Genomic DNA, 68,782 nt, shown 5'->3' with positions numbered 1-68,782 from the left:
TTTTCATCAAATAACTGGGAGTGAGACATCTTTAAACAAGATCCATGACCAAGGGTGATGATACAGGCAGTGGGAAGGAAAACAGAAGTAGGGAAGACCTAAGGACTTGGCAAAGAGACTAGTCAGCACCGTTAGTGCCACGTGGGGAGGGGGAATAGTCAAGAGAAGTGAGCAGCACCCCTGGGAGGACTGTTTTAAGCTCCAGAAGGAGCAGTGGGCACTGGACACTCAAAGAGCAAGACAATTTCAGCACTGAGGGAAGAGTAGCCAAAAGGAAACAATCTTCTTGTTCTTTATAAAAGAAAGAATTTGTTGGGTTTCTTCTTTTCTAAATATACCACCTCCTGAAGTTAGCTCCTGCTACTTTCTCTTAGGGAAGAAAATAAAAAAACCCTCAAAGTCAATTCCAAGTCTTTCAAGCACACTCTGAGAATAGAATTATTGAGCTGTTTAAAACCAGAGGCAAGTTTTACCAAAATCTATTTCACTCTTATTTGCCTTGTTAGTGGCTCTGTTAGGACAGTTGATTTTGGCTATTTATAATTCTTCAGTTCAACTGGAACAGGGGTTTCAGCACCAGGCTCCTCTCCCTGGGCATTCCCTGGCCATGCTGCTGCCCAAACACCCCATACAGCAAATTAAACCCAACAAAGCACAAAGTGTCAGCAAGGGGACGCTGGCCATGACCACCTAGCACAGGAATGGAACATCCTTCCCGAGCCTGTAAGCATTTCTGGTCTGCACATTTGCATTTCCTCCCTGACAGACAAAAAGACTTTAACTGGTCAGACTGAAGCTGGTGCTTAGAGCATCCCTGCTGAGATACTGCAGAAGTTGGTTGCTTGAACTGAATGAAAACTTCATTCTCTGTCCTGGACGTAGGAAAGGTCCCTGCCCTCATACACATCTACCTAAAGCAGTTGCCAGGCTTTTTTGGGCTGAACCTGAGGAAGGGACAGCTGCATCCCCCCTGAGCATCCACTGAGGGCTGGCACACACCTGGCTGTGCCTCCAGCTTCCCACGGGTTTGTTTCCATAACCATCCTTCAGGGTCAAGCAGAGACGTTATTTCAGCAAAGCTTCCCTTTCTTCTGGGGATTTATTAGTGATGTTTCTATGGTTCCCATCTTCATCTCAGGCCTCAAAAGTAAGCAACACTGCAGCGTGCAAATTGAGGGAATTTTCCAATTACAAACCCATAGCACAAAGGGACTCTGGCTCTATATACAAAAACATTTCTTGTTTTTATTTATTACATGTGTACGGAGGGACAAGTTCTCATTGTGCTACACAGTCCTCAAATCACCAGCACTTAAAACACACCAGTCAATAAACCTTTCTTAATTTAAAAGCTGAATGAATTTCCGCTGAACAGATGACTTGTACAGCTTTTTGCCCCTATTGCAACATTAGTTTTAAAAAATCAACTCCCACGTTTGATTTTCTGTGAAGATAGAAACAGATTTTAGCCTATTCTGGTGTACAGTAACAGATCCAGGACGGAGCAAATCGATACTTTTTGAATGGATTTGCCTGCAGCTGTGCTCACACCTTTATTTACTTCCTCCAAAATTCTGGGTTTATTTATTTTGCTTGGATAAGCTGAAGCCTGGGCTTATTCTTCTGGGTGTGTACGTAAGAACTGTCCCTGCTGTTCATGCATGGTTGGGTCAACATAAGAGAAGGATTAAACATTATGTTTTATTATAAGCACAACTGTGCACACACAGGCCCATCACACGCTGGCACGGAGTATTTAACAAACCTGAAATGCATGTGAAACTGCTCTAAATGCAGTGATTATTCAGATAGTCACAGAGAGGGCATCCACACAGCGGAGGCAGATCTGAATAGCTACAGCACAATTATAACCCTTCCATTACTCAGGATAATTTCCTAGCAGACACGCCAGATTCCCCCAGCACACAACACAGCCTTAGAGCCAGAGATCCATAAGCTAATTTACATGGAAAATTAGGAGGTGTCAGAAGAGGCAGAACTAGACAGGTCTCAAGGATATTAATTCCTTCTGCCTTAGCCTTGAGCTTTCAACATACCATTAATTTGAGATTGTTGATGTTGCACTGTCGTCGATGCTGTGAGAAGAGGGAATACTTCACACACGCTGTGCTTGTGCTGGGTGAAGATAAACCAGCTCCAGAACCAGCCTGCATGTGCAGCTCAAAGCACTTCCAGCCCAGGCACAGCAAGACCCTCGCTCCCACAGGGAATAAGGATCACTCCCAGATTCACCCTGACCCACGACACCTCAGCACCACAGACCCCAGTGCAGCAGAAGGAGATGACAAACAACACTAAGATACTTCCACAAAGAGCTGTTCACTTCAAAGCTTAGCCAGCACCATCCTTTTCCTATTTTTACCTCCTCTCAGGCTCCCTGAGCAAGGCTGTAGGCACCCAGGGCTGAAATAACTTTGCTCTGGAGCACACCTCCCTCCCTCCCTCCCTCCCAGCACCGTCAATCAGTTTGATGCAGAGTGGTGTAGAGCACACCCAGCACCACCCCAGTCTAGTTCACTGTCTTCGAATTTATGATACATCTGCAAGCAATTTTCTCTGGGACAATGAAGTCCCAATTAATTTGCAGCTGGGTGCAGTTACATCAATAACAAAGTGGGTAAGGGATGCAAACTAGTAGTGCCTGCACAGAGCATATTAACCATCCTTTTAGGCAGAGCAGCACGCAGCACCCAGCCCATGGCTGCTCCAGTGAGTCATTACAGGAGAGAATAGAGCCCCCTTTGGATGCTGTTACCCATTTTTAGCTCTTCCCAGAAGCTGGGGCTTCACACAAAGCCAGGGCAGCAAAGGGCCATTTCTGTTGGATTTAACAAACACAGCTGTGAGGTGCTGGGGTTCGGTCACGCTGCTTCCCACACACCTCCAGCCCACAGCTGAAGTGTTCCCCAGCCTGGCTGTGGATCCCCCGGCTCTGGATCCCCCTCTGTGCAACCACACAGCAAGCCAGGGCTCTTTTTCCCCAACTGAGAGGCAGCTCAGCTCCTCAAGAAGGGCTGTGCAAGCTCACCTCAGTGCCAAGTGCCCCCATCCTACCCAAGACAGCAGCCTCTGTACATTTGCTGGTTTTAATACAGATGCCTGGGGTTTGTTTTTTCCCTCCTCTCCTTTCCCAAAGTAGCAAAGGCTGGGAGCCCAGAGGATCATTGTGTTTTATTGGTGTGTCAGACACATAGTTCCCATCCTGGATCCCCCTCTTCTGGCCTTTTGGGCATGATTGCAGTATCAATACATGACTTGTTCCAGTTAATGCCTGCAGTGCTGCAGACCCCAAGCACCCAGGAACATCAGCCTTGACACCAGCTATAACCCAATAACACAGGCAGCATCCCTCCTCCCTCACAGCTCTCCCCCACAGTGCAGGACATCAGCCTTTCAGGGGCTACAAGGATAGATGTCAGCAGGGTCCCAGCTCTCCAAATCCCTGGAGGGTGCCTGTGGGGTCCCTCCCACCCACTCACCACCCTATAACCACCGATCATTTTGGGCTCTTTTCCTTGACTCTTGGTGCTTGGTGTGATGGGATTTTAACCCTCTGGCAATTCGACTCTGCCATAACAGGTTCAGCCTTGGTGGGGTATGTGCTGGGCATGACAAATCTCTCCCCAGGATCTCATATAATTCCTCCACCTCGAGAGGGAAGCTGCCTCTGAAGAACAAGGCAGCAGCAGCTAAAAATCAAACCAGACAGCCAGACCAGGACTAGGACCACATGGCCACACACGCTGCTGCTAGGAAGCAGTGCTGCCCGAGTGCCTTCACACTGAATTCACACCCACCTTGTTAATAAGACTTTTTGAGACAGGCCATGAAATTGCATTAAATTAAATACCAAGACAGACTACCACAGCAGAGGCTCTTCCTCCCAGGAGCCTGAATGCATTTTAACTCAAAATTAAGAGGACAGGTGAGGGGAAATGTTGTATTTTCCCATTAGCATTTCTCCACTTCTCAGAAGAAACAGCAAGCAACAGCTCCAGAAATTAATTTCTCTTGTTAGTTAGAGTGGGGGAGGAGAAGCAGCCTAGCAATGCTGCTGCAGACCAGTGGAAGAGGGAGATGGCCCCAGCAGCTATTTCAGCCTTCCAGCTGAAGTAAAGACCCTGCCCAGCTGTAGCTCCTCATCCAATTTTAACCTTGCAAGAAGGCAACAAGCTCTGATCTCTCTGTAGACACCCCAAGCCCCAGCCTGCTAAACCAGCTGTCCCTGCAGCAAGGCACTTCATCCTCCCAAATCTCTATTTCAACCTGCAGCTTTTTCAAGAGACTTAAATTCACTTAAAGGCACAATTAAAGCTCAACCTTTCATGTTCTTTATCCTTAAAGAGCTGCAAAACTGGAAAGTCCTTCACAGCTGAGCAGGACCAGGTCATCCTGCATTAAAGATTGGGCAACAGAGCTGCATTTGTGTAGTGGTTAAAGCTAAATACTAATTAGCAGATGCTGAACCCAACCCAGGCCAGTCCCTATTTTGCTGAGCAGCCACACAAGGAGGATGTTGGACATCTTTCAGCAGCACCTGCTGATAACTCTCTGGAAGGACACCCAAATGATTTAAAATTTAAAGTTCAATTCAGTCCTCTCCCCATGCTCCACATGGGGGGAAACACTTCCCTGCAGCCAGAAGCCTCATGACTCAGGTGTGAGTCACCAGCCATCCACCGCACCAAGCCTTGCACATGAACCATTATTGATGCACTCCGGCAGCCTGCTGGGCCCCCAGCTCCTCCACTCACCGTCTGGGTGCAGGGACAGAGGTATTTTTAGTGCAGCCAGTGTTTTCTAAACAAGAAATGGCACTTTCCTCCTGATTTACTGGCTGTGCCTTAAGCAGAGGTGAGGAGCAGGAGCAAGACGCAGAGTCCAAAGGGATGAAGCAGGCAGAGCAGCGAGGCTTGGAGGAGCTTTAGCCTCCAGCTGGCAGAGCAATGCGCAACCTCAGGGATGCCTTTTGCTGCTGAGGTCAGCCCTCCAGAAGGGACCCTGCCCTGGGTGCTCACAACAGCTCACTTTACCCATTCAGATCAAGCTGGAGATTCTCACTCCTTCCTACAGAGAACTCAAGGGGCAAAAGGCAAACCCAAGAAGTTTTGGATAAGGAAAAAGCCAGCAGTGCTCTTCCCAGCAGCTGTGCAGGCCACTGCTCATGATGCCTTTGGGGATCACAGTGGCTCTGTCACCTCAGAGTGGTTACTCTCCAGCATGTCACCGACAGCAACGTGGGACAGGGTTCTGGAGGGTCTTCCCTCTCTGGCACTGTGGTAGACAAACTGTTCCCAGTTTTGCAGGCAAAATTATCCAGTTTTCCAAATACACTGGAGGATGAAGGCAGCCAGAGAGGCAGTGAGGGACTGCCAGCAGTGGGTAACAGGATCCCTTATCCTATTAGGCAAGCTACATCCTAGGGAAGTAACAGCACTATTTCACTTGGACAGAATGAGGTAAAAAGGGCTCATCCAAAGCAAAGACTCTTGAGCTCACTTTGCAAGATTTAATTCACTATATTGCCCTCCAGAAACTGATACTAACTAAACCCTGTCAGTCACACAGTAAACAATTCCAGCTTTGTGGGTCAATCAAGAGCAGTTTTGTGAGCAGATGACATGTGAGATGGAGTGGTTTAGTTCTTTTTGCTAAGTGCAAGATATCATTTGGCTTCCAGGCCAAAAGCATTTTTATTTCAAAAGGCAGATAAGCAGTTTCCAGAGTTCATTACTCTCACAAGCTTTTCTTACAGGAAACATAGCTGGTGACTATTCAAGATAGAAAAGAAATTCCTTGTATGAGATGGGGAGAAGCCATTCAAGGATCTGCTCAGCTTTAAACTGAGGCACTTCAGAAGGCAGCAACCACTTCCAGAGCACCTCAACATCTCCATGAATTGGGAAACTTACATTTTAAGGGTCACTTAATGATCTGCAGGGGCTAAATAGCTTGTTCACATCTAACCTGGGAGGACTTATTCCATTCCACTTCTGCAACAGAATCATTCCAGTTTCTGTGAGGAAAAAGGATCAGCCTCCACTCACACACAGGCAACAAAGCAAGTTCCCCAAACCTTGTCCCACCAGCCACACCAGGAGCCTGACTCAGAGTCCCTTGCCCCCAGGGAGCCATGTCCCCACCACAGAGCAGGAGCTTTGGGCTCACAGTCACCCTTGCATGGGTCACAGCAGCTCACCTGGCTCAGGAAAACCCTGTTTAGCCATGGACACACACTGGGACCCAGCCCAGCTGTGGTGGGAAGCTGGGCAGGCTGAGCTCCAGTGTCTCTTCTGTTTGGAATTAAATCTGCTCTTCCAGCAAAGTTACAGGCAAAGCTTATGTTTTCCATAAGGACAAGCCTAAGAGAAGGGATGAGATGGGATGAGGCAGCAGACTGAGAGATGCCACTGCCATCTTCTTCTCCCAGGAATCCAAGAAGCCTCTCCCATGCCTCTAGGAGGGGAGCAGGTTCTTGGGTTTGGATCCTGGCCCCTCCTGAGTTGCCAGGGCTCCCACACAGTCAGGAAAAGGGTCATTGTCCTATCAGGCAAATTTTTAATCACATGGACCCGCAGCCCAGCACCTCCCCTGAGCACAGGCTGGAACAAACATCACGGCAGGAGCCACACAATACCTTCACAGCCTTCAGAAAAACCCAAACTAATCAGCAAATCTCTTTGCTTTAATCATGTGCACTGGAGGCCAGGGCAGCACAGAGGCATCTCATTAAAACTGACCTATCTGCCCTGGAAAATACATCTCATCCCCTTCAGCGCGGGAGGCACAGGGAGGGACTGATACAAAAGGAAGAGAGATGGGTTCCCTGCTTTGTCCCTGCCTGGCACCAAGGCTTCGACTCCATTACAGGAGACCTCAGCCTCATCTGCACACAGGCAAACCTCAAAGAGAACAAAGTATTTAAATGGACCAGCTTTTATTTCCAAAGAGAAGATGAATTCCTATTTGTTTTCAGGATTGCAATTTTCTCCCCACGCTGCAGAGGATGCGAACAAACGAGCAGGGAATGAAAGGGATTAATGAATGAATGGGTGGGAGCTGGGCTCCCAGCTGCAGGGAGAAGGAGGGGACACCAACCACAGTGGGACTTGCCAGGGGGAGAGAACCAGTACAACCAGTGTTCAGCACCACAGACACTCCTGGGAGCCCCTGCTCAAATGTGGATGGATTAACACTCATCTCTGAAAGGATTCACTTAAGGGAAAATCAAGCAAAAGGAAAGGTAGGAAGGGTTTAAAGTTCAGATCAACCACAGATGGCACAGGAAGGGCTGTTTTTACAGAAACACTGAACCTCCAGCTGCTGACAGCACTCAGTTCCCAACAGCTTTTGTCCTCTTTGAGTGATGGACCCACCCACATGACAGTAGTTTCCTCCCCATGTCTTGAAAGATGCAGAAAACCAAAAAGGCATTTGGTATTTACTGAGGAATTTATACCAAGCACTGCTCATTTGAGACCTATTGACTCTCCCAGCTGGATCAGGAAGATGCAGCCCTGTGGAAGCTGCAAAACAAGCAAAAATGAAATCTTCTTTTTCCTTTATTCTCAAGATATTTTAAGTCAAGTCCAACATCAGGGGATTAGAGGCGAAGTTTGGGATTAGGATTAGTTTTCAGCCTGGTGAGTGAGCTGCTCTGCTTCACATGCAAGCTGGTTTCTGGTGCTGATGGCTCCCAATAAATTGAATCAACTCAACCTTTGCTCTCAGTGCTCCAAGATCAATCCTTGCTTTGGGTTCCCAATGCTTGGGGATGATGTGACACATGAAAGCCACCATGGTTTGTTTTGGTGGGAGAAGTGACACTGCCTTCTAAATCCAAAGAGCTGGCATTTACCCAATCGTGCTACTATAATGTATGGCTTAATTTAAAGGCACACTCAATTTGCAGATTAATTATTATAGCCTGTGACTGGTTGAGCTTGTAATAAATCACCTGGGCAAGAAATTGCACAGCAATTAACTGATTGTAGATTGAGCATGCAAATGTTAGTAAAGAGGTGTCACCTAATGGAGACTGATGTCAGGGAACTGCAGGCTGCAACCAGCAGAAGAAAGTCACAGTGAAAAGCAGGTGAGGGGAGTGGGTGGCAAACAAAACCAGAGGCCAAAATGCTTAAAAACATTCAAATCAACCTTCAGGAACTACATGCAAAACCGATGCAGGATTTTCAGGGACCGGCAAATTATGGTGGAAGCTGCCAGAATTTCTTGCAGGTAGTGCTGGGACAGCAGATCTGGGAGATGAGCCACTGGCCAGGACAGCCCCAGTGGCACTAGTGAGAATCAGCATGGACAGATCTCAGGGTGATTGACCCTCAAACCTCAGAGAGGCTGCAGCAGATGGTGCTCTCTGGCTGCCACGAGCCTGGATTTCAGAGGAATCACTTCTCACCCAGTCCTGCCAAGCTATTCCCTCATGACAGCTCTTTCCCTGCAGCATCCTTTGGATGCAGCAGATCTCATTGACCTGCTGAACCTTGGGGCACACAAGGAAGAGATTCCCCAGCTGAGTCCCACCCCTGGCCAGGGAACAGCTGGGTTCTCTCATGAGCACTGACACACTGTGCCCCTCTCACCCTCACCAGGGAAGGTCTGAACCAGCCTCTTTCCACCACAGTGGCTGCCCCAGGTGGCTCCTTTCTGGAAGAGGCAGAGCAGTAACAGACAACTTTGTGTCCTCAGTGTAATTCTCACAAACCTGTGGAGAAAATTCCCTTTGCTTTTGACTGGCTGCAGCTTCCCTGCCCAGGAGTGCCAGGCTTTGGTTCTGTTTGGGAACCTCCCTTCAGAGGAACCAGATTTTCAGCTTCATTGTTAAAGTCCAAAGCTGTGGGGCACCCAAGGCTAGAAATGGCTCTAGAATAGCAAGCCCAAGTGTGTTATCTTTCCTAAGACAGGACAAACGGGGAACAAGGCAAGTTTAGAAGTTATTTTCTCACTGTAGAAGGGCTCATGCCTTGGAGAGCAGTTTGTCACCCTCAGGACCCACCTGTGGGATGTCCAGGTGACCTCTCCCCCTCCACAGCACCAGCACTCCCACCCCAGGACACTCTTGGCAGCCCAAGGACTCCCTGTCAGCACAGCACCAGCACTGCTGGGACAGGCAATCCAAGGCGCAGAGGGAGGGAAAACATCTCACCTCCTTGGACATGATCCCAAAATAGGCTGAGGAAAGGTGTCACCATCCTGCAGAGTGGAAGGAAGCTGGGAGATAGCAGAGCAACCCATCAGTGTTAACAGCTCTCACAGACTCCCAGGTGAGATTCCATTTGCCAGAGGATCTGGGATTTATTACCATGATCAAAGCATTAGGAACAAATGCAAACTCTGATGGATGGAATCTGTGAACACTGCAGCACTATGAACACTCATCCAGGGCTCGAGTTCAGACAAGTAGCCAAACCAGGCTGCAGTCTGCAATCAGGGCCAGGACCTTGAGTAGAGCCAGCAGATGTGGATCCTTCCCTAATTCACAGCCCCCTCCTTCCCTGCCAGCTGCCCACAGAGTTGCTCAGCAACACAAGGGCTGATACTGGCAATTTATCCAGAGTGAGCCTTTGGGCTCCCAGGAGGAGATGCTCTTACCTGACACTGTGTTCCCTGTGCACACAGCCATGGAGAGCTGCCAGGGAAAACCAGGAGCTCCCAACACCCCGAGGTAAGGAAGGGATCCCTCACAGGGCTATAACCCTGCCTGCAGGGGATGCACCAAGAAAAAGCAGCACATTTGCCTCGCACAGGTGCCTGCAGCCCCCATTTACATATCCCATCCCAGCAAACAGGACCCTGGCAGTGAGCCTCAGCTGCCCAAAGTTGCAGTAGGGTTAGATCCATCACTCTCCACTGTTTCCTAGGAAATTCTTGTCCTGAGACAGACCTTGCAGGCAAGCAGAGGAAGCACAGAGCTGCAGCTGCCTTTGACAACATATTCAGAGGCACACCAGGATTATCAGGATTCTTCTCCAGGATGAAAACAGGCCAGCATTAAAGTCCTGCTGCCATTGCAGCCCACAACTGCAGGATATCCATCACACCCTTTCCCTTTAACTCCCAAATGCAGTTTTTGGCAGCAGCAGGCCCCTGATGCACTGGACACTCCTGCAAGAGGGTTTACTGTGTACGTGGTCTCTCCTCCAGAGAATCAGGATACACCAGAGCATCAGGATTTGTCCAGAACCCTATAGCAGGCCCCAACAGCATCCAGTGGTCTCAATTTCTCCTTAACCCAAAGGGCCCTATCCCAGCAAACCAGCAAGAACCCCAACTGCAGCCCTGCCTACTTCCCAACACTGAAAACCCAAAAAGGAAATACGGGAAGCTCAAATTCATATTTATGATTCTTGATTATCTGCATTATCAGGAATTTAACAATGCAGTCAGGGGAGCAGAGATAAACTACTCCTCCAGCCCCAGAAAGCCCCAAAGCCACACCTGGAAGGACTGAAGGCAGAACGAAAAAAGTTCATTCTTCACCAAGAAAGAAAAGTTTCCTGAGGAACAAAAAGATGACAAAATCTGCTTTGCTGTGGCAGAGCTTCCAGGGCAACGGGGCCAATTACAAAACCTGCTTGGGATTTAGCAGGCAGCTGCTGGGAAACGTGTTGGTTTGTATGGAGAAAGAGGAATTAGGTTGGAGAATTATTAGTGATAAAAGAGAGGAGCTTTCCATGCTGCACACCCGAAGCCAATGTGAGTGTCTGTAGCACTTAATCCTTATCAACATCAGGTTGCACAGCTGGAGCTACAGGCCCATCACCCTGGCGGGCACAGAGACTGCCCAGTGTTCCAGCCTTGCTCTCCATCCTGGCTGGGGGGAGTTTCAGCCTCACCTTGCAACACTGGAGCCTTTGGCTCTTCCCCCTGTGACTCTGTGTGAGGTTTCTTGCTCTTTAACACCACCTGCCGTGGGTGGGAATGCTCTGATTTTCAGTTTTACACAAGTTTTCACAAGTAGGATCAAGACAGTCACACATCCTGTGCAAAGGAGCAGCTCAGCAGCACCAGGACCCAGCAACACTCAAAGCTGAACACGTGGTGAGGTCCCAGCCCTGTAATCCTGCTCCTGGGCCTCCAACACCTCTTGGAGACACCTCCCTTCTCCCTTAGGAATTATTTACCCTCTGGGCTGACACATCCAGTTTATTTACCTGCTTGCCTGGGAGCTGGTTACTTTGCTGCTAGATGGTTTGTTCCCCACAAAAACCAATTGCATCTTTGGTGTCCCTAAGCAGCAATGGCACCTCTGGAAGGGTCTGGGCCTTCATTAGTCTCCAGAGAGTTTTCCATGCATGGCAGAAGGGAGAGGTTTCATCAGTTGCAAGGCAAGCCATTCCCCAAGCAAGGCAGCAACTAACAAAGGAAATTACTCACTCACCTCCCAACACTTAGAACTTAATTAAACAAGGCTCCTCCCTCAAAGGCACCATCAGATTTCTAGAGCCTTGCCAGAGCTGAAAGAGGAACCAAGCAGCCTTCAGCCCCAGGACTGCATTTGCAGGTGGAATTTCCAGTGCCAGAGAAAGGCACTCCATTTTCTTGCAAATGGATCTCATCAAGAGCAATGCTCCCCGGGAGGGTTTCCATCCCAGAGTGGTGCCACACCGCAGTGCTGCACCATCCCATTTCATCCCTGCACACAGGGTTCAGATCTGATGTCTCTCCAGCATCAGGGCAAGCACAGGGGGAACAGCATTTTAGATGGACTCTTCCATGCTCCTGCATCCTCCTTGGAATACCTGTTACCTCCTTGCAGCAGGAGAGCTGCTTGGCCCACACACCTTTCATCTCCAGTCCATAAAGAGAAGACAAAAACTTATTTTACCAGGTGTTCTAAGCCTGGTGCTCCATTTCTCTCTACACCACCAGACAGACCCACCAGCAGCTTTTCCATCTGCAGATATATCATTTAAATGGAATTATGCCAGCAGCAGGGATCACACTGTTCCTGTTCTATAGCCATGCTTTGGAAACGGATCCAGATTTATTTAATATCAAATTCTGACTTTTCTCAGATCTGTCAGCACAGCTCCCTTGGCTTCAGCATAGTTGAAGTGCTGGGTGCAACTGAAAGCAAGATGCAGCACACAGCACTCCGGAGTTATTAGCAGTGCATGAATAATGTGGATACAATGCCCTTCTAATGCCAACAGCAGCATTAAAAGTGCAAAAACAGAGCCAGCAGAAGCAATTTCTCTGCTCACATATGAGCACAGGCTGCTTTCCACCTGCTGCCTCCAGCGGGCTCAGCACCAGGGAGCGCCAGGTCTGCCTCTGGCTCACTGAACACACTGTGGACACCAGTTCGTGGATGCTGAGACCAAGGCAGGACCATCATCCCACTTACCTGCACAGCTGCTTTGTCACAGCCAGTACAAAGATGTTGGCCACATGTCCAAAACCCCAGAACTTGGACCCTGCAGCCTCACAGTGCTGAAAATGGAGCCCATTGCCCACATTCCCGGGTGGGAGATGCCTCTTCCCACCTGACCACTCCAGTGACTGTCTTTTTCAGCCAAATGAGGGGCTTGGTTTAGTCAATATGCAAGACAATTCTGGCCAATTCAGGCCATCCCACCAGGAGACAGAATTTCACCCTTTGGGGTGGAAGTCATTAGCAGATTGCACAGTATTTCTAGCTGCAATTGGTCTGATTTTATCCTTTAGACAAACTCTCATTGTGTGGGTTTTTTTTCAAGATTAAAGTGCTCTTTGTTATCTGGAAAAGTACTTAAGTGTAATTAAGTCACCCAGTCCTTCATTTGATAAAAACTAAGCAGACTGAGTTCTTGCATTCCTTCCCTCCAAGGCATTTCCCTCCACATGCCTTCCAAGCTTTCCGTATCCCTTTAAAAACCCCTGATACCAAAGCTGTAGGAGTCACTTCAGCATTTCTGGCCTAAAGGGGGGAGCAGATCACCTCCCTGCCCTTGCCTCCTGCCCTGAAATCAATCCTCCTTCCCACCCAGCAGCAAAAGGTAGGGAGACAACTTTTCCCATCCTTCACCCCCTTGGAAGTTCCTGCATTTCACCCACTCAATAGCAGTGCTGCACACTGGCACTATCAGCCAGGGCAGCAGGCATCCTGTTACAGCGTTGCACACTGATAACAGAAGGGTTTCTGTATCCAGGGTTACCTCGGGATGCATAGGTGTAGCCAAAGGGCTTAACCTTGCCCGTTCCCACCCCAGACCCTGCTGGGATCATTGCTCACACACACCACAGATCAATTCCAACTAAACTCTGTCCTCATGGTGTCCCCTGCATGAAGAGCAGCTTGCTGCCAGGTATTTCAGCATAAATTCCATCTCCTTTCAGGAGTGCACCAAGGAAAAATAAAAAAAGTCTCACCAGATGCATTAGGATAAAGTTATACCTGGCTCGAGTTGACACTATGCAGCCATTTCTGCTGGAACAGCTTCTTGATTAAATCTACCCATCCCTACAGCTACTGACAGCTCCCAGCAGTGTCTGAAAAAAGGAAAATGAGGCTTTCAGGAGAAAGGAGCATGGCTGTTCGCTTCAGTGGCATCACCCTCACTTTCCCAAGTTGTTGCTCAGAACACTACATACAAAGATTGCATCCCAGCCTGTCCCCCAAGTTCACCCTGAGCACACCTTTTAAAGCCTCATAGATGGACCTTGAGCAATTCCTGACATCAGTTCTCAGTGCTCCAAACTTAAATAAATTAAATAAAAACATTAATTTAGCCGCACACCAATGTGAGCTGCTCTGGAGCCATCTCGGGGTGTTGGGAGCTCTGAGTGTGCAGAGGTTTGCGGTGAGAGGCACAGCCCTTGCACCCAACTGCACTTGTGAAGCTCAGTGCCCCCAGGAAGACCAACAGCAGCAGCTGTCAGGACATAAACTACTCCCCAAAGCAGCCAGGAGCTCTGCCAACTTCTCTGAGGCAAGCACAGGCAGTAGGGCCCAGCATGGATGCTGGTTTTAAAATTAGTTCAATTTTTAGCAACAAATTTATGGGAGAAGAGGGGAAAAGTAGCTTGGTTATTGGGAAAGATTTATGGGACAGTCCCTGCATGTGTGGCAGGGGCTGCCACATGCAGTATTCATCCAAATGTCCCAGGGCTGCTGCACACACAGACTGGACTCCACACCTCCCCCAAGTGCTCCATTTACCACATCTGCTGCCAATGTGGTTTTAGGGGACTAAAAAAAAAATACCTTTGCTGTGTCAGGTGAAAATTACTCTATCCTTCAGCATAAAGCCTTGTTGAAGAGCAAAAAGCAGACAACTGCCTTTACAATCTGTACCCAGGCCTATACGTGACTGGCAAAAAGATAACAGCCCTCAGGCACTGAGTGGTTTTCAATTTACACAGTTCTCTCAGTGCAGAAATGTACCACTCCTACAAACCTGCCTTTTTACTCCAGATGGAATCCAATCACACAAAATACCATGTACACATTGGAGAGAAAATTCTCAGGTTATAAGTTTAAAACAAAAGGGAGTTACAGCCACAAAAGAGCCTTGATGTAGGCTCTGAAAGTTGTGTGAAAATTGCTTCAAATGCAAGAACCAGCACTTGGCTGGGAAGTGTCAAGTCAAGGCCAGCCCTGTGCAGGGGTCAGAGTCTTGAACATCTATCTAATGGCTCCAAAGACAGGGCTCACTCTGCAGGACCCCACAGATAGTGGGACATTTGGGATCAAAGACCTTCTGGGCATCATATCAACCCCACAGGCTCCCAGCTTGGCTCCTGAAGCCACACACCCAGGAGGGAGAGAGATCAAAGAGGATATCAAGGGGGTTGTAAGTGTCTTATAGTGGCAAACCTTCACCCTGCACTGAAGACAGGCTGTGGAGTGGGAGATGGGCACCCAGCAGTGGAGAAAGAGCAGAAGCATCAGACAAAGGAGCCAACAGTGATCACATGAAGCCTCTTCCCACCTTTCTCCTCAGAGCAGGGCATGCCAGCCCCTCCAGCCCACCCCACAAATGTTGCCATGGGCCAGCTTTCAAGCAGCAGCCCAGTTTTCAAACAGCACAAAGCATCATCACAAACAGCCTTACTTCCCACCCCTCAGTGCCTGCTTCACACCAGCTGCCAGCTGGAGACTCATCCCTTTCCACTCCACCAAATAACTCTGCTGGCAGTTTGCTCCCACAAGAAAAGGAAGCGAGCAACATCCTCTTTAGCTTTGTGTACCAGGAACAAATCAACCTGCTGTAGTGCTGTAACTGAAGCTGTCTCAACCTGTAACGGTGCTGCAGATGGCACTCGGTGTTCACAGGGCTGATTTGTTTGTTGGAGCTGTTAAAACAACATCACTATTCAAAACTCTTGCTGTAGCACTTGAATTAAACTCAAGAGCTCAGAGAGGCACACACCAGCATTCCAAATAAACTAAGCAGAGACCTTTGAAATGCAGACATAGAAGAGAGTTCAGTGGTCTTGGGACTGCTGGTGCAGACACTGAACAGCTCTTCACCTTCACTCTTCACACGATCACCTGCTGCTCCACATCTCATCCTGCTTATGGACTCGGCCACACAAGTAGCACAGCATGAATTGTTCATTCCATTTCCTTTAAAGCCTGGGGTTCACAGAACAGGTAGGAAATAGCCTGGAGCTTCACAAGCTAATGAGACATTGCAAAGCAGATCCTTATGTCCCAATTCCTTGCCTTAAACAATATTTCCTCCCTCTCAGTTTCCAGCACAAGCCAAAGGCACCCTGGGTGTCCTGACTCAGTTGCTTCTCTGTGGTCTGAAGGCATTTCCCTGCCAGGCATCTCCTTTCATGGAATACCCAGCAAAAAGCAGCAGGGTTTTGAGTGCTTCTCCATACCAAAGCCAGGGAAGACATTTCCAACTACCTGGTGAGCACAAACACATTGCAGAAGTTATGAAACTCGAGCAAGGAGCATAATGCATAGCCTCAAACTCTGCACAATGAGGCTCCTTCACCCCAGGCAGGCATCCCAGTGTCAATCTCTCCAGCTGAACCATGAGCAGGATACCAAGGCAAATTGGGGAAATGAGGAAAGCTTCAGCCATTTTCTCCAGACAGAAATAACTCAGCATTTCTCCCAACCCAGCCCAGCCCATCACTGAGGTAAGAAAGGCTCCTGACTATTTCAACCAATCTCACTGGACTTGGTCTGTGGTTCCTTGGTTTTCACATGTAATTAACAACGTGCAGCTTCCAGTAAGTGACTGCAAACAAATCCTTAGGTGCCTAACAGACAGCAGCTCCAGAAAGTCACACAGTGGCATTTGAAAGCCCAGATTTAAATCAGTACTGGGGTTTCCTGTAGCTCATTGGGTACCCCAGCCCTGCATAACAACACTAACTCTGTTTTCCTGCCACTGAGCAGAGCCCCAAGAATTGTCCTGCAGTATGGAAAGTAACACAAAGGCAATTTCTACCACAAATTTAGAAGAGAGAGTGAAATTTAAGCTCTTTCCATTTCTCAGCCATCAGGAGGCAGTGGTAGATGTCAGCACACCAGAGCACATAGGGGTTATGGAGAGGTATTAACTGCTTAATCCCCGAAGTCCTGCTCTCAAAGACATGTTTGTTTGTTTTCTTAAAAACCTTCTTCTATCTTTCAAGCCCAGCCCTGATGAGTGACAACAGAGGTTTAGCCCAGAAACCCTCCTCAGTAGCCTCCTGTTTGAACAAAAGTCTCTTTCCATTGCCCTGCCCAAACTCCCAGCTGTAACACTGCTGTGGGAATGATCACAGCCATCCTAAAGCAATAAGGAATTTGCCAAAAGACTCCCAGGTGAGGCTAGAAAACAGACAGATCCCACACCTCCCAGACAAGCTGTAACACCTGGCACCATTATCTGCTTTGCATCCAAACCCAAATACTTCAGTGTATGTTCAAGGTCTGCCAAATCCTTGGAACAGACTGCCAAACCACCCCTACTCATGGTCTACTGTAAGAAGTTTAAGTTGTCTAAATGATGCTCTGAAAGCTTAGAACTGAGAGGTTTCCACTAGAATATAATTAAGTATAATAAAAGCCAGACAACTGATTGCTGAACTACAGCTAACCTATGATTCCAGGTTTGTTGGGCAGTGATGATGTGGGCAAGGCTCAGAGCAATTGTGATGACACCACAGGTATTGCAACGCACACAAGAATTGAAGCACTTGCCAGTTTTAGGGAGTTTCACAGGATCACAAAATGGTTTGGGTTGGGAGGGACCTTAAAGCTCATCCCATTCCAAACCTCTGCCTTGAGTAGGAACACCTTCCACTAGATCAGGCTGCTCAAAGCCCCATCCAACTTGGTCTTGAACATTTGTAACATCCTTTTCTGTCCCAAATCACACAAAGCATCTACACACAAATCTCCCTGGTATCAGAACATACTCCATGGGTTGCAGTGAAGACAAGAGGACAGGCCATTTTATCCATCTCAGACACTGTTTGCCAAGTGGTTACCATTTGTAAAGTCTGAGGCACAGCTTGTTTCTGCAGAATTACTAAAATATTTCCAAACACCCTGCCAGGAACTGCAGGAGTTGTTAACACAGGGATTAAAGCAGGTAGCTGTACCTAGCAGAGCTGCTCTGCTCCAGCACAGAGCATACAATTCCCACCTGGCTGTGCTACAGGAAACTAGAAAAACAATCCCAAGGCCAAACCATCTCCTGTTTTTTAAAAAAACACTGAGTCTTATTTACACCAAGTTCATCCAGGAGTTAACCACAAGGAACTTGTGAACACAGGGACTGCACAAACGCAACTTGAACACAACAGAAAAGGACTGGAAGGGCTCAAACCCATCCCCACACCCCACAGCTCTAACTCTGCTCCCTGCTGGAGCAGGGTTAGAAGCAGGAGGGAGAACCAGGAGCAGGCTGCCCTGTTCAGAAGAGGCAGCCAGCCCCCATTTTTCATCCTAGTGGTCCTTTTACACTTCATCAATGTTTTTCCCCAATCAGAAAAAAAACAAACCACCAGGGAAAGGTGGGCAAACCCACCATGGTCACCTGCTCTAAGAGCCCACATGCACTGCTCTAGTTCATTCAGTATGGTGTCTCTCCAGTCAAATCAAGCCCTTTCTCATTTGGGATGAGGACAATGTCCCACAGGGAAGCAAGGAGCAGCTTCAGCCTCTACCATCAGCTTCCTCCACGGTTTCACCTGCCACCCATCCAGCAAGGGCTGGATCTGCTCTTCTCCCTGGTGCCACACACCCACACTCCTCCTCCCTGGCAGCCTCCAGGCTCACAGTCCCCCATCCATCACTGTTTCGGCTCCCAGGACCCCCTGAGCAGACCATTCACTCACAATGCCAGGTTTCAGCACTGTTCAGCTCAGAGACTGTTATTTTTTTTCTTTTCACAACCCTGTCCACAAAGAGAATCCAGGACAGTCAAGCTCCACTCAAAATACATTCAGGTCCCACCCTGAAGAAAGGGAAAAAGACGCCAAGTTTAATGAAAAAAACACATAAAAAACCCCCACCACAAACACCACAGTTATAGTTTCAAAGCAGCTATACAGAAACTTTATGTTAAAAATCCTTACTCAAACCCAGAATATTTAAAGAGAAAAACCAACCCCACCTCACCCTCCATTTCTAAGTGGAGAATAGGAAGTTCAGTCCCCAGGACCACCCACACCCAGCTGATGACACTTGGAATTAGGGCTGATAAGAGGATTCAGCTGGGGAGAACACGAGTCCCATCCCAACAAGGCTCTGCTGGTGCCTCTGAGAGGAACAGGATGTCCCCCCCACCACATGATAGCTAAAATCCCAGTATTGAAAAGAAACATGAATTGAGATTAGTCTTGACATTTCTGGGTCTTGTAATCACAGTGGGTGACAAAAGCAAATTCTAGATCAGAGCTTTTCCCTGAGCAATTTAAACACAGCTATTTTAAGGGAAGACTGAGCTAAACAAAGGGGTGACAGCCCGAAAGTTGAAAGCCACAGGATGAGGAGTCCTGGGATTATGTGATAATCAAGCAGAATCCGAGATACAAGTATTTTTTGGAAATCAGGGTGCAAAAGTACTGCCCCTGCACAGCCTTCTGCCCCTCACCCCATCCACGGGTCCTTGTCCCCCCACATGCCATGGAGAGGCACTGCTGGCCAAAATCACTTGACCCCCTCACAAGGTGAAGGCTCAGTTCAGGAGGAGGAAATAATGAGGCAGGAAGTGCAAATTGAATCATTTCAGTGGAAAATGGAAGGGAATGGTTTTTGCATTCATCTCCCTATGTTGGCATCTTGTCAAAGGGCTTTTATTGGGAAACCACAGTTGGAACCAGGGCCTCTGGTGGGGGGAAAAGCTGTGTTTTTCCTGCTTGAGGCTCAGTGCCTCCTGTGAGATATCCCACAGCAACAGGAGACAGGATTGAGGTGAAACTTGAACTTCTGGTGCGTTTCCCCATCAGATCTGTCCATGCCTCCTGAAGCAGCCAGTCCAGCCGTGTTGGCAGAGGTGTGAGGCTGTGGTGCAGGGGGATTTTGTATTTTCCAGCCCCACTGGATTGCTCCATACTCCAGGCAGCCGATGGCACTGGCCGCTGCTGGAGCCTGAGACAGGAGAAATAGTGACACCACTGAAGGGACAATCCTCCTGCCCCAGTGGGCAGGACACAGCCACATCCAGATGCTTCTGGCTGGTTCCACACAGTTCCAACAGCCCCATGGCAGGGCACGGCCATGAAATAACTGAGCCCATCAGTGATGCTGGGGAAATGTGCTGAAGAATTTGTTGAATTTATAAGATTTTAAGAATAGATGAGAATATAAGAATTATTTATAATTATTAAGAATTTATTACTTAAGAATGTCTTTTCCTTTGGGGAAATGTATTTAAGGAAGGGCAAAGTGCAGTGAGGAGAGAGGGGGAAAAACGTGATAGATGGTCCTGTGAGCAGCATGGCTGCAGGAAAGAGGAGAGGGAGAGGTGGTCCAGGGGCTGCATTGCTCCCCAGAAGCCCCGGACAGAGCAGATATCCAAGCCTGGAACTAATATTAATTAGCAATAAATAAACTTTAAAAAATTTTTTTAAACTTAAATCCAGCCTGTTTTACCCGTATCATTTATCACTGCCTGAGCTTCCTGCCCTTTATTCCAACCCACCATTCGTTTCACCCTCCCTTCTCCTCATCCCGGCTGCGGAGGGGGCGCGGGAGCGGCGGGGGTTAAGCGGGGGCAGCTCACCACGGCGGGTCTGGGGCAGATCCCGGGGCAAAACCCGGTGCACCCCTCCCCAGTGCCCGGCCCTGGGTGTCCCGTCCCTGGTTCCCTTCCCGGTCCCGTCCCTGGTTCCCTTCCCGGTCCCGTCCCGGGTTCCCTTCCCGGTGCCCGGTCCCCGCCGCTCCTAGTCCTCCGAGCCGCCAGGGGGCGCGTTGGAGGCGCCCGCCCCTCTTGGCGGCGCTCTTGCCCGGCGGCGGAAGGCCGCTCGTCCGGCACGTGCCCATGGAGCCCGGCGGGTCCCGCCGCCTCAGGTGGGGCGGGCAGGGGGAGACCGGGGAGGCACCGGGGGGACCCGCGGTGAGGGGGCTGAGGAGGTACCGCGGGCAAGCGGAAGCACCGAGGGAGCCTGCGCCATGGGGGACCGGGGAGGCACTGGGGGGAACCGTGGTACCGGGGAAAAGGAGGCACCGTGGGGAACCTCCGATGAGGGGGCCGGGGAGATACCGGGGCGACCCGCGGTACGAGGGGAAGCACCGGTACGGGGAGCCGGTGTGGCCACCGGAGTACGGGAGGACCGGGCACTGCAGTCCGGGGTGCCCCGGCTCTGCCCGCGGCCCGGAGCCCCGGTACTGGGGCTGTCGGCCGCTCTCCCGTCCCTCAGCGCCCCGCTGTCGCCCCGCAGCACGGCGGAGCAGCCGGAGGGTCGGCAGGCCCCGCGGAGGCCCCGCGGCAGAAGGATTTCGTCCCGACGGCTCGGCCCGGCAGGCCGAGAGGCTGCGGCGCTGCTGCGAGGAGCAGTGGCGGCTGCTGTCCGAGGAGCGCCCGGAGCGGCCGTAAGTCTGTCCCGGGAGCGGCGCTGGGAATGGCTTTTCCCTGGAAGGGGGGATGCCGGCGGGCAGAGCACAGCTCGGGGGTTACGGCAGGATCGAGCTGTTGGTAGCAGGAGGTGTTGGTCAGCACAGTAAGACCCCCGCAGTTCACATGCGGTCAGTGCCCGGGTTGGAGCAGCAGCAGTGCGACACAGCCTGGCTGTCCCTGCAGGAGCACAGGGACATGCTGGCACACCTGTGGGTTCAGAAAGTCCCTCACAGGGCTCTTGGTTTTCACAGGGGTGTGTATAATCCTGTAGCCTTTGCAGCCACTGCCTTCTTGGGCATAATCCATGTTACAGAGTGTCTTGTTGATGCTCCTGTGTGGCCTTGTGCAGATTTGACCAGGGGCCAGTGTCCCTGGTTTATCAGTTTTTGTGGTTTCAACAATGCTGCCAGACTTTGGAGCTTATCACTTGCGAGACACTCACACCTGCCTCTCAACACATACTTTCTCTGCTTGGCCTGCAGCTATTAATTTTTCCCTGTGAGTCCCTGTGGGCGGGGTACGGTGATTTGAGGATGTCTTGGCAGCAGCTGAGTATGATACAGAATCACAGAATGGTTTGGGTCAGAAGGGACCTTAGAGATCATCACCCCATTGAAATCCCTGCTGTGGGTAAGGACACCTTCCACTAGACCAGATTGCTCAGACCCCCATCCAGCCTGGCCATGAACACTTCCAGGAATATGGCAGCCACAGCTTCTCTGGATGACCTGTGTTAGTTCCTCAATATCCACATAGCCTGGCTCAGGCCATGCATCTCCAGCAGGCTGCTGTAGCCTAGGGACATGCCTCTGTGGTGCTGACCAAAGACACTTTTAACTGGTTGGTGATGACACACTGGTGCTGCTAGATCCAGGGGATGACGTCCTTCTAATGCCTTGTAAAAATGCCACCTGGAAATTTCCTGCCTTTTGACACCTTCCTGAGCTTGCTGTGTTGCTACACTAGGAGTTGATTGTAGAAATCACAAGTGGTAAAAAACTAATCTTTAACCTTCTCAGGGGGAATCTGGTGAAAGCTGAGTGGAAGCCAGAACAGGGCATCGTGGAGCTGAAGTCCCCTGCGGTGAGTGCTACAGAGTGTGCTCAGTGCCATCATCTCCTGCTGCCTCACAGATTCTTTAATTTACTTCTTGCAATGGGAGGGAGCCTGGCTGTCAGCAGGGAACAGCCAGAGCCCATCAGGGATTTGTGCTCCTGTTCCAGGGGAAGTTCTGGCACACCATGGGGTTCTCGGAACGAGGCAAACAGTGTCTGCTGCCCGAGGAAGCTCTGTACCTGCTGGAGTGTGTAAGTAGGGCCGAGGCACTGGGTCCTCACTGAATGATTGGAGGAGCTGTAGCAACTGATAAACACCTGGTTCTCAAGGGATTGTCTCTTTTAGTGTATTGCTGATGGAGCTGTTTGTCACCAGGTGTGGGTTCTTACCTTGTACTCTCAAGCAGCCTCTGTGTCACTGACAGCGTGTCTTAGTTGGATCTGTGGCTGGTTCATTCATCTTAAGCAGAGATCTTTGGGGTTGCTGCTTGGGATTTCTTCCCAGTACATATGGCAGAACGAAATTTAAGTGTGGTAGACAGAGTAGTGAGACCATGTTGTGTTCAGTGCTTCTCTGCTTGCAGAAATGCTGCTTAGGGCTCAGCTGGATTTCTTTGCGGTAGAGAGGGTCTTTTTTTGTTTTTCCACCAAAGCCTGTTATCAGTACAGTTGGTGCATTGATGTAAAGGGAACTTTTATCCCTTAGCAAAACAAACAGATTGTGAGTGTCTGATGCCATCCTTTAAATCCTGACAGCAAAGGTGGGGCTTTTTTACCCCTGGCATTCTGACAAATAGTTTGTAAACAAATTGATGGCAATAAAGTAGTTTAGTCAGATGCTGAGTACAAAATCCCCCCAAAAGCAGAAAAGCCCAGTGAGGTGCCTTCAGCCTATCTCATGGGAAAGGTGTGGTTCCTAGGGTTTTGTTTTCTTTATGAGTAAACACCATCTAAAAAAAAACAAAAAGGAGGAAAAAGAGGTGTAGCTTAAAACAGTCTCCTGGAGGTAATTTGTTATTCCCTGGAGAAGTTACCTATGGGATCTCTGGATCTGTAAAGAAAGTAAATGCTTCTGAGGAGGCACCAATTGATGCCTCCTGAAGCTGCTGTTGATTCTTCTGCTCCAGTTCTCAGTTATGCTAGTTGTAAGTACTTTTGTTGTTGTGCTGTGTTCTGAATCACTCAGATCATCAAAGTTAAATTATCTCTCAAAGCAGTGATTGTTTTATCAGTTGAGCATTTTGCTCCCAGCTGCATCCTCCAAACAGATGCAGGAGCTGGAGCAGGAATTGAGAGCTGTGGGTGGGAACTTCTTACCTGGCTGATAAAACCAGGGTATGGGGGAACTGGGTATGGGAGAGGGACTGAAAGTAATCCAGGTGGCACATGGGGAGAGATGAATATCATTTCAAGGAGGGTGCTGGGACCAGCTGTCAGGACCAGTAGGAAAGGACTGGTGTGAGCTTGCATAGATTTGTTCCTGTGACTCTCACACCAATCTTCTGCCCTGCAGGGCTCTGTCCAGCTCTTTTACAGGGATCTGCCCCTGTCAGTCCAGGAAGCCTACGAGACCCTGCTGTGCCAGGAGGCAATGAGCCTGTCACATTACCAGGTGTGTTGGGACCTCCAGCTGTTGCAGGAGGATGAAGGCAGAAAGCCCAGCCTCTGCCACACAAGCTCTTCCAGTGGCTGGAAGCAGGGTAGGATGATCTGGGAGGGAAGTCATCCTCAGTTGTTCCCATCTTCCAGATGTTCAATTCCTGTTTCCCCACCTTTGCTTTGGGTCCTAACCCTGGCATTTTCTCTTCTGCCACTGCCCCACTGTGTTCACTCAGTCATAATGGAACTGAAGTAAATAGTTTGTGTTTAGGGCTGTCATTTAACCTTATTGCTTTCCTTTCCTCTAAGGTGTTCAGCCACTTGAAGCAACTGGGTTATATTGTACTGAGATTCAACCCCAGGTAACCAACTTTTCCTTCCTGTGCTGCTTTATCCTTCCTGAAGACCCTGAGACTCTCTGTACCCACTGCCTGGCCCCAGGGAGTGGCAGACAAGAGGACTTTGGCCCTGCATTCTACCTCTTGGGAGGATTAAAGGCTAAAAGTGGCACTCTACCCTTCCTTGTTCCTCCCTCCTAAGGAGGTGATTGGGAACATGAAATGGGGCATGAACTGAGGGCCATACTGGTCCCACCTGGGCATTTTCTGTACCTTTGGTTGCTGTATCCTGGGGGCTGAGCAGAAGGCAGTTCCACTACCTCGCCCTGCTCTCAGCCTCTGTGTTGGTCTCTCCTTCCAGCACTGTCCCGTCTGCCTACGAGAGGCAGCTGAACCTGGAAAGTCACTGCAAGAGCTCTGGGAAACACCATTGCAAGAGGAGGAGGAGTTCCAGCCCCCGGTAAGGATGTGGCCCAAAGTCTCCCACCCTCTTCAGGCCACGCTGGCTCAGGAGCAGCTGCTTTGCTGCAGTGTCCCCAGGCCCTCCTGCTGGGGGTGACCTTGTCTGGCACAGTTGCTCTTGGCTGTCCCCGAGCAGTGCAGCGCTTTTCCTGAACGCTTTGCAGTGTTCCCTTTTGTCGTGTGTGTGCTTCATGCCAGGGTTAAGAGGGGCAAATTGCCCTCAATCCCCCAGCTGTGGTGCTGAGATGCCACAAGAGAAGGGTAGAGAGGTCAGTGCAGAAGAAACACGTCAGGTGCCTTCTCCTACCCTTTTTTAGCAGGAGCACAGCTACCACAGTGCACATCTCTCACTTACCCACCTCTTCAGTCCAACTTATATGCCAAGACTCAACAGCAGAGAGCAGAGTTGCATCCTGGGGCTTGCACGCGTCCAAAACATCACCACAAACTGACAATAAGTAATTTTGCTCATAATTCTGACAGTTCCCAGGAGGTGGCGTCAGCCTTTCAGAAACGGGAGGATGAGGCTGGGGAGTCCCTGTTAACAGTAAATCAGTGCCCGAGGAATTGTGGAACTGTAGGAACTGTGAGATTAAACTGCTGGTCTAAGAACTGCCCTGTCTTCTCTGGAATCAGGGTCTGAATCTCACACCAGTAAGAGGTGCTGGCAGCCAGGTTTCTGCCTGGCCTGCACTGCTTTGGCTGAAGTCCATCATGTTTGCATGGAGGTGTTTGGGTCAGTGTCTGGGGTGTGGACCTGGCATGGCAGGTTGGGAACATTGTCTATACAAATCAAGGCTGGGATTCTCTTGGGCATTGAAGTCAAACCTTGTGCAGGACTTCTCAGAAGTTTATTCTGCATTTGGCATTCACTGCTTAGTTTTGGCCTGCTTTTTTTCTTTTCTCATTTGTCTCACAAACCAGGAGGTTGTTGTCAAGGATTTGCAGACCTGTCTGGAGGTTCCTGCCACCTTTGCTGTCCTTCCTTCAGGCTTGGCAGACTGCATTCTTCCTGTTAGCAGGGAGCAGGCAGGATTTAAATGAAGTTCTACCACATGCTCTCCCTGAATTTTTTACTGTTCCTTTGTCTTTAGGTCGCATGAGAAGAAATGTAAAGTATCTGAGGACCTTCCAGAAGCTGAAGGGACCTCCAGCAAAGATGGAGATGACTGTGGAGACTCCATTCCCATGGATGAAAAGGCTTTGTCAGTGCAGCCAAAGGAATCAGATGCTGGCAGTGCAGAGGGAGAGTCAATGCCAGTTCCCCTTGACACAGGACAAAAGCACTCTCTGAGCTTCTCCAGCAGGCAGGTTGGAGACCACAAGGAGAGCAGCACTGGTACCCATGCACCCCGCTGGGATTTTACCACCATCACCTTTCCCAACGTGGCCCCAGACCAGCCATGCACACATCTGCCCTCCCCTGACAACAGGCTTCTGCCAGAGAACGTGCCGGGCAGGGAGGTGGATGCAGCTTCCTGGTGCACACGGATCAACCAGAAGCAGGAGAAGCTGTCACGGAAGGAGAGGAAGCAATGGGAGAGGGAGAGCAGGTACAAGAGCAGTGTCAACGCCGACCAGGAGGTGAGACGCTGCTCCAACTGGCAGGAGTACAAAGCCCTCTTGGAGCAGAGGAGACAGCAGAGGGTTTGGAAACGACCGTCACACCTGTGGGACCAAGCTGTCACACCACTGCTGCGGCCAGAAGAAGTGACCTCGCCAGGTAGTGGCTCTGGGAGCTGGGACCGTTCTCTCCCTCCCAGCCCTGTGAAAGAGTGCCTGGTATGCAGCAGCAAACGGGATCACATGGAGAAACTGAACATCAGTTTTGGGGACAGTACTTTGAGCAGGAGAATCTTTCTATAGCCCACTCAAGTGCCAGGATAAACAGGGCCTTGGGAGGTCTTCTAATCCATTCCCCATGTCCTGCTGTATTTCAGTCCTTCCTGCTGGGCTGTTAGACATGTGGAGTCAGGGCCAGCAAGATGCAAAGCAACTGCAGAACGTCTGGGCTGTGTGCTGGGAGGAGACAAGGAAGTTGAGGTCTTTGAAGTAGCCAGTGGTGACTGTGGAGCTGCCAACCATTGTCGGAGGAGGAAGGCTTGTGGGTGGTGTAGAGTGCTTGGAGTGCCCTGGGAGGGAAATTGGTGGTCTGATCCTTTCCCGTTCCTTCTCCCTCCAGCTGCGCTCCTCCAGCAGATCAGTGTGCTGCAGCCCTCCCACATCCTGGATGGAGCCTCCCGGTTAGTATCCAGCCAGTCAGCTTGGAGCTGTTGGGGAGCGGGAGTGTCTTGTGACTGTCCCTGCTTGTGAGGTCTGTGAGGTGCTCCCAGCAGCAGTTTGGGAGCTGCCTCACATCCAGGGTGCCGAGAGGATACAGTGCTCTGCCCCATGACCCCCTTGCATTTCTAGTGAGGGGGTACATTTCCATGCAGTACCGCCTCCTGCAGCAACAGAGCCAGGGCTTTCCAGGCCAGTTAAAACAGCAGAGTTGCTCTCTTACCCTGCCCTTCCCTCTCTGCACCCCAGCCAGGTATCTCCTCCAGAGGTTTGATTGGGTTTCACCTATGCCTCGTCCCTGGAATGTGCTGCCATCCCTGCTACAGTGGTTATAAAACCTTGGCTTTGGGACTTTTGGTTCTGCTCCTGCCTCAGAGTCTGTGGTGCTTGTGTGCAGTCCCTGCAGTGCTTTTCTCCTGTCTTTGTTAGTGCTGCTTCTTGCAAGGCTGTGGGGTAGATGTGAGCCAGGATCTTGCTCTGGTCTGACTACGGGAAAGCTCTGGAAAGTAAATAAAACAGTTGCAAGGTCAGTCCTTTGAGGAGTGAAACCTATCAAGGGACCCAAATTAGTCAGGCCTCAGGAGTTTTTGCTCCCTCTTTTCTCTGCTGTATCCATACCCTGCAGTGTTTCGATCCTATACTGTGTGGGTGTGTTCCCCTGCAGGCTGCAGGAGGACCCAGAGGCCATGAAGATAGACTTCAACGTGTATCAAGCAGATGCCGTGTCCAAGTTTAAGAAGACAAACCCTGGGAAGCCCCATGTCAGGATGTGTGTTCGGAGGTACCCATTGCAGTTGTTGTTGTGGAAACGAAGTCCTAATGATCTGTAAATGACCCAGCATTTTGTGAGCTTTACAGATCATCGGAGTGTCTCCCTTGAGGGTGGTCCTGCCCAGGATTTTTTTTTTTTTTTTCCCCCTTTCAGTTCCTCCTCCTTTGTTGGAGGCTGTGGCTGACAATTCCTCTCCTTCTCCCCCGCCCTTGCATTCAACCCACACTATTTGGTCATCTGGTTGCTGCTCATGTCTGAATATTATGGGAGTCAGGAGAAAGAAGCCACAGCTTTTATGCAATGCCTGTGAAATTCAGGTAGAACCCAGTGCTGAGGGAGCTGAATCCTCAAGTCAGTGCCGATCACTGTGATTTCTGCAGAGATGAATGTCCCCAGAGCTTGCTACAGGCTCTGAGCCATGGGTTCAGTATTTTGATCCTTGTCAAGTGTAACTTTAAGATCACTAGGAACAGAGGGTAGGTGTCCCCTTTCTTACAGGATCCAGAACCTGATACTTAAACTTCATAGCTAGGTACAAAGTTCAGTTTCTGCCTTTTCTCATTTTGCTTTACTAAAACTGTCCCTCTGCTCTCTGCAGCTGTAGTAGACAGAGCAAGGAAGGTGGTAATGCAGTTTTATCAAGGTATGTCATGAGCCAGTAGGATGATCCTTGTTGCATTAATATTTTCATTGATGAACAAACAGACTCTGCAGAATCAAAAGGAGGGAAAAGCAGGTCAGATGTTGATCCCAGCAACCTAAAGATCTTCCCAGCACAAAGGTATTAAGATTGCAGTGGATTGGCCATTTGCCAATATCCCTGTGAGCTGCATCTAATGGGCACAGCATGGAGCAGTGTGCAGTTATCCTTGTTTTTGGCAAAGGATTCAACAGCTCCCAGTTCCCAGCATGCTGGGTACTCACTCTCAGGGCTGGCAGCCTCCTGCTTGTACTGAAATGGGTGGGGAGGATCACTACCAGCTCGTCAGGCCAAAGGGAGCTGTTGTGATGGCTGGCCAGGACAGCTTTGCCTCTGTGTTCCTCCTGCTTGGAGAACAAACAAGATTTTTTTTCTCTTTGTAGCTTTGATGAGCAGATCCCATCCCTGCGGGCTTTGAAGCAGGTGACGTATCTGAGTGGGGACGTCCCTCTGGTGTTTGCTCTGGTGGATCATGGAGAAATCACCTTCTATTCACTGAAGGAGTTCAAGCTGCCCATTGATGTTAATCACTGAAGTTGCTGTCACTTGCAGAAATGGTATGGGATGAAGGGAAGAGCTTTACTCAGACTTGTTTTCCTGATTAATGAAATATTACACAAAACAGAGCCTGTGATAACTGGAACCTTGGGAAGTTGGCCACTTTATTGGCTGTTACAGACTTCACCCACCCAGATGGCTCTGGCAGAATACAGCAAACAAGTGTGTTCAGCTTAGCTGGGCGTTTCTGGGCTGGAGTACACACTGCTTTGTTCTTGAAGCCACTGGCTCTCCAGCTTTCTCACCTCATGGACCACCAACCTGCCTTTCCTGTGTCATCTTTTGCTGACTGTGGTCTAGTAGAAAACACTTTGCTGGTGATTGTTTTGTCACATGTAAAGAACCACTGTGCTACACCAATGGAATGGTTGGAGTGTCGCTGAGGTCAGTCAGGGACAGAATAAGCTGATCAGTGCTGGTGTCCTGAGCCTCTGTCATTCAGCTGTGCCAACAACCATCAGATCAGATTCTGGTCTGTAAAAGGCATGGCCATAAACTCAGTCACCTGGAGGAAAGTTTCCAGACACTTGAAAGCAGGAAACTGTGCCTTGAACACAATTTCATCAGCCAGAGGTCAGAAAGCCCCAGAGCATTGCAGAAGGCCTCCTGCAGCAGCTGTGCTGAGATGCATTTTGGCCACACAGTGTTAAGCCATGCTAAAACTTGACCACCACTATCAGCATGCTGCATCTGATAGTCTCACCAGGGCTGAACTGCAGCACCTCTTTTTCAGCCCAACATCCTCTTTCCTGGCTGTGGATCCTTGTTATTTCTCTTGCAAGTGAGAGATCCCTGAGTAAAGAAACAAGCTACAAATTCCTAATGAACCTTCCAATCCTGAGGCTGTTGTGCTCTGAACTGAGGATACCATTGCTCTCCACCAGGATATCCAGGTACTAAATTTTCTTTAGCCTCTATGCCAAAAGTGCCAGGTGCCAGAAGGTCTGGTCTGTTCAGTGGGTGGAAGTGAGCTAAGCATGGCTGTGTTTGGTATCAAAGTTTTCAGAACTGTAATAGCAACTGGTTTAGATGTGTTTTATTTGGTATTTTTTTAATTCCTTTTGGAGATATGGAGAAGGCTAAGCAATAAAAAAAACCCTTTTCCAACAATGCAAGCTCCTTGGTGTGGTTCTTAATTCCCCTAGAAATGTTAAGTTATGCAGAGGGAGACTGTGGACGCTACTGGGACCCTAGCAGCAGCAGCTGGTGAATGCCTGCTCAAGGTCATACAGCCCTGTGGTTGTGTAACCGTGGTAACCCTGCTCCCACGCCTTCTATGCGTGGATGCAGCCGCTGCCCTGTTCCCGGGGAGGGCAGCGTGACTCAGAGCCTGGAGGTGTCCCGACATCCGTGTGCAGTTCCTGTCGGCACACGACACTTCTTCCTCATTCATCTTCCTCCTGCATGGTCAGAGGTATCGTAGCCCAGGGTGCCGTGGCTCTGCCACCAGCACCTGCTTCTGCTTCACACACACACCCCGGTTATCAGATGCTGGAAGTCGCCAGGGCTCTGCCGAGGTGAGGGTCTGGCAACTCCTCCCACGCTCCCTCGCCTTCCTCTTCCTCCTTCCAGCAGTGCTTTGGCTCTGATAGTTCTCCTTAAAGCCAGGGTTGGCAGCCCCATCTGCCCTCAGCATTCTCCCAGACTGTTCAACAGATTAAAGGCAGTGGGAAGAGAGTTTCTAAGAACAAGCTCAGCCGGGAGAGCTCCAGCCTGACCCACAGGGCTCATGTTTGTCCTGGAATTAGGTCAAACTCACTCCTGTTGATTTCAATCAGTCTCGTCTCCTTACGCCAAGGTGGAATTGTATCGATGAACTCTGCGAGAGCCACCCAGTGAGTTTCGCTGGGGCAGAGACTCCCTGATTCAGCACAAGACAATTACAATGTAATAACCACTGCAGGGAGGATTGAGAAACTGTGGCTGCCTTGCTAAGCACCGTAACATCTGATGGTGCCTTTACCCTCCCCAGAATAGGAGCATGATCCAGACTGATACTCCATTTTGGCCTGTGATGTAGATTGGCTGAGCATTGCAAGAAGATGAGAGAACTGAGTGTTTAACTGAAAAACATCATTTTTGAAAACGTGGGTGAAATACTGTTACTGGACCCTTGTCAGAGATAATTTCAAGCTTTTGCATGGATGCAGAGTGGGCAAACCTTTGCCTGCCATTGCCCCCTGCATAAGTACAGCTTCCTTGTCCAGCTGCTGTACCCTGCAGCAGGACACGGGCTGGCTGCTGCCGGGCTGTGCAGCCACACTTGTGTCCGTCTCTCCAGAGAAGGTGTAGTCTGTCTATATTCACAGGCAAAGCCGTGAAAGTTGGGAGTTCCGCCGTGGAGCTGCAGCCGGGAGGAAGGGCCCCGAAGCCCAGCCCCGGAGGCGGCTTTCCCGGCCGCCTTTCCCCGCCGCCCCTTCGCCTTTCCCGGTGCCGGGTGCCCGCGCTCCGCGAGCGGCGCGGAGCCCTTCCCTGACTGGCTGCAGCGAGCGCGCTGCTGAATTATTCATGAGCGCGCCGAATTAAAAAGAGAGGCGGGGCCGCGGCGCGGCTTTATCTGCATGCGACGCCCCGCCCACGCGTGTGTTTGCATAGCGGGCCCCGCCCCGGGGGCGGTCCTGCCCCGGCCCCGCCCCGCCGCGCCCCGCCCGGAGGTGTCCGCGGAGCGAGGCCGCCGCCGCCGCCGCGCAGCTGAGGGGGAGCGGGCGCGGAGCGGAGCGCGGCCGGGGCGGCCCGGCCCCAGCCCCCACAGGTGAGCGCCGCTCGCTGCGGCCGCGCGGGGAGGCGGGAGGGGCTCCGGGGAGGGGTCTCGGCGAGGGGTCCGACGGCGCGGCCCCGGCAGAGCTCGCCGGGGCGGTCCCCGCCATGCCCGCCCGTGCTGGGCTGCGCGGCGGGGCCGGCAGGTGCTCGCCGGTGCCTCCGCCCCCGCGGGGGTTTACTTCGCGGGTGCCCGGGCCCTCCGCGCTGCCCGGGCCGGCCGTGTCGGGGCTACCCACACCTGAAGCCCCGGCGCACCTGGGGACGCGGCAGTGGCTCCCCGTGGAACTTGCAGCCGCGGCGCTGAGGGCTGATGGGGTTTTGTTTGCTGTTGTGTCCTTTCCCGGGCTCGCTGCGCTGTGTCTGTCCCGGCCGGAGCGCGCAGCCCCCCTGCTTACCGCGCGGCAGCTCCGCATCCCGGGATTCCCCGGGGAGGTGGCGGCAGCCGCTCCGGGACTTCCTGCCCGGCCCTCGAGCGGGTCCGGGCCGGGGCCGCTCCCGGGGCGCGGGGGCTGCGGGAACCGCTCCCGTCCCGTCCTGCGGTGGGAGATGCCCCTGCCCGCAGCCCGGCCCCGCAGGTCTCCAGTGCTGCCGCTGATTCCAAGCAGCGAGTCTTGGAGAAGACAAGAACAAGAACTGCAGTGACTGACTCCCTCGGGATATTCTGTTAGCATTTTCTGTCTTTTTTTTTTTTTTTTCCTTTGCCCGTCTTAAATGCATCTTGTCACTATTTTTTTTCCCCTCCAAAAGTTGTGAGAACTCGCTGAATGAAGAAGCACGCTACTTCCAGCAGGCAGGAAACAGGTGTAATAAAACGATGAGACAAGTTGTTCAGCCTTTGTCTCAGGTTGCCCTTCGTTGTGCCATGGGAACAGGCTGTTGCTGGTATCTCCGCTCCTGGAGCTGAGGCTTAACCATGACGTTGGAGAAAGCTTTGCGTGTTTGTGTTTAGTGTTGTTGATGGTGTAGAGCAGTTGAATCAGACTCCTGGGTCTGTATTTCTGCAGCCAACGGCACAAAGCCTTGTGCTGGTGTGGGGATGGTGGCAGGACAGGGGGATAGCTGCACTGAGATGGTGGAAGTAAAAGTTGTCCGTTGTCATGTCTTACTCGATGGGGAATGCTGCTCTTTGTAGTCATCTGAGAGCACTTCAGTCAACTGGAATATCTGGCTTTACCAAGTCCCAGCTGAAGCTGAGTGCCCAGAGCAGCTGCCTGGTGATCTTACCTTTGATTCGGGAAGCTGCTGCTTCTGGCAAGTGGAATGCAAAGTGCTGGTACATCCCAAGGCTCCGCCGTGCATCCTGGCACGTTCCTTGTAGGGATAGACTGGCCCATGGAGGAGATGAGGATGATCTGTGCCAGTAGTGAGCAGTCCCTAATCCTGCTCAGTGCTGCCTGTAGCCTGTTGAGGAGCTCCATATAGTTCATGGTATTGGAAAGCGAGAAGAGTTCTCAAACATCTTCATAGCATGGTGCTGAGGAATGTCTTTTATTTGGTTTTCAACAAATTGCAGGTGCTATAACAGCTGACCAAAGAAAAGTATTGGAGGAGTTAAGCCAGTTGAGAGCCCTTTATCTACTAGTGGCCTTCTGGTATGGTAACATAATTATTTCTGGGAATTGCTTATAGAAGAGGTGTGTCTCTGCTTGGCTGACACAGAGGCTTGAGAAATGTCAAAGAGCAAGGGAGGTTTTAAACATATGTCTTGCAGTTAATACATGGCAATAAAAGTATGTGATACTGCTAGGACCATCATCTTTCTTTAAAATACCAAAGGAGGAACTGGTTTGGTTTCTATGCAGAAATTGTATGGAAACTCCAGTTCTCATATAAAAGTTTCTCATAGCTGGATCTCTTTGTGTTGCTTTATGAAGCAAAAGCTTTTGTGGTTTGCTCCATTGACCCACTGTGTGTAAAATGCTGCTCCAAAGTTACAAGCCACTCTTCTGTTCAATTCATGCTTCTTAGCAAAGCCTACAAAGGGTTTTGCATCATGGGCAAAAATGTTGTTCAGTGCAAAGACTTTGTTCTGCTGTAGCATTTTGAAACTTTGTGTTGTCATGCCCCCATGACAAGGAGAACACAATAGGAGTCATAATGACACACAAGGTTTGCACAATTCCCAAATTCATTGCAGGTGGGCGGATCCTGGTAACTCCAAGCACAAGGCTGTGGAAGTACGTGAACTTGCCTGAGTTGTGTGATTGGTTCTCAGTTATTTTCAGAGTTCTTGGACAATCAATATCTGATCTTTTATTTAATATTGTTTGTGTTTTGGGAGGGCAGCCACCTGCACGTGGTGTTGCCACAGTATGTTCAGTTGTTCATTTCACTGTCTGTCTCTCCAGGTTCACTAAAATAACTTCTTTCTAGAGGATCTCTTGGTTTTCCTCTCTGACTACTGTATGCAAGGTGCACCTGAACACTCTCCTGTTTATGAAGCTGCAAGGGCTGGGGGATAGCAGTGGCTCAGCAGTTGTATAAGGGAGATCTCTGCATGGTCTCATTAAACTGAGATTAATGTTAGAACATCTTCCTTCTCCTGGGAAAAGAAGGGGGTGTCTTACACTTGTCTCTGTGTACTGCAACTGTTCCTTCCCTTGCTTTAGCTGTTCTGCTTGGCTTGGGCTTTCTCCGTGAGTATCTGCCTTGACAGTCTGTCACAGCCAAGCAGGGTGGTAGAGAGGAGCAGTTAAAGAATAGCTCAGGCTCGTTTCATTGATTTCAGGCTAAAATTGTTCTTAAACTTGTCCTTTCCCAGTGACTCATGGCACCTGTAATTGATAAATGTGGTAAGTCTGCTATTTAAGTGATACTTTGCTCAGTTCTGTTGGTGTGAGATCACTGGTGCTAAGGAAGAGCTTTTTGCTGTGCAGATGACCCAGCCTCTGTTCCGTTGCTGCTGACTGTGTTGGTAACAGCAACAAGGCAAACTCCTGGGTGCAGGAGAGAACCTGGTTCAGACAAGGCCATGGTGCTGACGGTTTGTTATAGCAGCACCAGCTGCCTGGAGTTCAAACAAAGCTGGTTGATAAGGCCTCTTTTATTTTAGCAGGGTTCATAAAGTGTTATCAGATGCATAGGTATAAGCTCTCCCTTCAAGGACCTGTAAGCAGGAAGGAGTGCTGAGGAAGGAATGAGAAGGAGACCTAAATCAAGGCAGGATTTAAGAGTTCTTGAGCTACTTGCTGGCATTTTGAACAGAAAGCTCTTGGACTGCATCCCACTGAAAACCTGTTCAAGTTGAGTAAAAGTTGCCAAGGAAGCACACAGATGGTACCTTGCAACTCGGCTACGTGAGCAAAATAAACCCATTATGGGTATGTTTTTGTCGTGGGGTTAACTTGAGACTGCATCCACACCTAATGCTGTCTATGTAGTAAAACCTTCTGACCTGGGCTTCCTCTTCTTGTAAGACTGGATTAACTTGTGTTTTTGGGACTTACAACATTTTGGCTGGAAACTCCACTCTCATGGGAGGACATAAGGAAAAATTGCAACGAATTTCTGCACAGGGTAATTCCCTGCCAGGCTATGCCAAGTTGATGGCGATAAATGATGGGAGAGTGTCTTAGCAAGCTGTACACTGGCACCGAGATACATTACTGTGTGCAGAAGCAGGGAAGCCAAAGGAAAACGTGGAGCTCTGGGATTGGTAACACTCAGCTGTGAGGAACAATTAATGCTGCTCCTGGGAAGGAGCATTTGTCCTTCAGTTGAATATGGGTTCACATACCACATCTTGGCATCTGAAATAAATGGAGCTGAGCAAGGAAGACAGAATGAAATCTGGTTTTGATGTTTAACTGCTCCTTAGTCTGTGATTGGAAACAGGATCGTCTTGCGACTCATGCTTTCACTGCCTTTCTATATGAATAGGGAGGAGATTTTGCTTTGTGTCTGGATCTAATCCAATGAGGTGAAAAAGGGGACGTTGCTGTGTTTAGCTGAGCATTCAGGGTAAGGAAGCAGCAGGAGTTTGATGTTCAGGGCACTCTGAGCTCTGCTGTCAGGTGTCCATGTCCTGAGTACCAGCAAAACTTGGTTTGGCTCAGCCTTGGGCTATTGTTGCCTCTAAACAGCTGCTCTCAATACATCTTAAAAGAAGAGAATGTTGCACATAGTTTCTGGTAAAAGACTCGTCTTTGAAAGCCTAAAGAATTGTTTCCCTGGAAAATAAGAACATTAGATACATGCAGACCTGGCATAGCTTCAGAGGCTACTGGAGAATTCCTCTCTGGCTACTGGTAGCCACAACTGTTACCAGATGGTTGTAAATGCTGACTGGCAGACAACTGCAGAGCACATGGGGCTGGAGTTTTACTTAAGACTCCAAAGGTGTGTGGGAGAGAAACTGGCCTGCTAAAATGTAAATGTGCATCTGGAAGATAAGATTATACAGATTGTGGAATCTATTTCTAGAATTGGAAGAGATACTTGCCTATTGTACTAAAACCAAAATTCTTCTCTTTGATAAGAGCCTTGTAAACTTGTGATAATAACTCTGCTTGGACAACCTGTGCTGCAGTGGATGCTGTTACTTCCTTGCCTTTGCTCAAAACTGCTCGTCCTCTCATCCTTTCCCATACTGTGACACTCAAAGGTTCTTTGGTTAGAAGGAAATTCTGATACCAGTCTATGAGAGGTGACTATATGATACCAGACTATAAGAGGCTGCCTTCTCTCAGCCCTTCAGGGTGATGGTTCTTCAAGTGAGTTCAGAACTACTACACTTCTTAGCCTGTTGAACAAGTTGTTGTGGGCTGGAGTGTGAGTGTTGGAGCTCTTGCATAAGCAGGCTCAAACAGCACGCTTCTGGATGCAATTAATATTTCAGAATAAAACATTCTAGCAAGGTATTAAATGTAAAGTTGTGTCTCTCTCAAATCAAGCCCCATCTTCTTTGCTCCTAACACTGAGTTTGTCTCTGCTGGCACAGCTGAGGTCTCTTGTTCTAAAGTGGGGAGGGTAATTAGTAGTTTCTCTGTGGGTTTGCCTCATTTAACAGGTCCAGGATATTGATTGACAGTGGGAAAGGGTGAGTCTTTTTGGCACTTTCCTTTCCTTGTCTGGCTAAGGGCAAGTTGTGTGTTATACATGGCTGTGATACACTCTCCTTTCATTGCACAGCACCTTGTCACTGCTCTGTAACTTTTGCTAACTTAAAGTGAATGTAGCTTTGTGAAAATATGTCCCTCTCTCAGAGATGTCTAATAAAAGAAGACTTATGATCTGATACTATTTTTGAAATTTCAGTTGAGGTGCTAAATCACTGAAGAAGGATTTACTTTCCAAGTAAGCTACACTTTTATTCTTCCTCTCTTTTCTGGGGTCCTCATACATTTGTTTCTGTGCACATTCTTCACCCCTGCATGTGCTGATGGCTCACAGACACCTGTAGCAGCTCAGAGCCAGTTTTTCTCCATGGTGATTGGTGCTGCCAGTGATTCTAGGTGACTGAAATGTCATGTAGGTGATATATTCCAGTCACCTAGATCCTAGTGATTCTAGGGACTAAGTGACTCAGGTGATTGATCCACATGTGATCCTCTGGTCCTCTGAACCAGGGCTGCAGTCCTTTGGTGAGCTCCGGGCAGTGCTGCACAGGTGGCTGGACATGTTGGAGTGTGAGCAGGAAAGGTAAAAGGGCAGTAGTATAACAAAGAGGTACAAGTTCGAGCTCAGGGAGTTTCTGAAGAGAGTTCTCAAAATATGCCTGTGGAGCATCCTGTTTATCGCACCATTTCCTTCTTTTGGACCTTCACAGCTGGTGCAAGGCCTTGCTAGGAACTCTTTGAAAAACAACTCAAGCTCCTCAGAAGTGTGTGTTTTAAGTCATTATCCGAAGGCCATTGTTGCTGGCAGGAGCACAGAAGCAGCACCTTGTTTCCTTGTGCTATTCCCGTCTATACAGGTGTGAAAGCTCCTCCCCTCAGTCACTCACCTCCACTGTTTGAAGGGTCCAAGGCCCTCTGTTCACTTGTCTGTTCCTTTGGTCCCTCTCTTTCTCATGCAACATCAGCCCCCTGCTCCCCAGCTTGCTGTAGGTGTGTATGAACTTCTTCTGACCATGTAGAGTATCCATTCTATACATTCAATGCATCCTTCATTGCACCTCAGAAGTTCTGGTCCCCGCTGCACATGTGTGTCATGTACAGAGTAGCTGGCAAATTGCTCCCTGCCCAACAAATTAAACTAAAATACTGAGTGGAGTGTCTGTAAACTGCAGCCTGTGAGAGATGGCCAGGGCAGGCAAGAGCACTTACACCAGGGTAAGTTGTCAGGATGTGAATTGAAGCCTTTGCTCTTGAGTTGGTAGAGTTTTACTTGTCACTTAGCACCTCCGCAGAGGGGAGATGTGACAGCCTCCTGAGCTGCAGAGAATATGAAGCTGGAGCCTGGTATTCCCCGTGTGATTGCTGGCTCGCAAGTCAGGTCTGATTTGTCCTGCTTGGATCCTCCTGTCGCTGTGAGAGACCAGGCACTGGGACACTGCTTTGTGCTTCAGCTGCACAGGGAATTGCAGGTGCGAAATTCCCTTCCCCTACCCCCACCTCGAGCAGGGAGTTTGGTTTGATATTTTACAAAAGCAAGTTAATAATTAATGCAGCTGCCCTGCAGGCAGCAGAGTGCCCTTTCTGCCGTGCCCATGGAGAGACCTGAAAATGTGATTCTTTCTCTTTTTGGCTCAATAGCTGGAGGGTTACCTGGGGTGAAAACTGATGCTAGTCAATAATGCCTGAGCCCGGGAGTTGGCCTTTAGGTTGGGTTTATCTGAATGTTTATGCAAATGATGCAGTTTTGCCTTTTCTTTGGATAAGGTCAACACAAAGGATCACAAAACGGCCAAGTGCAAAACCCTTTTAAAAATCCTCTTGTTCTATCTGTACTAGTTTGCTTTATCAATGTGAAAATGGAACTGTGAAGTGCTGCACCAGAGAGCTGTGCTAGACTGGTATCAGGTTTTAGTCACTCGATAGTGATGTTGTCTCAGTCTGCTCTGGCTCATTTGTTACCTGCTAAACCAAAATAAATAACCTACTTCTGCCTGCTTTCTGCTCAGGCTGCTTTTGTTTATATGGCTTTTCTTTTCCTTTTTGTTAGGAATTTTGTTGCCAAGATACTACAGCAAGGAAGATGAGAAGGTTCTTAAGACCCGGACACGATCCAGTGCGAGAGAGGCTCAAACGTGACCTTTTCCAGTTTAACAAGGTACGGGGCTTTCCTCAGACTTCAAGGCAAATCTATCCTGAGCCACTGCATCCTGCAAAAGAAGGGATAAACTACTTGAGTGTGGGTGGAAAAGTTAAATTTAGGAGAGGTGGTTTGTTCTCTTTTTCAGTTCTGTCCTTTTCTCCCCCGATGTGCCTGAGTAGTTTCCTTTAAGCTCCTGGGTATGTTCTCAATTCTGTCTTTCCCTTTTAAGAGGAAGGATATTGTGATGCTTTTGCGTGGCACTTGCTGAAAGAAGAGATCTTCACAGCAGCTTTTCTATCCTCTGAGTGGTCTGTCACTTGTCCTGCTGTGTGCTGGGACTGTTGCTGTTAGAGGTAGTCCTTGTTAGGAAAATAAACATTTTTCTAAAGATACACAGAAGCCACAGCTTGTGATGTAGCTGACACCAGAGTTATTTGTCCCTGATTATACTTTGGATTTACAAGTGTACCTCTGCTTTTAAATGTGAATTTAAAAAGCTGTGCTAGCACCTAGGCAGCACAATGGCCATTAATAATGAATTTACTATTATCTTAGTCTGAATCTGTTTCTAGGTTTTTTCCTTCCCTCTGTGGAGAAGAAATAGCAGTGGCTGTGCTATCTATCCAACACTCTGGACATTTTTCTTTTGAGCTCTGGCCAGGAGCATAGTGCTTTTATCTTTGAAAAGGCCTAGTATTAAATCATTGCTAGGCTAATGGCTACTTATATCTTCTTTGGGGAGCAGAAATACATTTGTAGGTTTTGTGTTTCCAAGGTTTAAATGGAATTTTTCTGAAAAGTGTAATGGATAAATGAAATCAGCCTAGGAAATAACCTCCTTGATTCATTAGAATTGTGCTGTAGATGGATACTTGAAGTGGAACTGTGGATATTTGAGATAAATGATTTAATGTAATTGGTACTGGGCGACACCAATTCCGTGCATACTTCCCTGCCACTGGGGAGAGAAAGGAACTCAGGAGTGCTTCAGGTCCGTTTTCTGCCTGCTACAACGAGGAAATCCTAGTGCAGATGCAGTAGAAAAATCAGTAAATGCAGACCATATTTGAGTTGTTTGCATCCAGCTAAATGCAATGTCAGCTTCAGGAAAGATGTCCCAGGGATGGGTCAGAGTTGCTTACAAGCATTTAAAATTATATATACATTGGAAAAGCTTCTGCTATTTTAGGGATGTCTCTTCCTTGAATATGCCTTTCTCTTATGAGAATATTTGGCTAAGCTTCACCTGCCAGAGACATGCTAATTTGGATAATGCAAAACAGGGTTGAAAGAGCTGGCTTTTGCAGCAGAGGGAAACTTCCAAATATATTAGAAGCTGACATCAGGATTTGTGACTCCATTTGATTCAGTCCTGAAGGTAGATACTGCATCTTGTTTCTAGGGAGACAACTACTTTGGACACTTCCTAATGGTTCACTCTCATTAACAGCTTGGTAATTAAAGGCCTTGTAAAATGCATTTGCACCTTTAAGCCACAGTAACTTGTTCTTTGCTAATAAGAATCAGAAGGGAATGAACATTATACCAGAATCTTTTACACTCTATTTTTTTCTTGCATAAAAGTCAGGGTTTTTTTCCCAAGTCTTGTGTCTCCCATTCCAGTATTTCCAGAGATAATGGGTCATTTGAAAGCTTGTACCCTTTGATCCAACAAACATCTACTCACAGCTAGGTAGACTGAGAAAATCTGGGAAAGTCAGACCTTAGTTCTGAGCTGTTGAAGGTTGTGGCTTCAAGGAGCCAAGAATCATAATGCTTTGTGTGCCAAGACTGTCCTGGTCTAATGTGCTATTAGAGCAAGCACATTAGTGCTGGTAAGCAGGTTTTAAACACTTGTTATTTGAGGTCTTTGAAAGACTTCTGGTTAAGAACCTGCTTGGGAAATATTTTGTGGGACTGTAAAGTTGCTGATCAGAGAAATTGCATGGTGGATGTGCACCTCTTCAGTGTGTGTGATGCGGGTCATGACTAAAGGCAAGGTCTGTACCTTAAAGGTGCTGGGGATTCCTGCCCTCATTTTACTCTGAAGTTGAATATAAATGCATGATGTCACACAGATTTAGTGTAGTGGAATGTATTTTACCACGCTGACCTAGAATGGACTTCAATTTAGAAAGTCTGTTTAATTGGTGGTGGTGGATTTTTGTTTGTTTACTCTGTCAGGTATAAATAGGCTGTGATCTTTTTACTGCCTCTCTCTTGCATTTCTGTTTTGCATAAGAGGTGGTCCAGATGGTTTTAAAGTACTGATTGATGACTGGACTAGCACTTCAAACTGTCTTCGAACTTGTGTTTGTTTCAAAAAACACCTTCCTAAATTCTGCTAGTCACTTAGCTTTGCATATCTGTTTCTCTGTATGAGTAAGAACTTCCCATACTTGTGTGTACCTGTTGCAAGAATCTGTTTTTAGCTCAGTGGATAGAATGAAGGATAAGGTATGTGGACTTGGCAGTCTCCTTCTTTGAGTTTATCCTGCTTTTGGAAGTAGTATTTGGATGCCTTTGGCTCAGTCCAAGCTCTGCAGAAGAAACGTGTTCAGGCTGGCATTGTCAGACTAGATGATGGGTAACACACAGGTGAACCAGCCTGTCTTACAGCTGAATGTTACCCAACTGGGAACATTGCATTTAATTTATGGCTTCATGTTTTTCCCTGTTTTCAGCCTTCCTGCCCCTTTGCTGATGGGTGTGATGGATAGCTTACCTGAAATCTGAATTAGCGTCTCTGCAAAGTGGAGTTAGCACGTACAGGCTTCGTTGTTTCTTCAAGAGATGAATTAACAAAGGGACAGGGTTTGTATTGCCTGTGGTTGGATTTGTCTCTGCTCTGTCATAAAACAACCTGAGGGGAGAAGCAGAGACAAGTGAAAGGAGGAAGACAGAGCTGCATCGGCACAGCTTTAGTGTGGGCTGCGAACAACTGTTCAGTTTGGCCACATTTTTCCTGCAGTAAATATGACTGACACGAAGCATTTCTGTCAGTGCCGCTGACACCAGGCTTGCTTGAGTCTGACAGATCTGTGGAGAATGAAAAAAAGCTCCTACCTTTCCCCAAAGAAACAAAGGCCCTTTTGAGAAGGAGGGCACATTGTGGGCACTCCAGTTTGTTATTTCAGCTCTGCTGAAAGGCTCCATTGTAACCTCTGCTGCCTCCTGCCCCCCTCTCTCCCCCTTGCTGCGTTTACCTGCTGGGCAGGTGAAAGGATTGGCTGATGAAAGCTGCCGAGAGAGGGGAGGGAAGGAGGGCAGCCCAAAGCTGCCTTCATGTGATTTAACAACTGCGTGCAAATAAGTAGCAGGAAAAGATCTGGGTAATCAGGACAGTGAATGTGAATGCCTGGCCCTGGTGGTGTCAAATGCAGCCCAAAAGCCACTGTGAAGCCTTTATTGCCCAGCTGTGGAAACAAACGAATGACATCAGAGAGAGTTATCTTTGTTGCATCTTATGGGCATCTTGGTTGAAGATTCAGAGCTATCAGAAACCTTTAGTACATTTACTGCTCTCCTTGAGCAGCTTTGTAGCACGCTGTGGTTGTTACTGATACTTCTCTTTTGCAAATTTGTCTGTGGAATGGGGGGGTACTTCAAATTTTTGGTTGAATGAAAACCTGGAGGAACAAAAAATCACCCTCCTATTATTATTACTGAATCATACACACTTGGTTGTGCAGTTCGTAGGTCTCATACTTGAAAATTAAAGCCTTTATTGACTTGTCTAATGTGTTTACAAATTAACACATCAAACCCAAGATATAATTAGGCCAGTATTAAGGCTGGTGTTGACAGCTTCCTAACAGGCAGTGCAGCATTGTATAAGTCATGGTTTTCTGAGAGTTGTGGCTAAAGCTTTATCTTCTGGGCTGGATGAAATCTCAGAGTAATCACAGTTTCTAATTGATGTGTCACTGAAAATTGCACCTAGTTGAGCTGATAACATGACAGTGCAGTGACTGTGAACAAGTTGAAACTAAAACTAACAGGGGAGTTACACTGGTGTCTCCCTAACAAGTTCCTGACTTTGTTTTGGGTGAGAGTGGAATGGTGTTTATTGCCTGTGCTACACCTGATTCATTTAAATGCCTGATTTGTTGTTAAGATAACACTTTAACTTGGATCTTCTTCCCAGAATTTTGCACCAAAGCATTATACTCCCACAACTTTGACAATTAGGAAGCTTTTCTGTGTTGTCTCAGTAATTATCACAGTGCAGAGAAACTCCTCTTTGCCTGTGCTGGATTGGGAAACTGCCATGTTTCAACTCTGAATCCACTGATAAATTCCTAATTTCATACAGCCTTCTCTAGGAAGTCTTTTATGTGTAGCCATGCAAAGGTTGGTTAGCAGCAGCTTCAAGGGTGACAGTAAAAAGATGGACTTCTCAAAATTTGTTTTTGATAGTACAAACCTAACACTTAAATTACTTTCTTAGAATATATACAGGTAAGGCTGGAGATTAAGTTATCATAAAAGGAAGTAAACTCAGTGGTCTTGGAGCTTGTAGTACTAATCTTGGCTTACTACCTATAAAAGGTAAAATTACTGACTACTCTTTTGCCCAGCCTAATGAGTTGGCAAGCAGAAAATTGAGAAATGCTCCAATATTTCCAGTTTTGTCTTCTACAGAGGCTCATCTTCCCTTAAGAGGACCTCAGGCTGGGGTGACCAGTATTTAGAGGATGGAGGTGTTTCCTTGCAGCTTAGGAGTTGTGATCAAATGGCTAAAACTGAAGCAAACTGGCAGACTCTGGAGTCAGCTGGATCCTCCTGTGCTGTGTCTTTGAGCAGGACATTAAAGTGCTTTGCAGCAGCTGGGGCACCTCGGGCTGTGGCCTGACCACAGAAATGAAATCGGCTCCATTTGATTCTCTTGCAGGGGATTAAGTTGGGAAATCACTATGCAGGAAATAAAGTCCAGGTGTTACTTTTAGGCTGAATAAAGCATAAAACTTAAGTGATGTGGTAGCTTTGCTTCAAAGACATGATGGAAATGAGGATGGGAGTGAGGTGCAAGTGCTGTAGATGGAGGGTTCTCTGCTTTTTTTTTTGTTTTGTTTTTCAGTAATGAGTGAATGAACTCCTATTCTGTAGCTGGCCAGCTTGCCTTAGAAGAAGGTATTTTCCAGAAGCTGGCCCTGTAAGGATCAGTGTTTTCTAGGAAGCATCCCTGTTAATCTGCCCTATTAATCTGTGGACTCACCAGCCCTCTTTACCTGGCTGTGTGTTGGTGCATACTGGTTTTGCCTAAACCAGGATAAGAGCTGTGCATTAGCACTTCTGAAAACCTCACTGAGCTATTCTCCAAGCAGCTTGGTGGCATCCTGTAAGCATGGCAGGATATTATTCCCTGGTGTGTAAATGCATCAGCCATGCTCAGTGTGGTGTGTGCAAACGCTCCAAATCTCCCTCCTGGGGCAGTGTAGATTGTACTTTAGGGAAGCCACTAAGGGCAAGCAACACTGCTCCTTGTGACAGTGACATCTTTTAGTCCCAAACGGCTTTGAATTACTCTGAGGTGGCCTAGCAGGCTCCTGCTCTCATTAAATTTCCCAGTGTTCCTCGTGTTCCCTCTAGAAAATGGGTATGGATTACATTCGTTTTCCTGACTGCTCATAGGAAGTCTGTTTAGTTTCCTTGATGAGCACTGATGTTCACTCATAGCTCTGCATTGCTTTGCACCATTTCTTCATGTCAGTCACCAAAAAGAGGTCAGGAAGGCTGACCTGTGTGGAGTTTGGCAGATGAAGCTGATCTTACAGCACACAGCATTTGTGTCAGACTTTGGAATTGTGCTGAGCAGTTGGTTTACAGAAGTGCAGCTGATGTGGAGTGATGGAGTGTGTTGTATTGACTGACTAAGCCGTGCTTATGCAGAGTTATTTATAATCTTAACATCAAGAGCTGCTTGGGCTACTGTTTTCAGAATATTTCTCTTTCATTTCTGTTACACTTCTGGATATCCTGGCTGTGGAGCTAGGGATTCTTGGCACATGTTCATCATTAGGCTGTTGTTCAGCAAATCTAACCGGTGTTTGAACACCTTTCAGCAGAAAAAGCTGCCATTAAGTGCTGTATTTCATCTGCCATGCCATGTTTACTTTCTGTGTTCTATCTCTGCCCAACAGTGCCCATGAAACAAGCTGCTGATTATGATTTTTCCTTCTCTCCTCCAGACTGTGGAACATGGATTTCCCCATCAGCCCAGTGCCCTGGGCTATAGCCCATTTCTCCGTCTCATGGCCATTGGGACACGATCAGGAGCCATCAAATTGTATCCTTTGAACACCTTGGGTGAGAGTTCTTTAACCTCAACAGAACGTGGAGCTTCGAAGACACTTCCACAGTTAGATCAAGTATGAATTTGCAGGCAAGGGTTACTGAAACACTGAAACAGTTTGCCAGGGTTTGGAGTGATTTTGGTCTGATCAGGGTGGGATTATCTTTCCAAGAGCTGAACTATAGCTCAAACAGAAGCTGAGCTGATGCAGATATTAAACAAGACTCTGCTCCTGCTATGCAGAAGGTCAGACTAGATCTGGCCTAAGTTTAGCAATCCTTCACATTGTAAATTCCAGGGTTGTTTAAATATTTGGGGCAGGGTTCCTTTTTCTTTTTCTTTTTTTTTCTAAAGCAATTCTATTTCAAAGGTTAAAGCTGAAGTCAGAAATGCTTTCAACTTCCTGAGTTTTTGACCATCCAGGAATTAAAGACCTAAACATTGGAGGTGGTAATTTATTTTTTTTTTTTAGCTAATGACGTCCAGTCTGATTTTTGTGTGTGTGAGGTGATTCTCATGGCAGAGACCAGTTAGATGAGCTGTAAAACAGGCGTGTCACCCAGCCCAGAAAGGAAAAGTTGGTGCTGTCTCTGCCAGCTTAATCATTCATTGCTGGTGGTGTTTGTGCTCAGAGGCTGGACTCCACATGCAGGCAGAAGCCATCTGTCTCCTGGTTACAAATTAGTTAAGCAGGATTGTAGTGTCTGGGAGACCACGAAACATCCCTGAGAAAAAAACAGGGTCCAGGCACCTCTTCTGCATGTGCTGAAGGAAGAAGTGAACTTCCCTGTTCTCCACAGTGAGCACAGCCTGCAAATTTTACAAGCATGTAAAATCAAAAGTAGATTTGCATTGATTCTTTGCTGTCCAGCTCACCAACAGTAAAACGTGGTTTCAAATTAATCTCTTTTCGTCTTGCTTGCTAGCAAGCTTCTTATCAATTAATTGTAGCTGTGGGTCACCTTAAATACTGTAGATCCTCAACAAACTCATCAGATATGGTGCTCCTGGGGTGGAGTTCATGGGTTTACATGAAGAAAACAACACTGTAATGCAGATTCACTTTATACCTGATCAGGTAAGTACATTTTCAGTACCTCTGTGACTTGTGTAGATCTCTCCTAAACAGGTGTTGATTTTATTCCAGAGATCTGAGCTCCTATTACCAAGAATATTCAAATGCTGCTTGGTTGGGAATGTTTATCCCAGTGTATTTTGTGCTCTCAGCAGCGCTTGTTGCTGTGGAGATGCTCAGGAAAACTAAAAGAGAAGCTTTAAACTAAAGAGTAGCTTTATTGTTCATAACTGTTAGTCATTTATCTCCAGCAACATCCTGGGAATGGTAATAAGGCCAGGATAGTTCAGGCAATCTGCTGCAGAAGCAAGAACTTCCTTTTCCTTTTGCAGCCCCAGTTTTTCAGTAGGACTGGGTGGTCTTTCCTCTGCACAACAGATAGAACAGGAGCTGCTGCTGAGCTGATTTAATTATTTTCAGGAGCTCAAAACAGCACTGCTAACCTCACCTGCTGTTAAGTTTGGTGCCTTTGTGTTTGGGGCTATTGAATCTTGCTCCTGGGGATTGCTGAACAGTTATTGCCACACACTAAAAATAGGAAAGCAGAATTTTCCAAGTGTCTGGTGGCTGTCTAACCACTTTCTCTTTCCCTTGACTGTCCAGACTGGTGTCTTGGTCACAGACTTTGTTGCCTGGTGCCCCCAGCGTAGCACAAGTGGCCTCTTTATGAGAGGGGTTTAATTCTTGAGGCGGTTTTGGGTGTCTGTTTGCTTAACTAATGGTATAAACTGAAACTCCCATGGGGAGTGTTGCACCAGGTGTGGCTGCAGCAGGTAAAATGCTTCAATTTGAACATCCAGCCAGCAGGGCTGGGCTCATAAAAGGATTCTGACACAACCCTCCAGAATGAGGTTGGACACGAAGAATGTGAGGAGTGTGGTGTAGCAGAGTGTATCAGCCCCACCCAAAGCTGGGGTGTGTTCAGCAAACCTGTGCTGAGCCAGGAGGAGGTGAGATAGCCTGCAGCTGCATGGCTGGGCTTTACAGCACAGGCTGATCTTCAGGAGCCTAAATCCTTGTCATCCCCCTTAGTGATAACCTGTGCCTTTATAACAGGGTTTTTAGCCTCTAGGCTACTTCTTGTCTCCCTCCACCCCCCAAATCTCGTTGCTGCAGTGTTTGTCCAATGCCATAAAAAACTGAACCAGCTCCCCAGTCCTGTTTTAGCAGGGAATTATGAACAGCAGCAACTCTACTGCTAAATTTACTGTGTTATATTTAATACTGGCATTCTGAAAAAAGCAAGTTGTGTGATTTTGCAGTGCCAGCTGGTGACGCTGCTGGATGATAACAGCTTGCACCTCTGGAGCCTGAAGCAGCACGGAGGAGCATCTGAGCTGCTGGAGGAGCATCGCTTCACCCTCAAAGGGCCACCTGGGTAAGCCACAGGAGGGGCTTGGAGCTGGTCTGGGGACAAGCAACTCAGAAAATTCTGCTGTTGTTTAAGCTAGAGCTTGTCCAGTTGTTACAGCATGCCACTCCTCTGAATCCATTGAAAGGGTGTTCATGGAAACCAGCCAGGAGCTGGCTTGGGCATAGGAGACCAGCATTTAAAAGTGCTGAACCAGTGCAAAGGGTGACATCTTTTAAAATATTTGTGCACTCACTGCTGTGAGTACAGGAGCTGTTAATCTTAAGGTTAGGTAAATTTAACCATGCCTAAAGTCAGACTTTGAAATGCTGTTGTGGTTTTAGTTTCACTTGATCCTGCCAGTTTTAGGTGAGCTATTTTTAGGAACACTTAGAGAGAGTTCTGCAAAAAAGGTGTCTGGTTCTTTGTCCATGCACTTATCAAAAATTTCTGACGTAATTTGTCTTAAAGCTGGTGTTTTCCTCCTTAAAAAAAATAATCATGCCTCCCAACCAAATGACACTAATAAATGTCCCTGTTACGTTGTTAACTGTCCCAAATTCAGTAACAACAGTCTCTTTGCATCCCCAGCTCTCCACCAAGTGCCACCCAGGTAACAGCTGTGCTTCCCCATTCCTCACGGGAAGTGCTGTACCTCGGCACGGAGAGTGGCAACATCTTTGTGGTGGAGCTGCCCTCATTCCGAGTGCTGGAGGATAGGACCATCACCCCCGAGGCCGTGCTGCAGCGGTGAGTGAGCAAACAAGAGGTGGAATCCCATTACCAGACACATCCTTTGTTAAAATGTCACCCCAGATCATGTACTGGGGCCTCACTGTTGTGTTAAGCATTGTCCATATCTGCCTGACTCTCATGAAAGTAGCTTTCAGTCCTGGTGTGTGTTAAGTAACAGTTTTTGTCCTGGTCAACATGGTGTTGTCACTGTGGAGGTACAGCATGTTCACTTGGGGTGAATCTGCAAACCTTGTGCCCTGGCCCTTGTGTTTAGTTTTGAAAAAAAAAAAATATTCTGTTTAGCTGTAATTACCCATTTATTTTTTCAACCGCTGGCTGAACATCTGATACTGCTTTGTTCAAATGGGGATTTTATCACTCTGGAGATCCAGGTGCTGCTGAAAACTGTCCTACTTCATGTCTCCTACTGACATTTCCATCCTACCTTTATTCTGTAGGAGAATAGGGTGGGTGGTTCAGACTGTCTATTACAGTCCTGGGATCCAGTCCTAGTATTCATTGTAAACCTTGGCCTTTCCTTGAAGAAAATGGGGCTGGGTGCATGTCCATGTGGTAGGCCTGGTGTGATGTCTCCCATAAGATTTTTCTGCTGCTTGAAGGATTTGTGAGAAGATTGTAATTACCTGTTTCAACTTTGTCACTTAATTTCTCATTCTTACACCTTTTATTACAGTCCTTCTAGTTTGTACCTGGACTCAGCTTCTCTTGCTTTCCTCTTCTGCTCCTGCAGGATACCAGAAGATAACTGCAACAGACGATCCTGTGAACTGGTGGAAGCCCTTCGGGAGCATCCTAAGAACCCTGACCAGATCCTAATTGGATACAGCAGGGGCTTGATTGTCCTCTGGGACCTGCAGAATAACAAAGCAACACACCATTTCCTGGGCAGCCAGGTATTGATTCAATCCAGAGTCAGTTCAGCAGGGCAGGAAGGGCTCTCACTTATGCTGAAGACAAAGCAGGTGCAGGGGGAGCCTGACAGAGCTGCTTTTTTAGTAAGAAGGGTTGTTTTGGGGAGATAACAGCTCTCTGGAGAGCAGTCATTTGTATGGCTTTCTTTTCAGCAGCTGGAGAACCTCTACTGGCAGAGGGATGGCAGTAAATTCATTAGTTGTCACTATGATGGAAGTTACAGCCAGTGGCCAGTATCCAGTGACAACAGGCAGCCAGAGCCTCTGGAAAACACTGTGCCTTATGGTCAGTAAGTGAGGTTTAACTGTTGTGTATTTGTTCAAACTCAAACTAATTCTGAGCTTGTGTGAAATATTTATGTCACAGTTCTCCCTAGTGTTTAATGGCAAAATGCAGAGGTGCCTCTTGAATGGCTTATGAGCCTGGGCTAAAGGATTTCAGCCCAGTTTTTTTCTTGGATTTGAAACTCCCTTGCATTGTTGAAGTCTGTCCTGAACATGGAGAGCAAGTCTGTTGACAAAATTAGTGCCCCTTATGAAGAAGGGTGTTGGTGATTCAGCTCTTTGTTTTAGCTGGTGTCCTGTTCAGCAGGAGTTGCTTGGATCCTGTGTAATTAATAGTGAGCTGAGTGTATTTTCTGTTGACCTGAGCAGTGATGAAATGAAGCTTCTGATTTGCTGGAACCCATCAAATGGGATGACCTCACCTTTTGAGTGTAGAGAAGCTTCTAAAGCTCCATCACTTTATATTAGTTTCAGGAATGACTGTGATTTTAGCAATCCTTTCTAGTTAATCAGCTCCTCCAGCAGCACTTCCACTCCTTGGTAGCCATCAGCAACATGGTTTAGAGCTTCCCCTGAGCCTAAGCTGTGTTTTGCTGAGGAGTTCTGTGGTCAGTGTGTCTCAGAAGACTTGTCTGATGTGGCTTGGTCTGGGGTGGTGGTGCTGGCTCCTGTTAATTCAGGTGGCTCCCCTTGGGGTGGAGGGTGAGGTGACCTGGCTGAAGCAGAATCAGCGACTTCTGATGTAAAGATGCACTTCTTGAATTGTAGCAAAACACTCTGTTTTCTCAGGTCCTTTTCCTTGCAAGGCCATCTCCAAGATCTACTGGCAGACAACAAAAAATGGGTGAGTTTGTGGTGTATCCCTTCAGTCTCTCCTATTTAAAGGGTGCAGTCTGCAATGCCATATGAACCCTTTAGAGTAACGTTGTAAGAACTTGTCAAAGTTTCTTTGACATTTCTTTGAATTTTTTCTTACTCCTCACTTCAGCACACACCACTTTAACTCTTTCTTTCTCTTCAGGCTTCCTTACATAATATTCCAAGGAGGAATGCCCCGGGCTAGCTATGGGGACCGGCACAGCATCTCTGTTATCCACGGCAGCCAGCAAACAGCCTTTGACTTTACCTCACGAGTGATAGACTTCTTCATAATCTTCAGTTCAGATCCTGCTGCAGGTATGTGATGGAAGGGCATTACTGAGGAATTAGGGTAGCTGTGTACGTGTGTGGGAATCTGCCTGGTATAAATAGCACATGAAATGTGATAAGGAGGTCAGTTGTTTGGGGAGTTTCTGAGGCTTTAGCAGAGAAATCACAGAATCATTTAGTTTGGAAAAGACCCTTGAGTCCAGCTGTGAAAGATTGCCCATTTAAAAGTGAAGTGTAAAATACTGATGTAAATAAAGGGCTGGTTACAAATGCCATACATTCCTCAAAAAAATTAGGTTGCTCTGTTATGAGAAAAGACCTCTTAAGCTTATGTCTGTTTAAGCTGGACACTGGACATAACCAGGTTGTGAAATGAGGATCTGAATATTGTTGTTTGGAAACAGTACTTCAAAGGAGACTAATAATTAAAACCAGAATTTACTCCCACTGAGACGCTGCTTCTTGTAATTACGACCTGGTTTTGTGTCTGGAGCTCTGGGTAATAAATCAGCAAAGGGTGACATAGAAGCAAGGGTCAGTATATGGAGAACTTAATTTCCTTAGTGCTGGTGAACATGAATGTAAACTGAATAGTTCTCATTCCTGGAATTGTGTAGAGCTTGTTAGATTCTTGCTTCTGTTGAAGAGCTTTATTGCCCTTATTTCTGCAGTAACTGTATATTCTTTCCTTTCATGAAATTCTAAAGGGTTTTCCCCAAGAACTCTTTGTTTAATGCTGGTATAGTTCTTGCTTCTGGCTAACTCAGAGTAACTGAGTATAAAATGCTATTTCAAGCTCCAAAAATGTGCAGTGTTGGAAGCTGGATCAGACTAAATTGCAGATTTTTTAGGAGCTTCTAAGTCAATCTTCTGTTACTGGATCTTCTCAGGCTTTCTAGTCTCTGCTTTGCCTGCTAGACAGGTTTCCAAACCAATTTGTCCAGTGTCCTGCCAGGGAGGGTGGTGACAGCAGCAGCTCTGCATCCGAGTCTGTCTGTGCAGGTTGGATCCCTCCGGCCTGTTCTGGGAAGCAGAGCACAGATTCAGGGGAGGAATGTCTTGGGAAAAGAGGCAGAAAGAAACAGCTTTTGGATTCCCTCTTGTCTCTTTTCTTAGATCTTAACAGACCCTCTCAGGTCACTGAAAAGACAGCAGAGAAATGCAGAGTAACTGAGCAGAGGTGCCTGTATGTGTCTGGTACTGATTTTCCGTGCACAACGCTGCCTTTATAAAAGCGTCTTCCAAGTGAGCAGAACTTGCAGGTCTAAGCCTTCAGGCTCACAGTGCTGATAAACTTGAGGTATTGTTCAGTGCCTCAAGTTCAATACCTTTTGGTATTAACGAAGGAGACCCTTTTACTTTCTATGAAATTGTCAGAGTGGAGATTCCACATGATGGAACAAAAATCTTAAAGATTAAAGAAACCCGAGCTTTTTAGGTCAGAGTTGGACTGCTTAGAGTTCAGTTTCTGGATATGATTAGAAATCCTTTAGGATGAAATAACTGAATTAACAGGCTTTATATTTCTACTTCCCAAGAATTGAATTAACTAGTTAATGCCACTGCCAGTGGGTTCAGACAGGAGCTGCTACAGGAAACTGAAACTGTTGCACTTAGGTGAGGAAGTTTTTTACAATAAAATGAGGTTTCTGTGGTTGACAAGCTTCCTTGTGGCTGATTGCCTAAGCTTAGTGGATCTACGTAGCTTGCCTTGTTTGCCCTTAAGCAGTCTTCCCTGCAGTGGCAATACCAAGGTATTAATTGTATACCAAAGCCACTTAATTTAATAAGCACAAAGCTTATGCATTGCAGCATGGTCGTAGCTGGTGACTTTCCACTACCCTGAATATGCTGTGGAAACAGTTTTTAAAAGGCCAGCCCTTCCTGTTTTGGTTTTTTTTTTTTTTTCAATGAGGTGGGTGAGTGTATGGCAATCATGACAAATTCTACTGTGCCTGCTACTTCAGCAGCTTAAAATAGATTCTTGCCATAAGAAATGAGCTCAGATGTGTGTCTTTGCAGGGAAAAAAATTGTTAAAACAGAGCACTTTTGGTTAATGTTGCCAACAGCAAACTGCAGGGCTGTAACAGTACAGGGATGATATTATTTGTTTTGTTATGAAGTCCTGTGGGCAACTGCAAATGATGGCACATAGAAAAGCAAAGTAAAACTGAACAGAAAACATTCTTTTCATGAAGAAACATAACTAATCAGTGATGTGTTGTGGCTGGGCCTAGTCAGAGGTGAAACTTGGGGTGCCTCACTAGTGATGCCAAGTACTAATTACTTGAATTTAATTTTGCTGAGCGAATAGTTGTCAATATGTACCTCTTGCAAGTGTATACCAGGTAATCAACCAAGTAAAGGAGGGAAGTAGAAGTACAGTTTAGGAGGGAAGGTCAGGGAAAAGCTGAGTTAGGTACTTTGCTAATGGCTCTCTGTTTATCACCCCCACTCCAGTTTTACATTCACTCAGATTTCTGTAGCTGTGTTAATTGTCACTGCTGTGAACTGGCCTGTGGTTTCGGTTTTCCCCACCAGTTTGCTGCTGTGGCTGACTTGTGAGCCTTGCTGCAATAATGTCCTTGTAGACTAAATTTTTTTCACTCAAGATTTTCCACTGTAACTAGAATTAAAATTCTTGTTTGTGTCAGATGTCACCAGTCAAGCTACATTAGCATATTTCTTTTGTAGTTGTCCCTAATATACATAAGAATTATTAGGTGATGTACACATCTTTAAAAAGAAAGTCTAGAGGATGTGTCACAATGTATGAGAAGAAGAGAAAATGAAAAGAGAGCTGAATTGTAAATACTTGTCAGTTCAAGCAGAGAAGCATTCTGCAGAACCCAAGGCATTAGCATGTTTAAGCAGCTTAGCCTGGATGGACTGTGGTCCTAACACAGCACTAAATGGGTCACTGCTGGGGTGTATGCATGTCTTTCCACCCAGTGCTGTTAATTAGGTGTAGGTAGAGGAATTCTGGCTGTTACAGTAGTAGGTATGAACTTTGTGTTACTTAGTCAGTTGTTAACAAATTTTTCATTCTGCGAGGGAATCTATTAAAAGTCACTGTCACAGTCCCAGGAGTGATGTAAAGAAACATGAATTTGCAGTAAATCTGTGTCTTCAGATTCATACTCAATAGGCCCAGTTAACACAGAAGCATTTAAAGTTTTTTCCAACAAAAATGTTGATGTGGAGCTGTGTGATTACGGTTTTCAAAGCAGCCTTACAGGAAGCTTGTTTGCACTGACCTTGGATGTCAGTTTTGTCAGCCTCAATGAGTGTTGTTTCTACAGAATTCGATGACCCCTCTGCCCTGGTGGTGCTGGCAGAAGAAGAGCTCGTGGTGATAGACTTGAAAAGTGCAGGCTGGCCAGCAGTGCACCCTCCATACCTGGCTTCCCTGCACTGCTCAGCCATCACCTGCTCTCACCACGTCTCCAACATCCCACTGAAGCTCTGGGAGCGGATTATCAGCGCTGGGAGCAAGCAGAACGTTCACTACTCCAGTATGGTATGGCAGCTTTGTGTCCCCCTGTGTGTTCCCACGTGTTTAGGACAGAGTGACTGCCCAGGGTGTGGGTGGTCTGTGCTGCTGATGATCTGCAGAGGGTTCAGCCCCACCAGACACTGTCCTGCCTCTTAATAGGGTCGAGAAAGGCTTTTTCCCAAAGCACCACCAGTACAGTTACTCACACTGGGGAATTAAAATGTGATATTTTTTTAAGCTTTGACAAGCCAGAGGGAAAGTCTGAGTGTTCCCAGCTGTCGGGGGTAACAAAGTTCTCATGTAAAAGCATGAAGCTTCTCGGGGAAATACGTAGAATGCGTTCTAAAAGGCACAGTTGGTGTCAGAATGGGAACATGTAATGCAAACAAAAGCTGACAGCATGGACTGTTTCACTGCCACTTGCACTGGAGTTCATGCCCTCCTGCTGACTTTATATTCTCTCCACACTGTCACTGCTTAGGAGGTCACACACTTCTCTTACTGTATTTGTAGCCATGGCCGATTGACGGTGGCACCAACATCGCTCCGGATCCTCCACAGAGGGACTTGCTGCTAACAGGGTAGGTGCTGACCTGAGGACCATCAGGGACCCCTTTCCACTTCCAGTTCCCCCTTTTGAACTAACTGAGATTTTCCTGTGGAGTTAAAGTCTGCTCATCTTGTAGGGAGTAGGCTGCAGCTTTACAGCGCAGCGTCTCAAAGCTGTGCTGCTGGCTTTGTAAAGCCAGCTGATTTTGCGGCTTCTGAGCAAACAGGTCATGATGTCCACAGATAACCCAGAAAGTGGCTGATTTTTAGTTTTGATGTGTTATCCATTCCCCCTACTCCCAAAGTGTGTAGGAGTGCAGACACTAATCCAGCCTGGTTCAAAGGCAGCAGTGTAAAAGTGGAGCTTAATCCCGCATGTTTTGAAGCATTTTTCCCTCTGCCTTACACTCTGGATCTTAAAATACAGGTTAGCTTGGACTCCTGTGTGCTTTGATCAACCTGAACAGATCTAGCTAAGTGGTGGAAGTAGCTAGAAAGAGATGGTCTCATTGCATAAAAATGTACCATTTTCTTTTCAAAGCACTTTTGAGAGTTTCAGTGGGCTGTTCCTCAGATTTCATTTTTGATGGAGCATGTTAGAAGCTCCTACCCTTGTGTTGGAAGACTGTTGCAAATTTTCACCTGGAGAACTAAGATTAAAGCTTGATTTTTTTTATTTTTTTTTTATTTATTTTTTTTTTTAAATTTTATTTTTTCCCTTCCCTCGCAGTAACCATATTTTTGCCTGGATGAGTTTTTCCTTCCATATGCTAAGCTTTCTGCCTTTTCCATGTCTTTTTGGCGTAATCTTAAATTGGTGTAATGGTGTCAGATCACCAAGAACAGCTGGATATTAAAAAATCCCAAAAAACTAAAAACAAAATAAAACCAAAACCCACAAAAAATACCCAAGAAGCCAAAAATCTTTCTGTGGTTTGTTTTTCTGTTTCTGTATTTCCCCCTCCGTTTTACCCTCCATGTGCTGTTCTCCTGTGTGATGTGTGTCCCTGTATCCTCCCCCCAGGCATGAGGATGGCACAGTGAGGTTTTGGGATGCCTCTGGTGTCTGCTTGCACCTCCTTTATAAGCTGAGCACAGTGAGAGTGTTCCTCACAGATGCTGATCCCAATGACAACATGAACACCCTGGGGGAGGATGAGTGGCCTCCACTCCGCAAGGTAAGAGAGCTGCTGCTTGTAGAAACTTTCTGAAAACCCAGGCAGTTCTGATTCCTGCCCCAGTTAAAGACCAGCCCCTCTCTGTTCTCTTGCCTAGGTTGGTACCTTTGATCCTTACAGTGATGATCCAAGACTTGGGATCCAGAAGATCTACCTGTGTAAATACAGTGGATACTTGGCTGTTGCTGGTACAGCAGGACAGGTATTGGAATATGAACAATCAACATAAACATTGTTTTCAGTGCAGGTTTCAGAGTAATCTGGAGATCTGCTTAAATTCAAAATGCTCATTTTTCTCATGGTAAATTGATCTGTTTTCTGGAAATGCTTCATGGGACCCTGCTCTGGTGAGCTCCACCTGGAGCACTGCATCCAGCACAAGGAGAACATGGAGCTGGTGGAGTGAGTCCAGAGGAGGCCACCAAGTTTGATTAGAGGGATGGAGCAGCTCTGCTCTGAGGAAAGGCTGAGAGAATTGGGATTGTTCAGCCTGGAGAAAGGAAGGTTTGGGGTCGTCTAATTTGCAGCCTTCTGGTACCTGAAAGGAGCTTACGAGAAACATGGGTAGAGACTACTTACAAGGTCCTGGAGTGACAGAACAAGGGGGAGTAGCTTCAAACTGAAAGAGAGTAGGTTTAGATTAGATATTAGATAGGAAGAACTTCTTTACTGTGAGGGTGGTGAGGCACTGTAACAGGCTGCCTGGAGAAGTTGTGGATGCCCCATGCCTGAAAGTGTTTAAGGCCAGGTTGGATGGAACTCTTGACCAGAAAAGGTGTCCCTGTCCATGGCAGGAGTTAGAACCAGGTGATCTTTAAGGTGCCTTCCAACCCAAACCATTCTGGGATTTTCTGCTTTCTCTAGTTGGTATTTTAGACATTGTCTGCTGCTACTTACCTGTCCTGAGAGGTGCTATAGTTTAGTAGCTGTAGGGAAGGGCTGCAGCTTGGAGATCTGCCTGCACAGCAAAAGCTGTAGCAAAGGTTCTCTTCCTTTCAGGTGTTGGTGATGGAACTGAACGACGAGGATGCAGAACACGTGGTGGACCATGCTGAAGCAGATCTCCTGCAGGACCAAGAGGGCTATCGATGGAAAGGTCACGAGAAGCTAAAAACTCGAGATGGCCCTGTTCGATTTGAAGCTGGTTTTCAGCCATTTGTCCTTGTCCAGTGTCAACCACCAGCTGTGGTCACCTCTTTGGCCCTGCACTCAGAGTGGAAGCTTGTGGCCTTTGGTACCAGTCATGGGTTTGGGCTTTTTGACCATCAGCAGAAGCAACTGGTCTTTGTCAAGTAAGTGTCATCTTTCCAGGGGGTCTGTGGTAATCCTTATGTTAATGATGACCTGGAATTACTAACAAAGCAAGGTGTGATAAGTGATTTCTCAAGAGCTGTCACTGTAGCAAGAAGCTCTGCTTCTTTTTTCTCCACCACTGAAGATCTTCCAGAATATATAAGTGTGTTCCAACATTCGTGTGGATACTTGGGATACTTGTTGGACTCTTGGGAGCAATTGCCACTCAGTAGAAAGTGACCACGTGGCTACTGTCTCCCTCTTCCAGGTGCACACTGCATCCCAGTGACCAGTTGGCCTTAGAAGGTCCCCTGTCTCGGGTGAAATCCTTGAAGAAGTCCCTCCGTCAGTCATTCCGGCGGATCAGAAGAAGCCGCGTGTCCAGTAGGAAGCGGCGAGGAGGTAGTGGGAATGCCTCAGAGGTGAGGGCTTCACCTTTTTGGGGTCTGTCTGTTTACAGCTTGGAGCCTGCTGAGACTGCTTAGAGCAGGAGGTGGTCTCAGCCCTGCTATCAAATCAGTAGCTATTGGTATGAGGGAAAAATGGCAATTTCTGATGCTGTTCTGTTAGATAAAAGCAGGCACATTTTTAGAGAAGACCAGTTCAGAGGACAAGTTCACTGGTGTGACCCTGCTGTGCCTTTCTATTGCTGCCACCCCCCCTCTCTCTCCCTGACTGACAATGTGTCTCCTCATCTGTGAAGGTGCAAGAAGCAAATGCCAAGTTTGACCAGGACGCATTGCAGGAGATGGAACTTGCTCCAGTCCAGCGCAAGATCGAAGCCCGCTCAGCAGAAGACTCTTTCACTGGCTTTGTGCGAACCTTGTATTTTGCTGATACCTTTCTGAGAGACAGTGAGTAGGAAAAGCATCTCTCTCTTCTTCCAAATGGGTTTTTACTTCTTCTGCCAAGGAGTGTATTAGGATTTACTGCCAGGAAAACTCGGCACCTCCTGTGTCCTACTTTGTGCTGTGCTGAAAAACCAATATAGAACAAGAGCATATGTTGTCATGCAGAATTGTTATTTAGCCATTCTGGGCTGCTGGCTAATCCGAAGCAAGTGGCAGTTCATCTTTGAATCAAGTCTTTATGTATGATTTTCAAATGGGCTGGAATGGCATCTGACTTTTTAGTATAAACTTTTCTTTCTCTCATTGCTCTGAAGTTCACCCCTATCTCCAGCAGAGCCTTTTAATTTTGATGAAGGTGGGGGGGCTGGTTGTGCATTTGAGCCCAAACTGATACCATGCACAAGTTTACTCTGCTCCTGTGTGATATAAATGTGTGAAAACTGGACACAGCAGTTGTGGTGGTTCGTGTGGTGGTACTTTTGCCTTTGCTCATGTGCAGCGTCCTTTCTGAGGGCTGCTGGTGTATTGGGAAAAGAATGGTAAGAACTTCCAGTTTGCCTGGCAAGTCCCCCCAGATACAAAGCTATTTAAGGTGCAAACAGAGGGAGGTTTTTATAGCCAGGGAAAGCTGTTACTGAAGGGTGTCATGGATGGTGCCTTGCTCATGGGCCTTTTTGTTGTTCCAGGCTCCCGGCACTGCCCGTCCCTGTGGGCTGGCACCAATGGAGGGACAGTCTACGCCTTCTGTTTACGTGTTCCTCCAGCAGAGAGGAGGATGGATGAGCCTGTGAGGGCAGAGCAGGGTAAGTGCCTGGTGAAAGCAGGGTTCTGCTGGGTCTGAGCCATCACTCACAGGAGTTACGGGCAGAAAAGCAGGATGGCTCAATTAGTGCTGTTTATCAGTGACTGGAGCCAAGTGTGGCAGTGTCTGAGCTAAGCAGTGCTCACTGCAGCAGCTGAACTGGAGCTCCAGCACTGCTTCATGTGCCTCAGCCTCGTTTCCTGCTCACTTCAGAAATGTGAATTTTTGTCAGCTGTCACTGAAGTTTGCCATCAACCCTTGCTGCACATGTCCCTTGTTCTGACAGCTGGGCCTGATGTCTTTATGTAACAATGGTTTCTGTTTAACACAGATCAGTCCAGTCAGAATGCCCTTCAACTACTAAATCTTTTTAGGCAGCATTTCTATAACCACAGTATATAGGTCTCCAGCTCTGAGAGGATGTGAATGAGTTTCTAACAGTGTCTCTGACTAGACTCCTGTTTGTTTTTTCTGTTTGTTTTCCCTCCTTATCTTGCCTGTCTAGCCAAAGAGATTCAGCTGATGCACAGGGCTCCTGTTGTGGGGATACTTGTGTTGGATGGACGCAGCACTCCCCTCCCGGAACCTCTAGAAGTAGCACATGACCTTTCCAAGAGTCCTGATATGCAAGGCAGCCACCAGCTGCTGGTGGTATCTGAAGAGCAATTTAAGGTGAGTGTCACCTCTTAAAGGGGGGGAGGTGCCTATAAACTGTGCATGAAATCTGCTAAAGCACTGGGCACAGCTCAGTGGAGAGAGAACTCTTGGGTGTGCTGGTTCTCCTGTACCTGAATAACAGCCATGGGACAGCATTTCTGTTTGGTGCAGTCCATAAATCAGATGTGTGCTGGTGAGCTGGGTATTCAGCATAGTGCTGAATAAAGAAATTTTATGCCTATATTACATTATACTCTTCGGACAAGGCTGCTTCTGCTTTTGGGTAAGAGCTTTTCTGTGGTTAGTGCAGAAGCAGGAATTTGTAGGTATGTTTGTGAAGTAGCTTAAAGGTTTCTTGTTTTGCACACTAACTCAAACCCTGTTCTCTTTCTATAATAGTTTGTAGCCAAATAGGGAAGAGTTTTGGAAAAATAGGGGAGAAGTACAGTTACAGCCTGAAGGGTAAAACCGATGTCAGAACAGAGATAGATTCTCACGCTGCCTGTGGCTGATTCCTTCTTGTGAGCAGGGGGTTGGCTCTGGTTACACCTCTGTGTATTCCCTGTGAATGGAAACATTGTCCAGGGAGGGAGCAGCAGATGTCCCAGGGAGCTGCTGCTGCTGCCTTTGTGCAGGAAGAGGTGTCAGTGTCTCGTTTCTGTGACAGGTCTTCACGTTGCCCAAGGTCAGCTCCAAGCTGAAGCTGAAGCTGACAGCCCTGGAGGGCTGCAGGGTACGGAAGGTGACAGTTGCCAACTTCGGCAGCTGCAAGACCGACGATTACAGCGAGAACGACCTGGCAGTGCTGACCAACCTGGGAGACATCCAGATCATCTCCCTGCCCTTCCTCAAGTTACAGATCCGCTACCCCTGCATCCGCAAGGAGGATGTGAGTGGCATTGCATCCTGTGTCTTCACCAAATATGGCCAAGGTGAGGTGGGCTTCCCCCAAATCATCCCTCTTATTGTGTGTTTGAGACAGTGGGAAAGGGCTTAGTGTTTACAGCTGGCTGTGTACACATGTGAGAGTATTTCAGAAATGTGTTCCTTGTGTGTTTCCAGGCAGTAGCAGCTCCCAACAGGTACCAACACATGAGTTAGCAGAAGCAGGAGTGAGTTTATTCCATTACTGTTAACGAATACAGGGGTTTTCAGCTTGGATGTGCTCCTTAGGTAACTTGCACCTGGCCACCCTCCTCTTGTCTGGTGTGAGGGAATAGCTCTCCAAGCAGCAGGCTCTGGGGAAATGTCTCCACTGTGCCTCCTGTACATGCCTGTGGCTCAGCACTCACATTGCAAAACTGGGATCCAGCATCTTATGGCTGCTGAAGATGGATTGCTGCTTTCCAGTTCATTTCTTGCATCTTTCTGTGCTGTTTTTCCTAAGTGTCAGCACAGGACAGCAGAATTCTCTCTCAGCATAATCTTAAATTGCACAGTCTCTAGGCTAACCAGAGGGGGGAGCTGGGTAATATCTTCCTCAATGATCCCTCCTTGCTTAGATAGAAGGAAAAGCAAACCCTTTCTGCCAACAGACCACGCCTAGATCTGTTCTTTTTTTGGATCACCTTTGGTTCTGGAACTGTTTCCTGAGAATTGCCCTTGTAAATTCCCAAACACCTGTAGGTTTCTATCTGATCTCGCCATCGGAGTTTGAGAGGTTTTCCCTTTCCACCAAATGGTTGGTGGAGCCCCGGTGCATCGTGGACATCCCAGAAGTGACAAGCAACAATCAAGTGCACAACAAGTCTGGCACAGAGAATGCTGTAAGGAAATCCAGGTAAACTCTGTAATACTCTTGCACACTGACTGTGTCTGAGTAGGGAGGAAAAAAAAAAAACCCTTTGAAGTTATTTTCTATGGAGGGACTGGCATCAGGAAATGTAACCTTCCCCCGATGGTTTTCCTACTTGGAGTACATTTGGTAGGACACAGCAGGAAGCACTGGAACTGGTATCCCTAAGCTGGAGTCACTAACTTAGGGCAAGCCCTGGCTTGCTTTGCTTGTTCCCAAGTGCTGGAGCTGAGCTGTTGCTTTGTGAAGGGAAATCCAGTGTTCCTCCTCTCCTCTTGGAACAGAGTAACAGTAGATCTGACACTCACAGAGATCCTACAGGAATTTTATTTGAAGAGTTTATTAGTGTTCTGTGGTGTCTGCAGACTTCTGCATCACCAGCATGTGGTGAAGCCCTTCCTACACTCAGCAAACCATTTAGTTGATGTGCACTGGAGCTCCTTTCAGCTGCCAGAAACAGTTCTCTGCACCCCTGTGCCTCAGCATCAGTAATTGTTTTCTGTCTCCTTTCCTTTTTTAGGGGACCAGGAAAGAGTCCAGGTGACTGTGGAGAAGATGGTAAGTGAAAAAAAATAAGTGTACTAAAGGTAGCATGGTGATGTGTAAACCTCAAAATGTCTTTCCTATTGCTACAGTTAATATTTTCTACCTAAGAAAAATAAGGAAAAATAAGGAGGGATGTGAGGGAAACATAGTGACCTGCCTGGATGGTATTTTAGTTGACACCTCTGAAGTAAATTGGGTGTGGAAGATTCCCTTAAAGGTTAGAACAGAGTTTTTGCTGGAGGAAAGGTCTGAAATTATTTGAATCTTCTGTTATCCAAACTAGTATTGCTGGAAAATACAGTTCAGTGTGTGAGATTCAAGGATTAGTTGTGAAGCATTCAGTAAAGTCAAAAAGTACTTAACGTGGGGGAAAAAATCCAGTTCCATTGTGGGTTTCCAAAACTGCACTTATTTCAGGTAAAGGGGAGAATATTGTTAGGTAAAAGCTTTTTTCCCTACTCTTTTTTAGGAAGGAAGTCTGGGAGGCTGATGGAACATGCCTTACTCAATGACGAAAGTGAGTGAGATGAAGTCTTGCTGCTGAGAGGGAAGGTGCCCTTCTGGGTGGGAAAAGAAGAAAACTGCTGGGAATTTTGTGGATTCTAGTTCCAAGGGATCTGCAATTACTGGTAGAAATGCTGGGTTGTCTTGAATCCCCAGAAATGAGGGGTTGGACAGATAACCATGCCCTCGGGCAGGGTTGTTCTGCAGAGCTTCGTTCCCTGCTGAGATAAGAGAAGGATCTTTATTTCCAGTAGGACTTGTGTAAGATGACAGCTGGAACAGACAGTTCCTTTGGGGCTCTGGTACACGGGGATTGGCAATGTTTCCTCTGGCAAACAACTGCTTCAGTCCTGTGTGCCAGCCTGCCCAGTAAAAACCTGGTGCTGTTGAAGAGGCAGTGGTGATCCAAGGACTGACCTCTGAGCTGTGGGAGGCAGGTTCTGGAGGCTGTTCATGGGGAGGTGGAATGTGGTCAGGCAGCTGCCTCAAAGCAGATCCCCTCTGGTTTGGCTCACTCATTTAACCCTCTGCTTTCCAGAAGTGCTGAAGGAGATCCAGAGTACTCTGGAGGGAGGCAGAGGGTGAGTATCAGCCCACTTCTCTTCCTGATGGCTGGGGCTGGCTGGGGGAGGGCAGCTTGAGGTGACAGCAGGGGGGTGCCCACCTGATGGCAGGGATCCTTGTGCTGGAATCTGGTCATGTGTGCATCCCACAAGCTACCAAAGGGCAATAATGCGAGTCAGGTTCTCTTTCACATGCTGTCCCTTGGCGTTTTTTATGAATAATGCTTTGTCTCTTTCTCTCCGAAAAGCAGGAGAGATCACATTCCCACATCCCCAAGGAACAGGACTCTGAGTATTCGCATACAGGTTTCTATTTGTGTCAACCCATGCTGATCTAAGGGCAGGCCACACGGGCTTAGTTGGTCAAGGATGGGACTCTCTCTGGAGTTTTAATCCTGGCTTGACACTGTCCCTTGGATGTGTTCAGTGTCTCTGCTCCCATTCTGTCTCTACAATAGAGCTGAGCTACCACCACGGCTGCGGGGCTTTATCTCATCTCCCTAGAATGGTCAAGGGACAGGGGCTACCAAGTGTAGGCAAAGGACTACTGTCTGCAACGGATGCAGGAAGCTTGGTGGGGTTGGTAACTGCTGGTGTGGAAGGATCAGTGACTGCCTGACATGCTCTGCTCTGTGCACTTCCTCTGGACACTACCTCATCCTGGTCTTCTGTCAGCCTCTGGGAGTGGATGGGATGAGACTGCATTGCAATAAGGAATCTCTTCTTGTGTCATTGCAGGAGTTATGCAGAAAGAAATTCGGCAAGAAGTCCGTTAGGACACGGACTAAGTAATGGAGGAGGTAGGTGAGGCTGAAGATATTTGAAGTAGCCAAAGGAGGCAGAAAGTAGAATGAAATTTCTTTATAAAATTCAGCTTATTTAAACGCTTTGTGCCGAGCTCTGACCCGAATTTTCAGGGTGAGAATCTGCTGGCTGAGTGGTGTGTGAGCACTGCTCAGTGCCTTACATGCTGAAGTGGTGAAGGAAGAGCTAAAAATCCTTTGAAGGCTCCTGAGTCTTATCACAAAGTGAGCTGGTGAGGTAGCCAGAACTCCCAGCAACAATCTGAGCATATCAACTCATTAGCTCTCATTAGCTTTCAATGCCTGCCTTTTAAAATGGCTTTGCATTTTTCCCTGCTACAGCAGATTGACCAGAACTCACTGAGGACTTCCTGGCATTGGATCGAGTGCCATAACACTACTGACTGGGCAAACCGTCCCTGGGGAGAAGGCACCAGTGCTCCCAGCAGCCAGACTGGGGAGCTGCAGCTCGTGTGCTGTGCTTGCTGCCTCTGCCTCCCCTTTAGTGCCTCTTGGAGACCTCTCCTGCTGGAGCCTGCCTTGCTTTAGGACAGCAGTGGATGCCAGGTCTGATGCACCACAAGCCTCTGAGTACATCTAACATTCAAATGTTTGCACATTTCTCTTTTCTACTGGGCTGGGTTTTAAATTATAAATGTTTTACTGCCTTGGCGCAGGATTTTAATAAACGCACACTGTTACCTCCAACAATTATTTTTTGTACAATTTTTTAAAATCTTATGGGTATTTCAGTTTTAACGGAAACATTTAGAAATTTACTTTAAGGAAAAAAAAATCGTCAAGTAATATATGCTAGATTCCTGTGGCTGCTGTATGTGGTATCTGAATGAGTAATTTTGGGGTTTGTTTGTTATGGTACTGTTAACTGGCTTTATGGATTTGGGTAGAATCTATTTTTGTAGCCATTCAAATCGGAGGAAAACTAACTGAATTTGATTTTTGTTTCAACACTACATTGCTCTTTTTTTTTTTGGAAATAAAATTCTGAATTCCCTTTTGTGATCCTTGTCTCCTCTCATATCTATTCTGTCCTTCAGCAGCTCCTTTCACATTGCCCACAGATCCCTGGGAGAAGGTGGAGCTGCCCTCTCTGAGCTGAGGGGCAAAGAGCACTGCTGGAGGTGAAGCAAGGTGGTGGGTGGGAGAAGCAAAGTGATTGTGTCACCATCCTGCAATCCCTGCGGGATGGGGCTGGTGCCAGGAAAGGCCCTGGTTCAGATTATGGTTCCTGGAAGGTTATTGCTGGTTTGTCCTGGAATACTGTGGGTGATAACACTGAAGGGAGACAGGATTGATCTGGCAGTGCTGCTGTGCTATCTGCCAGTGGATTTGGAATTGAAGCTGGTGAAACTGCATAGAGCAGTTTGCTCCTCGTTAAAAATTTCCTTCCTTTATCCCTCACCTAACACCACTTTTTTTTTTTCCAGCTAAGAAAAAGAACAAAGTATTCTGAAATTTCTCCCCTGTAACTTGCTTGTAGCCCTGACAGCCAGTGAGGAAGAACTAAATCCTCCTGGAATGGTGCTGAGTTGCTGTCCTTGGCATGCTTTGGAAACATCTCCTTGGAAGCTCTCTTGTTTCAGGCTCTGTCTTGATCTTCCCAAGCAAGGCTGAGGGATCCTTTCCTACCTACAGCACTTGGATGGCACATTCTGTTTTGCAGGAAAAAATGGTTGTGGAGTTGCTCAGGTGGTGCTTCAGGCACCCTTCCTTCTACAAGTACTAATACCTCCTTTGAGACCTAATTTATTGCTAATGAGGTTTTAGAGAGCCTTCTCTTTCAGTTTCCATTTCCAAAGTAGTTTTCACTTCCTTATTTCTGTTTGCTTCATTATTTCCTTGTCTCTTGCTGCAGGACTGAGGCTGGCAGGGAGGTATCCTGCTGTTTCCACCTCTTGTGCCAGGCACTGATGCTGCAAATTTACAGGAAATTATGGTTTAATCAGCAGCTTCTGAGCTGGTGTGACCCTGTGCATGTGCATCATCCTGGTGCACCCAGCTGCTTCTTTCTGCTCCTCACAGACGGACTGATTCTAAAGCCTTTTCTGAGTATTTGCTTGTTGGCAGGCTTGGGAGAAGAGATGGGACAGTCCTGCTCAGAAAAGGCAGAAGCAATTTATTATCTTCTCCCTATTTTCACCCACATAACTTGAAAAGTCCAGTAGGTCCACTGAAAGAGTGAGGGAGTCACAAAAATGCTGCCATTACTTGTACACCCTAAATTGCATTTAGATTCAAAACCAACAGTGACAGAAAAATTAATCCAGGCTTCTTATTTTCCTCAGAGTACAGACCTGACTACAAATGGAATTGAGTAGTTTAGGGGTATGTGCTGAGATAATGGCAGATTTTTTTTCTAGCAGAGCTTTGGAACTGAAGGATTCACTGGAATGAGCTCCTTGATTCGTGGGCAGAGATGTTAAGAATCCTTTTAGAGCTGCTATGCCTAAAATATAGGAGAAATTGCAAAGGGACAAAGCAAGGCAAGACTGGAACTCAGGAACTGTGCTTTCAGTTGTGTTCTGAGCTGAGCAGGAGGGGATGGAAAGGCTTGTGACAGTATTAGGGTGCATTTATGTGCTGTCAGAAAACGAGCAGCAAGTAAAATCGGTGATGGGATGAGATGGTCGTGAAGGGCGGAGCCTTCAATGAATGAATGTAAGCAGCTTTTGAATGTAGTGGGGGAAAAAAATCCCTCTTCATCTCTCCCTTTCAGGAACTGCCTTCTGAGCCTTGTGGTTACTCTTAGCCTGCCCCTCAGCTGACAGTAGAAATAATGGCCTGTTTCTGATCAGAGGATTCAGCTGCTGCCAAACCCCTCGAATTTTGTGCCTACCTCTACTTTTCACTTGAACTGCTTGTCTGGGATCTGATAGAAGTTTGCTGGCCCTCTCCAAGAGCTAATGCTTTAATGCTTGGAAGCACTCCGAGGGCTCGTTGGCCCTTATTAAGGTTATTGCCAGTCAGGCTTTGGCAGTGCTTTCCCCTTCTGCTTTGTGCAGCCTCACTGGGCTCTGGCACTGGGAAGTGTCCCTGGCTGCAGGACACGAGCTGCTGTTAACACTGACTTGAAAGAATCCTTCCAGCCATGCTGGCACAGTGTTCCCTGACCCCCACAGACCCACTGCTCTGCAGAGGGGAGAGTCTTGGATCACAACTAAAGAACAAATTTTCCACATCTGAGTACACATATTGGGTCCTTAATATGGGATGCTGTTTTATAGTGGCCTGAGTTTTAGGTCAAATGCTTTCTGGTAACGTGAGCTCTTTTATAGGGTGGTGTGTTTGCTGCCAAAATTCTCTACTCCTAGAAAAGCTTGGCCTGGAGCTCTTTTTTTTTTTTTTTTAACTTTTCAAGTAGTAACGCAAGCTTTCCTCAGATGTTTAGCAACTGATTATTTGCAGAATTTGTCTAACAGTTCTATTGGAAGAACATCATGTTGGAAGGAAAAGTACTTTTCGTCTTGGTCATGAAGCCTGAGGCCTGTCTGGTTAGTGAGAGAATGAATTTTTTTTTTTTTTTTTTTTTTTTTTTTTTTTTTTTTTACAGGTTAATTGGTCTGTTTCTTAGAATATGGTTTGTGTCTATGGCAGCTCAAATAAATTCATGCCTGGACTATGGTCCTAAATTCAGCCTCCAAACCACTGCCTATGTGGCCTCATGGACTGGGATGTCTTTGATTAGAGCAGGAACTGGTATGACTGAAAGATGAGACAGACTTTAGTGGAAATTTGCTTCTAAATCCCAGCAGTCCTTGCTAAGCCACGTTAGACTTTGTTATCTCTCTCAAGCAAAGACCAAGGTTGTGTTGCAGCTGTAGCTGATTCCCTGGGGTAATCCAGGTGGAAAAATTCCTTCAGTATCTGCCACAAGCCCTTGGTCACAGGGAACTCAATGCTTTCACTCACAGCCACAAGCCCCAAAGTGCTTGGATTATTTCCATGCAGCACCTCCACCTCTTTCTCCAGCATGATGATGATGATGATGATGGGGGTGTTTGACACGCTTTCCAGGTTAGGTGCAGCTTCCCAGAGGACCTGCAAATCCCTGTGTGAAAAGGCTGCTGTAGCAGTAGGATGGTCCTCGAGATCATCCTGGTGTTGGTTAATTTGTCCCAACTGTAGCTTAGGTAGAAACAGCCTCTCTCAAGTATGATTTTCTTGCAATGAAACTGTCATAGCACCAAACTCCTTGTTTCCATCTTGCCTCTCGTGCCTTTTGTGCATGTTGGCTGATCCATGGAGGGATGGGTTTGCTGGGAACACAACCAAGACAGGAGAGCTAAAAGGCTCCTTGCACTTGTGGCCTGTTTCAGTATGGAGGAAAACAGATACTTTGAGGCTCTTCCCTCTGCTCACCTCTTCCCCAGCTAAATGAGTAGAAACTGAGGCTCTCCATCTCTTTGTGGCACAGCTCTTGTATGCAGAACTAAGTTGTATTTTAAAAGAGCTTTTTGGCAAGGGAGCCCTCTTTAAGATGGATGGTCCTGAGCACATGCTGACAGCATCAGGCAGAGTCACCCGGGGTTGGAAGGACCTGTACCTCCAAGGGCAGAGCCCAGCCTGTCCCTGACTCTTCCCCTTCAAAAGACAAGGATCTCTTCCTCCTGTTTGCTTCTCTGGCAGATGAGTCTGTGCACTGTGTGCTTATTCCTCCAGCCTCTGCATGTTGTTCATTTGTTTAAAACCAATCTCATGTTCTCTGCTTATGCTTAAGGCAGGGACTTCAAAAAATGGAGCTTGGATTCTGCTTACACTCTTCTTCCTTAAAGGGAACTTATCTTTATCAGATTGCTGTGCTGAGCCCTTGAAAAACAGGCTGAGCTCCTAAAAAAAACCAAATTGGCAACACAGGGACATCTCTGAGCTGCTGAACATCACCCCAAAGTCAGATATTGCAGCTCAAGCCCTGATGGGGTAAGAGTCCAAGGAAGCAGAGAATATGGCAGGATCAAGAAAAGGCTTGGTGTTATTTCTTAGGCAATGTATTGAGGCAAAAGTGGCTTCAGCTATAGCTGAGGGAGCTTTATTCCAAACTGCAAGTTAGCCACAGGAGTGGAATTTGGGAGAGGTATTTTTCAAGGGTGTGATTGTTCCGCAGACAAACACATCCTCCTGACTTTATTCTGACACAGATAAGAG

At 47.5% G+C, this 68,782-nt stretch overlaps 2 protein-coding genes across 7 annotated transcripts; both read left to right on the top strand.

Moving 5' to 3' along the window:
* Nucleotides 1–20,575: 20,575 nt before the first annotated feature.
* On the top strand, nt 20,576–29,912 carry TSEN54 (tRNA splicing endonuclease subunit 54). The gene is given in 12 exon segments (XM_010407504.4): nt 20,576–20,916; nt 20,918–21,013; nt 22,058–22,121; nt 22,262–22,345; nt 23,607–23,705; nt 24,002–24,054; nt 24,392–24,490; nt 25,587–26,215; nt 26,675–26,735; nt 27,437–27,553; nt 28,143–28,187; nt 28,628–29,912. Coding segments are annotated over 12 exon segments (1,821 nt in total). The 5' UTR covers nt 20,576–20,593; the 3' UTR covers nt 28,779–29,912.
* A 1,606-nt stretch (nt 29,913–31,518) lies between these two features.
* On the top strand, nt 31,519–64,642 carry LLGL2 (LLGL scribble cell polarity complex component 2). Of its 6 annotated transcripts, none has more exons than XM_039562383.1 (27): nt 31,519–31,554; nt 38,667–38,774; nt 44,951–45,048; nt 46,051–46,132; nt 47,392–47,507; nt 48,072–48,230; nt 48,967–49,129; nt 49,304–49,433; nt 50,222–50,276; nt 50,454–50,608; nt 53,885–54,102; nt 54,592–54,659; nt 55,652–55,805; nt 55,903–56,007; nt 56,805–57,097; nt 57,367–57,520; nt 57,802–57,952; nt 58,636–58,752; nt 59,257–59,423; nt 60,076–60,340; nt 61,035–61,188; nt 61,724–61,761; nt 62,219–62,266; nt 62,792–62,834; nt 63,065–63,122; nt 63,555–63,616; nt 63,962–64,642. In XM_039562383.1, the coding sequence occupies exons 2-26, from the start codon at nt 38,700–38,702 to the stop codon at nt 63,606–63,608; spliced, it is 3,120 nt and encodes a 1,039-aa protein (XP_039418317.1). In that variant the 5' UTR covers nt 31,519–31,554; nt 38,667–38,699; the 3' UTR covers nt 63,609–63,616; nt 63,962–64,642. The 6 variants fall into 6 exon arrangements, with proteins under 6 accessions (XP_039418317.1, XP_039418316.1, XP_039418315.1 ...); XM_039562382.1 differs by having other exon boundaries at nt 49,301–49,433; nt 63,068–63,122; XM_039562381.1 differs by having other exon boundaries at nt 49,301–49,433; nt 63,965–64,642.
* The last annotated feature ends 4,140 nt before the right edge of the window (nt 64,643–68,782 follow it).

Source organism: Corvus cornix, chromosome 18 (assembly GCF_000738735.6).
Source record: "Corvus cornix cornix isolate S_Up_H32 chromosome 18, ASM73873v5, whole genome shotgun sequence".
Classification (NCBI taxonomy): domain Eukaryota; kingdom Metazoa; phylum Chordata; class Aves; order Passeriformes; family Corvidae; genus Corvus; species Corvus cornix.
Note: the sequence above shows the minus strand (reverse complement) of the source record. Positions and strands in the feature narration are given on the sequence as shown.

What these genes read in the sequence shown, in the direction of transcription:
- LLGL2 (XM_039562381.1), top strand. Translation starts at nt 38,700, where the DNA reads ATGAGAAGGTTCTTAAGACCCGGACACGATCCAGTGCGAGAGAGGCTC. An exon ending in CGATCAGGAGCCATCAAATT is followed by an intron (nt 45,049 to 46,050) that starts GTATCCTTTGAA and finishes CAAACTCATCAG; the next exon opens with ATATGGTGCTCCTGGGGTGG. An exon ending in AATGCTGTAAGGAAATCCAG is followed by an intron (nt 61,189 to 61,723) that starts GTAAACTCTGTA and finishes TTCCTTTTTTAG; the next exon opens with GGGACCAGGAAAGAGTCCAG.